This window comes from Dromiciops gliroides, chromosome 1 (genome assembly GCF_019393635.1).
Source record: "Dromiciops gliroides isolate mDroGli1 chromosome 1, mDroGli1.pri, whole genome shotgun sequence".
In the NCBI taxonomy this organism is placed as follows: domain Eukaryota; kingdom Metazoa; phylum Chordata; class Mammalia; order Microbiotheria; family Microbiotheriidae; genus Dromiciops; species Dromiciops gliroides.
The window spans coordinates 637,543,501-637,615,589 of NC_057861.1; the positions used below are offsets into that span (position 1 = coordinate 637,543,501).

The window sequence follows — 72,089 nt, forward strand, 5'->3', positions numbered from 1 at the left end:
AATTATGTGAGAAAATTCATTAAAGTGTTCATATTCTGATCCAGTGAGCTTATAACTGGGTATATACCCCCAAGGAGGTAAATGATATGAAGAAAGGTTTTATTCTATACTATATTTATAGCAACACTTTTGGTGGTAGCAAACAAAAAACCCCAAACCCTGGAAACAAAGTTAAGCGCCCATTGATTGAGGAAGGAGTGAAATGGTATGCATGAATGCAGTGGAATATTATTGCACCATAGGAAACAAATATAAGGAGTTCAAATAAACATGAGAAGATTTTTATATTTTTCAGTTTAACAAAAAGTCAAGTAAGCAAAACCAGGAACACAATACACACCTATGACAAAATATACACAATGACAGCAAAAATAAACAAAAACATACTAACAAGTGAACTCAAAATAAATTCAATGACCAATCACAGCCAAAGGAAAAAAAAATACTGAAACCCCTTTCTCTCATATCTGTGGAAAGGAGACCAGACAAACTTTTACCCACCAGTTTTTCTCTATCACAAGGAAGGATTCAATGATGGAGTTGTCAGGAAATGATTATCATCTTTCAAAAACAATAAAATTTAAGTGTAATCTGGAATAGTCTCATCACAGTTATTATTAGCCCTATAGTCAGTGCAATGGGAGCATTTCCAGAATTGAAGATAAGATCTGAAAGCATCACCTTTACAATGCTTAAAATGCTTTCCTCAGTAACAACATGGAGATAATACCAATATTGTTATATGAATTTTACATCTAAGGAAACTGAGGCTCAGATCAAGGTCACACAACTGATAATTGGAGTCCTCAGGCCTTCTGACTCCCCATCTTATTCCACTGTTCATCTACATTATCTTACAGTGTGTGTGATTAGCTGTCTAGGAAAGTAAAATCCTTCTTCTTTCCCTCTGTGAATATCTCTGGCAAATAATGTCTACTGAGTTAATCACATTTCCAAAACACTTGATGTATATATATCCTTTCTAGTAATGTGCAAACTGACCCTTCCTCTTCTGAGGAAATTCCTCCATTGCACAGTCTTCTAAACTTTCTATTTTCTAAGTATCCATTAACTAACAAGGAACCTTGCATGCCAGGATTCTCAATGGATTTTGCCAGAGTTCCCTAGGTAGGAAATCCACATTAGAAATAGTGTCTCAAAAATAAATAAATAAATAAATAATAGAAATAGTGTCTCCCTATAGGCTATTTCCCCAAGAAACTTGCCTAAAATCAAAGAGAATACTGCCTCGTCAAATTGAGCAAGACTACTAGATTTGGACACAGGAGATATGGGTTCCAATCCTACACACTTACTAGCTGTGTATCCATGAAAAAGTCCCTCAACATCTCTGAACCTGAGTTTCCTAGTCTATAAAATAGGGATAATACATTTTCCACCTACCTCACAGAATTGTAAAGAAAGCAATTTATGAACCTTAAAGTGCTATAGGAATGTGAGTTGTAATTTATCATCATAATCTAATAATGCTAAAAGGTCACAGGTAGGATAAATCTAAAGGAAATTTCACTTCTCCCTCTAAGGGACCAGAGTTAATATTTGTTAGTCAGACTCATTATTTCTCTATATCCTTGAAATGAATATTCAAGGTCAGGGTGAAAGTGAGCATTTATTTCCTCCTTACACTTACTCTAACCTAACTCTTTTAACCTCTAACTCTTAATGCTATCCTTCAGTTGCTCTTCCCTCAATTAAGGCAAAAATTATACATAATCCAAAGCATTTCCCATGCCCAGCTCTTTTTTTTTTTTTTTTGCCTTAGTTGTCAAGAAGCTCAAACCTAAATTCAGAGCTCAGCTGCAGAAATTAATTCATCACAGATGCCTGGTAACAATTCTTTCTTTGCTCCTTTTACCTGGCTTTGTTGTCTTTTTGTATACCACTTTACATGTGTCTTATTTCATTTGTGTCTGAGAATCTCAGAGTTGAAAGAGAATACAGAGGCTACCTAGTGTAACCTGTACTTGAAGGATAATTCCCTCTGCAATATAACTAAAAAGTGGTCCTATAACCTCTGCAAGAAGACTTCTGTTGAGGGGAAACCCACTACTTCTAGACATGGCCCATTCCTCTCTTGGACCTCAAAGGGTGAGGATGCTTTTCCTTATATCAAGCCAAACCCTATCTCTCCACCTTCTACTCACTGCTCCTCTGGGGCCATGCAGAATGAATATAAGCCCTCTTCCAGGTGACAGCACTCCATGTATTTTCAGGCTAAACATAACCTGTTTTTTCAGCCTATATTCAATTAGTATGAATTTGAGGTCCTTCACCATGCCGATTACTCTCCTTAGGACTTCCTCCAGTTTGTGTGCTTCCTAAAATTCGGCATCCAAAACTAAACACAATTCTCCATATGGGATCTGATCAGGGTAAAGTTGATCAGAACTCTCATCTCTCTACTTTGGGATAGCAAACTTCTCTTTACCTAGCCTAACATCGCATTATGTTGGTTGGCTACCATGCTATGTTAATTCCTAGTGTGCTTGTAGTCTACTAAAACTTCCAGAGGGTTTTTTTCAGCTGCCTATCCACAATCCCTACCTCATACTCATTAAACTGACTTTCTGAACCTAAGAGGAAGAATTTGTAGTTGTTCCCATTAAATTTCATTAGATCTAGTCTGAAATCTTTGTCTGTCAAGATGAAGCAATGCTGGTTATTTGTGCCCACCACTTCGTTCTCTATTCACTATCCCTTCAATAATGAAGTACATGTTTAATGAGGCTTTTTTTTTTCCTTTTAATGTTCCTGTAGTTCTGCCCAAATGGCACCAGCAAGGGGACAGAAAATGCATGAGGGCCAAGGGGAATTACTCCCAAACTGTGGGTATGTTGAGACTGTCACAAAGTCATAAAAATACTAAAAGCTTGAGAGGCTTTTTGGCACAACTCCAGGCAGCCCCACTGGAAAGGCACATTGAAGCTTTAGTGTCTGGGAAATTTCAGGTGGGTGTCAATCTGTCTTTGATATAGGAAAAACATAGGGGAGAGGGGGAGAAAGGGAGAATCTACTTCTCTATCCTGGGCATCAGGTGTTGGAGGTCAGGACCGTGTGGACAGCAGAGATACCACTGAGACTTTCTGGAGCCCAGCAAGTAAAGAGATGGCAGCCGTACATTAGAGAATTAAGTAGAGATTTGAAGGGAAGGGGAGTTGACAAGAGAGTGGGGAGGAGGGAACTGAGACAGCTTCTGCACTTGAATCCTCCAAGGCATCAGGCTTTCATTGCTCATTTCTCCAGGCTTTTTTACAAGACCATACCATGCTTCTGTATCCAACTTGTTATCTGTCTTTGCTTCGATCTTCTGCAAGTCTTCTTAAAAATCTAAATTGGTTGACAAGTTCCCTGCCTGGTCACATCAGGAGTTGCCTCAAATCACTCCTGAAAGTATGTGATATATAAATCCTAAATAGACAGATGGCTAGTGGTGTAATGAAAGAGCCCTGAATTTGTACTGTGGCTCTTCCATTTACCTTAGGCTTAATCACTGGTTCTATTGCACCAGGTCTGAAGTGAAAAGGTTAAAATAGATAACCACTAAGGCTCCTTCCAGCCCTAAAGTCTATGAAAGTAGCGCTTGGCACACTGATTTATTAAGTGCCTACTATATGTCAGACACTCTTAGGTCCTGGGGATAGAAAGACATTGTTTTAAGTCCCTGCCCTCAGAAAACCAACATTCTGTACTAGGACCTAAGCATATACAAAGTGAGCTATGCGGAAACGTGGGGGGAGGGGGAGGAGATTGGCCAGGGAGGTAGAGTCAGGAAAAGCATCATATAGGAGGTGCTGTTTCTGCTGTGCTTTGAAGGAAAGTTGGGATTCCAAGAGGTGGAAAGGAAAAAATACATTCCAAGCTTTCGGGCATGTGTAAAGCTAGAAATGGAATATTAAGGAAATGGGAAGTGTATTTTATGTGGGTGGGTAAATTCTTGGGGGACAGGATAGGAAGGGGAAATATCCCTGATTTTATAACCTAAGTCCACTTGATGATGCTCCCTGAACCGGCCAGATGGAGGCCGTTTTCCTCCCTCAGGCTCCTTCTATCAGTTTGGACCTTTCCTTGACACTTATCACATTCTCCCTCCTGTCATAGATATTTGTGTCGATGTTCTGTCTCTGTCCTCAGGAGACAGATGAAAGCTCCTTAAAGCAAGGCCTCAGTGGTGTTCCTCTTTGTACTTGCGGAACCTAGAACACAATGCCTTACACATAATAGACATGTAAATAATGTTTATTGGAATTGAATTGTGCTGGAACACATGTAAATGAAAGAATACCTACCTGTACAATGGCTTCAGGGTAGTTATGTGGAAATGAGGTTTTTACATTGGAAAGGAGCTCACAGTTAATACCAACTGAAGGTAGGTCCTCCCTAGCACACATTACACCATCCATCTCTCATCCCTCTTCTGTGTGGGCTACAAACAAAAACTCCTGTACCACAAGCGACAAAGCTTGCCAGATGTATGAAATCCCTGGGATGCCACAGTAGGCTGGACTATACCATTTGTGCAGCTCCCCAGGGGGACTCAAGAAGTCTCCCAACAAACACACTCTGAGCTGGGAAAAGCTCCAACAGGCAATCAGTCAGAAAGGACCACAAGCTGGGTGGCTGGAAAGAGGCAGGAGAGGAGTCTGGGCCCAAAAGAAGAGAAAGGGGAGGAAAGACGAGGGTAAGCAAGAAGATATTTATAGCAGAGGAAAGAGATGTTTGAGGGCACTGGGGAGGAAGCCACACAAGGAGTCGGGGGAGATGAGGAAGACTCAGAACAAAGGCAGTTCCTGCTGAGAACCATAAGGCAGTATCACCGAGCACCTGAGCAAAAGCAGCTGGGAGACTCAACAGGAGGCTCCCACTTACTGCCAGGGCCTCTTCGTATCTACTCCACACCAAAAATCAACGAGTGCCAGAATCATTCATGACAAGGAATGTAGTCTCCCATATGGTCTCCCTACTAAATCAGGGTGTTTACTCTGTCAGTAAAAGGTGGCACAGATGGACTGAATTTTATGTGCATGGGGACATTTAAAAACAAAAAATTTTCAAATAAAACCTACAGAGTGAGAGAGAGGATTTTTTTTTCTACCAACAGCCCTTGGCCCACAGAAACTAATTAAGGGCTACAAATAAAAAGCAACTTTAAGTTTTTTAACTCCACGAGAAAAATACATAATATTCAACTTGCCTTCATTTTAAAATTAAAGAATTGAAAACAGACCGTTTTATTCAACATGTATAACAAAGAACAACCAAAAAACAACTAAAATAAAACAATTCCATGTTTGAATCCCAGAAGTCACACTTACTAGCTGTGTGTCGTTAGACAAGTCACTCCACATTTGAGTCTGATTCTTCCTCTATAAAATTGGAATATAAATACACTAGCCACCTGTGGTGAGGAAAGTTACTTTGCACAACAAAGTATCATTAAAATATGTTATAATTAAAGGGAGACACCAAAAAAGGGGAAAGGGAGATGAGGGAATAGTAAAACAAGAAGAGTAATGTGAGATAAATCAGAAACAGAATACAAAGGAAGAAACAGAACACAGAGAAGGAAGAGAGATGCAAGGGAAGAGAGAAAAGGAGAATAGAGGGACTGAGGTGAGGGCAGGAAGATACAAGAGATGTTTAGTTAGGTGAGTAGTAAACCTATTTTTCTGTCACACCCTGTTTTGTTTACTCAAGACTTTCATAACAGAGTAAATTATTACCTGGAAATACTGAATAACTCTCCAAAAGTCCTTTCTTCACTGAGAAGCAGTTTGCTTTTTATGTTCAACCTTCAAAGTATATTTCTGAAATAAAATGTTCTTTTTCCTATGAAAAGTTCTGTACTGTGTGAAGCAGTGACTTGGGTTTTATAAATTCACTTTAGAAACTTTGAATTATTAACTCATTTAGTGGCTATGCCTAAAAGAACACTCGATTCAAAAGCCATCAAGCTGCCTTATCTTTAGGGCAGGGCTACCTCATTTTATAATGCCTAAAGGTTACAATGGAAACTAATATTCAGTTCATTATGTTGAGCCTTCCCTCCACCTTCAATAAAATCAAAGGTACTTTTAAAAAAATCTTTGGTCCTACTGGGGAAAAACAGGGACCAAAAGAAATTACTGGAAGCCCTTTCAGGAACAAGTGGGTCTGAACTACTTGTAGCTTTTATCTATTCTTATCAAACCTTCAGATGCTCTGAAAGGGACAGAAATAATAATGGACCCCTTAGTGAATTCTGCTCAAGACTGTAGCACTGTAAACAAAGAAGTATCACCTCCATATGGTACTCACTAGAGATTGTCAGCCAGAACATCGGTGAAACACAGCTTTTGTCCAATATTATCTTGCTAGGGAACAAATTGTGCATCTCAGTAAATGGCAACAAGAGGTAAGAAATATCTTTCATTTAACAATTACACTCTCATTAAAGGGCACCACCTTAGAAGTCGTTGTTTTGTGATTTCATGTGTCAAAAGCTAACATCCCACCTTCCCCTCTAGTCCAAGCCCTGGAAGCTAGTACTAATAAGCAATTGGTATATCTGGGCGAAAACTAATTGAGCCAGAATGAAAAGGAAGCTCTGAGATCAAAGTAGCCCCTGCAGACTTCACACTTCTTATCAAATGATTCCTTTAAGTAGAGTTGGTTGAACACATTAATGTAGGATACAGTAAGAATACCCCCCTCAAAATGTAAAATATTGCCACTGCACCTGGCAAGCATATAGAAAAAAACCAAAAAAACAAAACTAGGCCTCTCATTCATCATGGGAAATTCCCTAGATGAGGGACCCAAGTAGTTGTCGACAGCAAGGGAGTCAAGTCAAGCTCAATTTCTCCATTCTTTATTAAAGCTAGGTTCTCCAGCTGACAAGGGTGAGTTTGGAATGGATGCATTTTAGGGGAAGGGGTGGCAGAAAAGGGGCCAAGGGGAACACAAGACATGCACATGAAGAGACATGCCAGATGTGGAAAGGGATGGCATCTGGATCCCGGCACTGCTACAGAAAACTTCTGTGGTTTCCGCAGCTCCTTTTCACCTCTCCAGGAACGTAGCACACAAACCCACTTCCCTCCCTGACACCCTATTTCTAGGGCTCTGTTTCTCGAGAAAGGGCAAAAAATGCTATATAGGACACTGCCCATAGCTCAGGCACTGTAATCTTTCCTGCCCAGGTATGACTGAGCCAAGAGCCAAGATAATGCTGCATAACTGATCAATATACGTGATTTCCCCCAAAATTGCTAATCCCTTCTTCATCAGCACAAACCCCCTTTGTCCCCTCCCCTCCTATTCTTCCCCATCCCCATATCAACCCTTCCCTTCTACTTTCCCAACCCACCCTCCCCCCCTTTCTAAGGCCTACCTCCCAACCCCACCAACTACTTGTGCTTCCCAACCCCAATTCCCCCAAAGACCCTCAGCAGCCCTGCCTCTCTCCCTCGTGGCCCTCAATGCCATGCCCACGTTTTAGCAAGTGAATTGTAGTTGTAATAATGAAACTGGATTCAAAATGGCAAATTTTTGGTACCGTTCAGACTGGCAAAGAAACAAAATGGTTTGCTGGTTATTTCCCAAGATGCCCTTCGCTGTTCTTTAAACTAATTGTGCAGTTTAGACTACAGAGTACTTTGCACAAAATAGGCATTCAATAAATATCAGTTGTTCTGAATCCTAACTTGGTCATTAATTCACCATCATCCTTGTGCAAATTACTTAGCTTCTTAGTGTCTCCATTCCCTGCTCTATGAAACAGGAATGCTACTTTTCTATGGGAGTACTGCTTGTAAACAGAAATGCAACTCACCTCTAGTAATGAAGTAACTATAGAAAAAGAACTGGAAAGGACCTCCAGAGGTCATCTGGCCCATTCCCCTGCCTACAGGCAAGTGCATCTATCCTATTCCTAAAGATCTCTAGGAAAGAGATTCCATGACCTCCTTCGGTCAGTCACTCACAGCAGTGCTTAGTTATAACTTGAATCTATGAAGTGTTAAGTTCAGAAGAAAGGTGCTGAGTGAACCATATTGGTTTCATTTTAACCAGTTTGAGTGAAGATGCTAGTGCAGAGAATCTCTAGCTTTAAGGAAAATTTGGGAAGCAACAGAGCCTTTTCCCAGTGACTTTCATCTCCTGGTAAGTTAACATAGAAACAATGAACAGAAATCTATTTCACTTTAACTCACAATAAAGGGAAATCCAGAGAGGTGATCCACACCACTCAAAAAACTCACTAGAAGCAGCCTCATGGTTCACATAAACATGTGATTTTCCACAGGTCTCTTTGTGCAACATACTTCTTTGCCTCTAGTTCTCAACCAGAGATAGAGAGGGAGATGACTGGAACTAAAATCCACTTGACTACTATTGTCAAACATGCTACCTACCATTGATAACAAGGCAAACCTGCCTATCTAATTAAGCCTGATGTCAGGCAGCTGAGAAGTTTGGCAGTGGATGGTGATGCCTTGGGGAGTGCATTCAATCTGAAGCAGAAGGCCTCAAGTGTGCTTCCTCTCCCCTGCTGTGGAACCCTAGCCTCTATGACTCAACCTTTCCCAGTCCATAAGCCCTCCAGAATACTTAGGATTTCCAGCAGAGAAGATAGTAATATCATCATTCTTGACTATTCTATCAGTTAGTACTATGATTCAACTTCAAGGCATGATCACAAAGAAGTAACATCAAAAGTTGTCTCGGTTCCTTTTCAATTCTCTTGTTCTAGGAACATAGAGGCAGTCTCTTTGGAAATTCCTCTAAGCTTTCTTATCCACTGATCCACAAAAATATTGAATATAAGATGACAGAGCTAGGTGGTACCTTAGGATATAGAATGTCAGAGCTGGAAGAGACCTTAGGACAGCGGATGTTAGACGTGGAAGGGGCCTAAGAACACAGAACATTGAATTTAAAACATCAAACACAGAATGTCAAAAGTAGACAGGACCTTAAAACATAGAATATCATAACTGGAAAGGACTTTTGAACATATTAGACAGAATGTTAGAGATGGAAGGGACCTTAGAAATTATCTAGTTTTACCCCTAGAATAGGGACTGAAGTTGCCAAACTGATGCCAGGCAGCATCGACAGAATTACCAGGTTCTTACATCACTTCCTAATCGATATTAAAATGGACTGAATTGACCTGAAGTCACCCATTAACCAAACACTTTTTACAAAGTTAGCTGAGAAGGGGGGGGGGGGGGATTCCATACCTGCAAGTTAAGTCACTCAGCTCCACCCACTGCACCTGCAACCCAGACTTAAGCTTTGATTCACAGTCGCCCCTGTTCCCCGTATCTAGTCCCATGCTACCAAGCAAGAGCCTCCTTTTCTTGCTCAAACCCAGGCTTACAGAGAAGTAAACCATCTGAGGGGTTTTTCCACCCAATTCTGCAGCAGAGTAAAATAAATAACACCACCATTCATGACTATTGGTTTGCTCTACTATATAAGCCCCAAATGGCATCAGATTCCAGGCTGTTGTGATACCAACCTTCACTCTTCTGCATCTTTTCTCTCCTTCAATCTTTCCCAAACCCCAGCTCTCACCCAACCCTGCCCCAAGGCCACCTCTTCCATACCAGCCCCATTCAGAAATGTAGCTTCCTACTATAGAAATGGAGCAGGAGAGAATCACAAATGTGAGGGGCTGGGGTAGTACCAGGGGCTTCAGAGAAAGCAACTAAGGCCAACTCCCTCCTGCCTGGGTCACTGTCTGAAGAGAGAAGTAGGAAGGAGCATGAAGTCAGGTGACACACAGGAGCCCTCACAGGGGTATTTCCTGCACCCAGCTCCCTGTGCATGGGGAGTCACAGAGGGAAGAGACAGACTGTCTCTTGGGACATGCCTCCTCCCAGCTCCCTCCTCACCCACCTCACATGAGGGTCTCCTCATAAGAGCAGGAGGGACCAGGGAACATGGCGGGTTCCTCAGATGTAAAGCTAGAGTTTCCCTCAAATTCCACCACGGGTTTACTACTACTGTCCTCTTTCTCCCCAGAAGGCCTACTCGCTTGGTTCTGCCCCGACCCTTCCGCTTTTGCTGCCGACCCAGTTGTGGTTGTCCCACGATGAGTCTTCATATGGGTGAGGAGATGAGAGCTCTGGGAAAATCGACGGCCACAAGCTGCACATGCGTATGGCCGTTCCCCTGTATGCGTTCGCTGATGGGTGACCAGCACTGAGCGCTGTGAGAACCTCTTCCCACACTCAGGGCAGGGGAAAGGCCTCTCACCCGTGTGACCCCGCCGGTGCTTGGCCAGATTAGAGCGCTGGGCAAAGCCCCGCCCACAGTCTGCACAACGGAAGGGCTTTTCCCCCGTATGGGTTCTTCGGTGCCTCTTAAAGTCTGAACTATGGCCAAAGCCCTTGCCACAGTCAGGACACCGGTGGGGCTTCTCCTCGGCATGTGCCCACTGGTGCCGAGTCAGAGCTGCACTCTGCCCAAAACGCCGCCCACACTCCCCACAGGCATAGGGCCGTTCCCCTGTGTGTGCCCGCCCATGGGCTGTCAGGTGTGCCCTCCGGCTAAATCCAGCCCCACACACCCCGCATACAAAGGGTTTCTCCCCAGTGTGGCCACGCACATGGGCAGCCAAGTGGGAGCCACGGGCAAAGCGAGCCCCACACTCTGGACAGGGGAAAGGGCGTTCACCTGTGTGTGTGCGCCGGTGCCGGGCCAGGTGAGACCCATACACAAAGCTCTTCCCACAGTCCGCACAGCGGTGGGGCCGGTCCCCCGCATGGTAGCGCTGGTGCTTAGCCAACGCTGCCCGACGCCCAAAGGTCTTTCCACAGTCAGAACAAATCCATGGAGTCTCTTCTTCCAACATGGAAGAAGGCTGGGGGTCGGAAAGGAGGGTCCCAACGGCAGGGCCAAAAGATAGCAGTCCACTGGCACAGGGGTCACAAGGCATTGCTGTCGCATTGATTATAGTGATCTGACTCCCTAAATGACCAGGGATAGGTGGGGCATCAACCAACTCATGAGTTACCCTTTCTCCAAAATCCTGAAGGGCTAACATTGGGAGGTTCTCTCCATGAAGCCAAGATTTGGGGGGCAGTGGGAAGTGGAAGTCAAGAGGGTGTGAAGGACCTTCCCCTTCCCCAAAGCCATTTCCCAATTCAGGATAGTTCCTATCTATAATAGGGCCTTCATTTACAGGCTCCAAACCCTCCCCACCCAACTCGGGTCCCTCACTCTCTTCTCTTCTTGCTTCTTCCCTAAGATCAGTGCACTTCCCGCCCCTTCGGTGACGCTGGAAGTCGGCTCGAAGTCTAAAGGCCCTTCCACAATCGGGACAGCAATGAGGCTTCTCCGCAGTGTGGACAGCCTGGTGGCGGGCAAGGGCTGAGCTCTGACTGAAGCTGCGGCCACACTGGGGACAAGGGTATGGCCGCTCGCCTGTGTGGGTGCGCTGGTGTGTCACCAGATAGGAGCGGCGGCCAAACCCAGCCCCGCAGAAGGAGCAGCGGTAGGGCCGCTCCCCTGTGTGGATCCGTCGGTGGGTTACCAGGTGAGACTTATAAACAAAGCGTTTGCCACAGTCAGGGCAGGGGAAGGGCTTCTCTCCTGTGTGTGTGCGCTGGTGAATGGCCAGGTGAGAACGATAAACAAAGCCCTTCCCACACTCTTCACAACCAAAAGGTTTCACAGCTGCATGGTAGCGACGGTGCTTGGCCAGCCCTGACCGATGAGGGAACACCTTCCCACACACATCACATGTTGTCTCTGGCCTGCCCCCGGCTGCCTCCACCACGGCTGAGAATGCCCAAGGGGGCAGAAGTGGGGCACCTGCCTCCCCACTATGAAGAATCGGTTTGATATCTTGTCCTTCAGTGACCATCCCCATATTTGAGGGGTCTCCTCCCCACAAATCTGTTGGGTGGACCGGGATAGAATCATCAGGTCCCCAGGTTCCAGGGACATCTCCCACACCATAGGCTGCTGACCATACTCCCGGTGGCTCTGATTCCTCAGGGGTCTCCAGAGGACCTTCTTCTTCATCCTCATCTTCATCCTCCTCATCCTCATTCCAGAACCAACCACCTAAAAGAGAATGAAAGGAGAGCTAAGGAAAGGGCACCTTGCACAAAGCAGGCCTTTGGAAAAGAGTGTGGTATGGTTTTTTAAGGCATTTAATGTAGAGTGGTAAGAGCTAGGGTTAGGTTCCAGCTGTAATACAGACTAGCAGTACAAGTAAGCACCTGGGTAAGATTAACCTTTCTTTGCTCATCTATAAAATGGGGATACTAATGCTTGTAGTACCAACTTCATAGAACTATTGTGAGGGAACTGCTGTGTAAACTTTAAAGAAATAGGAGTTGGTTTGATTATGATTCTACTCTTCCTCCTGTGCCTCATTATAGTGTGAAGATGATACTGAGTTCCCAATAACCCTATGTCAGAAGAATACAAATTCTAGTAGGTCCTTCCAAATTGGAAAGATTTTCAGTCTGGTGATGACTGTAAGGCTATCATGTGAGGACGAACCTCAGGAATTTGAGAGAGGTTCATAACAAAACTGGCCTTGGGATAATGATTTTTTTCGAGCATGGCGACTCTCAAAGACCACCTAATAAGGCAAAGGAGGTTTGTGATCTGCATTGGTGGAGGGAATACCCACATAAAGAAAATCAGATTATCATTTGACCAAAACCACAACAATAAATGGTGTTCATTGTTCAAAATCGAAAGGACAAAAAAAGCACAATGTTTTCAGGGAAAGTTATATAATGACAATTTCTTTTAAAAATAAAAGCAAAGTGATTTGTATTTAAAAAAAAAAAACCGAAGCATCTAGGTGGTGAAGTGGATAAAGCACTGGCCCTGGATTCAGGAGGACCTGAGTTCAAATCTGGCCTCAAACACTTGACACTTACTAGCTGTGTGACCCTGGGCAAGTCACTTAACCCTCATTGCCCTGCAAAAAAAAAGAGGAAAGTCTAAGGAAAACCATGCCCCCTGCAATGAAACTTTTCTGAAGGCTTATTTTACCCATTAGGATAAAAAAGTCAGTCAACGAACATCTGGTTAAATTACTTGCTCAAGGTCGAAATGAGCAGAGCTGAGCTTGGAAATCAGGTATTTGGACTCCATTTCCATAGCTTTTTCCTCTGTATCATGATGCCTGCCTCTCTAGTTGAGGCAGGTGTTTTTCTTTTAATAACCAGAATTGCCTCACTAAAACAAACAAACAAACAAAAACAAAATACTCCTCTGAATGCAAGGTAGCTCATCAGACACTAAGTCTAGAGGGGTCTTTTCCTTGGGCTAGGACATGGTTTCAAATCTTCTCTCCATTTTGGTCATCCTATTCATGATTTCTCCAGCCTGAATAAATGTAACCCCAGAATTGAATATAATTCTCCACGTGCAACTTAACCTTGAATCCAGTTAATTTTCATGATGTAGATAAAGAAACCACTATATAATTAATCCAAAGATTATTCTATTGTGTTCAAATGTTTAAATGTTTAGAAAGGGGAAAAAAAAGGTTTGGTTCCTTTAACAAGTTGACCTGAACAACTTAGTAAAGTTAACAAAGAAAAACAAATTTAAAAGAAGAAAAACTTAACAAAGAAGTGATTCAGTGCTAATTGATAACAGAGGAAGAGAGACGTTATTTGAGTTGTTGCTAAGGTAATTTTTCCTAGATTGGAAGGTGAATCCAAAAAAGGTACCAATACACCACATACTGGGCATATCTAGGTATACCTGAAAGTAAGCTGTGAAATAGAATATGACCTTTCCTGTTTCTGACCTGAAACAAAAAAAATCAAGAAAAAGCGAAAATGTGGCTTAAGGCTTTTCCTGAAATAATTAACAAGGCTGCTTACATACAAACTACAAGTCACTGATTACACCTTATGAATAAATACAAGCGGCAGGAGAGAATCTATAGGGAGTTTTCAAAGCTTAAGGCAAGAAGGTGAAAGGTAGATCCCCATAGCCTGAGGGCTCTCAAGAGCGCTTATATGCATAATGAGAGTAAAGATGTCCCCAGGAAGGAAAGAAAAGCCAGAGTTAACCTCAAAGAGGTCTCTCAACAATTCATTTAGTAGGTGAAGGTTCTTAACCTGTACATAGTTGTGGTATTTTTTAAAATATTATTTCACTATATCAAGGATCTTCAATTTCCTCTGCTTTACACAGACACTGATTAATTACAACTTATTACGCCTTAGTAAACTTTCTATATAGGAAACCATGGATGAGGAAATGCCCTCTAGCAATACAGATCAGCACTTATACAGCAATTTTATAATTTTTCAGAGACTGGCACTGTAGAGAAAGAGCCCACCCTGACGTCGAGATGGCAGAAGTTCAAGCCCCACACTAGGGCAAGTCACTAAACCTCTCAAATAATTCTCTCAGAACTACCTATCTGCATTCGTGGACCACTTCCCTTTTGTGGAATGACTCCTGAATCTTTTGACTCCTTTGAATCAATCAGTTCCCTGTCATGGATAGCAAACCTCGGTCAGAGAAACTTGTGGCAGAGATTTTTTTCCCCCAGAAAAGTTTCCCTTCTAATTCTAACTGCACTGATTTGGGGCCAACACCTTTCAATTTTGTGTAATCAAAATTTCACATTTTATCTCCTGTGATCCTCAAGAATGCTTCTTCCCCTATTAACAGTTACAAAAGGTTATCTCCCTCCCTCTCTGCTCTTCTAATTGCTTTATGATGTGACCTGCATCCATTTCAAGCCTATTTTGGAAAGTGGGGTGGTGTTGGTATAAACATTATAATTTCTGCTGGACTATCTTCCAATATTCCCAGCACATTTCATACAATTACCCCAATAAGCTTTACCCTAATACTTGGGGCCATTGGGTTTATTGAACACATGCCAATATATTCATTTGCTTCTGGATCTTATGTTCCTAATCTCTCCCACCAATCAACTTTTCTATATTTACAAAAACAAACATTTTTATTTATAGTTTTGAATTCCAAATTTTATCCCTCCTTCCCTCCACCACCAACCCCTCCTTCCCTGAGGCAGCAAGCAGATATGGGTTATACGTGAGCAATTATGTAAAACATTACCATATTAGTCATTTTGTGTAAGAAAACTTGAATAAAAGAAAGTGAAATATAGCATGCTTCAGTCTGTGTTCAATCAATATCAGTTTTTTCTTTGGAAGTGGATAATGTGTTTCATCGATAGTCCTTTGGAATTGTCTAGGAACATTGTATTGCTGAGAGTAGTTGTCATTCACAATTGCTCATAGAGTTATAATGCTGTCACTGTGCACAATGTTCTCCTAGTTCTGCTCACTTCACTATATATCAGTTCAAATGAGTCTTTCCAGGTCATTCTGTTTGTCATTTCTTATAGCACAATAATATTCCATCACCATCATATACCACAGCTTGTTTAGCTATTCCCCAACTTATGGGCATCCCTTTGATTTCCAATTCTTAGCCACCACAAAAAGAGCTGCTATAAAAATTTTTGTACAAATAGGTCTTTTTCTCTTCTTGGAGGTGTCTTTGGGATATAAACCTAGCAGTGCTATTGCTCGATCAAAGGGTATGCACATAGTTCCAAATCACTCTCCAGAATGGTTGGATTGTCTCACAGTTCCAACAGTGGATTAGCATCCCAGTTTTCCCACATCCCCTCCAACAGACAATATTTTCCTTTTTTGTTATATTTGCCACTCTGATAGGGTGAGGTAATACCTCAGAGTTGTTTTAATTTACATTAAGCATTTCTCTGATCAATAGTGATATAGAACATTTTTTCATATGACTATGGATAGCTTTGATTTCTTTGTCTGAAAACTCACTGTTCACATCCTTTGACCATTTATCAATTGGAGAATGACTTGTATTTTTATAAATGTGACTCAGTTTTCTATATAATTGAGAAATGAGGCCTTTATCAGAGATATTTGTTTCAAAAAATTCTTTCCTGGTTTTCTGCTTCCCTTGTAATCTTGGTTACATTAGTTTTGTTTTGTGCAAAAACTTTTTGACTTTATATAATCAAAATTATCTCTTTTACATTTTGTTTTGCTCTCCATATCTTCTTTGATCCTAAATTCTTCCTCTGCCCATATATCTAAGAGATAAACAATTCCATGCTCTCTTAATTTGCTTTCGGTATCATCCTTTATGTGTAAAAATCATGTACCCATTTTGACCTTATTTTAGTATATGGTGTGAGATGTTGATCTATACCTAGTTTCTGCCATAACGTTTTCCAGTTTTCCCAGCAGTTTTTGTCAAATAATGAGTTTTTGTTCAAAAAGCTTGGATCTTTGGGTTTATCATATACTAGATTACTATAGTCATTTACTATAGTGTAATTTGTACCTATTCTATTCTACTGATCCACCTCTCTATTTCTTAGCCAGTCCAGATTGTTTTGATAATTACCACTTTATAATACAGTCTGAGATCTGGTACTGCTAGACCACCTTCTTTCATATTTTTTCCTATTGATTCCTGTGAGATCCTTGAGCTTTTGTTTTTCCAAATGAATTGGGGTTTTTTTCCTAGATCTATATTTTTGATAGTTTGATTGGCATAGCATTAAATAAATTAACAGGTAGCACTGTAAACTTTTCTATTTTTTAACCAGAATTGAATAGTTTCGGTGATGACTTTTATAGCATAGTTTTTGAGATCTGATATAGCTAGGACCCCTTCTCACTTTCATTATTTAGATTCTCTATATTTTGTTCATCTAGATTAATTTTATGACTTTTTCTACTCCTATAGAATAGCCTCTTTGGTAGTCTAATATGGCAATAAGCAAATTAATTTTCATAGTATTGTCATTTTATTGAATTCATAATCAACCATGAGCAATTAATCTTTCTGGTTATTTAAGTCTATATTTCTATAAAATGTATTTTGTAGTTGTATTCATGTAATTCATATGTATTTGATCTCCCAAATATTTTATGCAGTCTATGATTATTTTGAACAGAATTTCAATAAACCTTCTGGCTAGGTTATATGGGTAATATTGCCAAAAGGCTGATGAATTTATGTGGCTATTTAATGTCCGACTATTTTGCTGAACTTAATTAATTTTAGCTGAATCTCTAGGGTTCTCTAAATATACCATCATATCATCTATAAAAAGTAATGTTTTTCCCTTTTTGACTATATGTATTCCCTCAGCTTTTTCCATCATATTCTTAGAGCATTTCTATCAATATATCAAATAACAGTGATTATAATAAATATCTTTGCTTTATCCCTGATTTTAATAGAACAACCTCTAACATTTCTCTATTACACATAATATTGGCTCTAGAGATAAGATAAAATTTACTATATTTGCACTGACTTCACTTTTGTTCCCCCACCAACTTCGTCATTTCAATTTTATATTGTCTGTCCCCTTACTGCGAATCTCTTACCCTATCATATAGATTCCGTCTGTCTATCTCTGTCTCTGTCTCTCTTTGGCAACGAGGGTTAAGTGACTTGCCCAGGGTCACACAGCTAGTGTCAAGTGTCTGAAACCAGATTTGAACTCAAGTCCTCCTAAATCCAGGGCCAGTGCTTTATCCACTGCACCACCTAGCTTCCCTGTTTATCTCTTTTAACCATATCTTTTTTTTTTGTTGTTTTTTGTTTATTTTTTGTTTTTTTAGTGAGGCAATTGGGGTTAAGTGACTTGCCTAGGGTCACACAGCTAGTAAGTGTTAAGTGTCTGAGGCCGGATTTGAACTCAGGTACTCCTGACTCCAGGGCCGGTGCTCTATCCACTGCGCCATCTAGCTGCCCTAACCATATCTATTTTTACTGTTGCCTCACTGAGACAAGTGTTTATATAACACTTTAAGATTTGCAAAGCACTTTTCTGATCCAGTCTGCTCTCCTCTTCAGTTGTGAGTTCATCCTATCCATGGTCACGATTATGAAAAGTGTGTTTCCCTTCATTTATTCTCTTTTTCCCCTTGCCTCTCTCTTTACAAAATAGAAGGTAATAAAAGAGAAAGGAATATGACTAACACTAGTGTTCTGTAACTAAGGCAATCTTCTTCAACTCCATTGCTCTTCCTCTATACCTCTGGCCCTGAGCCAAATTACTGATCCAATTTATACCTTCTTTTTCCTTTCAATCCCCTTTATGATTCACCCTCTGAAAATATTATGTTCTATTTTGCTTGTGACCACTGTCTTCCTGATACCACCCTTCCTTCCTCTTATACTCATCTCTATTTCCTTGTTAAATTTAATGTTAGCTCACCCTACTCTGGCCTATTCAGATGAAAGTGAGGTTCATGTGATACCCATTCCTTCCACCCCATCCTCCATGTTTGCCAACTTTCCTCTTGGATCACTCCAATTGTAAAAACAAAAACAAAAAAGCATCAAGTTCCACCTCTTACTTTATTTCTTTCCTAGTGTTATTCCTTTTTCCTTCCCTTTTCTTTGCTCTAATCACTGTTCAGTCATTTTCAGTTGTGGCCAATTCTTTGTAATCCTATTTGGGCTTTTCTTGGTAAAGATACTGGAGTGGTTTGCCATTTCCTTCTCCAGCTCACTTTATGGATGAGCAAATTGAGGCAAACAAGGTTATGTGACTTGCCCAGGGTCACAGAGATATTAAGAGCTATTAAGATTTGAATTCAGGTCTTCCCAACTCCAGGTCAGGCACTCTATCCATTGCACTACCTAGCTGCTCCTTCTTTGCTCTAAAGAGAATCAAAATGGAACAAGTTGCCTCCAAGTCTTCTATTTATTTTATTTATTTTTCTGTAGCCTTTGAAGACATGAGGATTCTGATGCGATTTGTCTCTTCTCTTTCATTAGAATATGTTATTTCATCAGCAATTGGTCCTTAATAATTGCTCACATTTACTTTTTTAGGGTTCTTTTTATTCTTATGTTTGCAGTTCAAAATTTCTGTTTCAATCTGATATTTTCAGCACGAATGATAAATTATATTCAAAAAGGTTTACTCAGTGTTGAAGGACATATTGTAATCCTTTATCCTTTTTCTTTTGGAACACTATCTCCAAGATTTTTCTCTCCTATAAGTAGTTGCTGCCAAGTCATGTGTAATCCTGAAGGTGATTCTTTGGCACTCTGAATGCTTTCTTTCAGATGCTTTCAGTATTTTTTTTTCTTTGACCTAGAAGCTCTGGATTTTGGCTATAACATTGCTTCAAGTTGTCATCTTAGGAAGTGACTGGTGGATTCTATTTTCACTTTGTCCTCTGGGTTTTAGTAACTATAGGAAGTTTTCATTTATGATTTTTCAAATTAGGGGATCAAGGCTTCTTTTTCCCAGGTCAGTTCTTCAATCTTTTAAATTTATTCTAATATTTCTTGTCGTCTTGTGAAGTCATTGACTTGTTTGGCTTATCCTAATGTGGGAGGAGTCTAATTCCTTTGGTAAATTTTCTACCTTCTGTTCTATGTATGTGTGTATGTATGTATTCTCACCATAATTTTTTCTTCCAGAGCTCTTATTTCATTTTTGCTTTATTTCTCCCAGGTGCTTTTTTGGTCAAGTTACTTTTTTCCCTGAGGCTCTGATCGTCTTTATTTTGTTGTTACTTTATTCTTCTAGACTGACCTTTTGGGCATCTCCTGACCCAGAGATATCAATATCTGTTTCTATTTAATATACTCTTCAGCCTCAGTTCCTGATGTGAAAATCAGTGTTATGGACAAGCTCTGCCTGTTCCTGCACTCTTGGATGGTGCATTTAGGCCATGCTTGGTTCTTACTTTGATTTCCTAAACTCCTTAGAGCAGCTTTCCACTTATTCTGATGTGTCTGCTCTAAGAAAGGTGGCGGGCTTCAATGTGTCCAGTAATTAGCTGTCCCTGAACAAGACACTGCAGTGGTCTTCCAGCCAACCTGGGGCAGGTTGCCACTGAGGGCTTCTGTCACCCCTCAGGAGTCCCCAGAGGAGAGCTGTAGTCATCCACCCTCCACAGGGAGTGTTTGGTCCAGACACTACTGGGATTTCCAGTTTATTCATCCCTGGTAGGACCTCTCTGACACCCATAGCTTCTAGCTCTCTTTTTGTACATGGCAACATTATGGAGCTTACTTAACTTTCTCTTTGGATTTCTTAGTCATTATTGGATCTGGTGCCCTTTTTAGATGACTGCTGGAGATTATATTGGAGAACTAAGTTCCTCTATGACCTGTGGTGTCACCACTCCATAGCCATCCAGATCTTCATTACAATACCTTAAACTGTTATCCATAAATATTCATTATATGCACATAAAACCATCTTCTTAAGTAGTTATTTATTTTCATTTCCCAAATCTGTTTTTGTCTTCTGGAATATCAGTAATAAAGCCATCATCTGTACCCCCATTACCCCCCCCCAAAGCTCTTCAATTCCTTGATGAAAACTTTGGAGAGAAGAGGGTATAGTTGTTTTAGTTTTCCAATTAAAAATCATTTGTTTTCCCTCCTTCCCAGAAGGAAGGCCCTCATAATCATTATGCCTAGCCAAGTGAAACAAATCCCTCAATGGCTATGTACACACATCTCATTTGTCATTTTGAGCCTGTCATCCCTCTAAGTAAGGCAGCTAGGTGGCACAGTAGATAGAGTGCTTGGTCTGAAGTCAGGAATACCCCAATTCAAATCTAACCTTAGATACCTACTAGTTGTGTGACCCTGAACAAGTCATTTAACCTCTATGCCTCAATTTAAACATCTGAAAAATAAGGATTCTAATACCTCTCAGGTTTGTGAGGATCAGATGAGATATTTGTAAAGCATTTAATATAGCACTTGACATTATAGAAGGCACTTAATAAATGCTTATGTAATGAAATGGGTATTGTTTCATCTTTGGTCCTCTGGAATCATGGTTTCTCACTGTAATATCAGTGTCCTAGTCTTTCAAAGTTTTTCTTTATACAGTTGTCTTTGTATAGTTTTCCTGGTTCTGTTCACTTCACTCTGCATCAGTTCTACAGGTCTTCCCAGTTTACTCTGAAACTGTACATTCTATCATTTCTTTTTTAAAATAATAAACATTTTAATTTATAGTTTAGGGTTCCAATTTTTATCCCTCTTTCCCTCCCTCCCCTCCCCATCCCTGAGGCAGTAATCATATATGAGTTATACATGTATGATTATGTAAAACATTACCATATTTGTCACTTTGTACAAGGAAACTTGATTAAAAGAAAAAATTGAAAGAAACTGAAAAAATAGCATGCTTCAATCTGTTCCATTAATATCAGTTCTTTCTTTGGAAGTGGACAGTATGTTTCATCAATAGTCCTTTGGGATCGTCTTAGATCATTATCTTGTTGAGAATCTTCAAGTCATTCATAGTTCTTCATCAAACAATATTGCTGTCTCTGTGTACAACGTTCTCTTGGTTCTGCTTTTATAATTTCTTATTGTACATTAATATTCCATTACCTGCATATACCATAATTTGTTTAGCCATTCCACAATAGGTGGGCACCCCCTTATATTTCCAGGGGTTTTTTTTCTATGAAAAGAGCAGTTGTAGGTCTTTTTGTCCTTTTCCTTTTCCTCTTTAATTTTTTAAGGGTATATGCCTAGTATATAGTATATAGTATATCACAGGCTCAAAAGTTGTGTGCAGTTTAGTGACCTTTTGTTTTCAAGATTTTGCCATCTTCAGTAATGCTATCTATATTGTTTCTAGTAGTACCAGTGAGCAGTGTTATCATTTTGACAAATCCTGGGATATGTGCCTCTAAAAGAACAAATCTCTATTGTTATTAGCTCAACTTCTGCATCAAAGTCTTTCAGGAGGAACTCCCACCACCACTCTTCTTCTCTCTTTCCTCTTCTACCTTGGAGCAGCTAAGTAGAGCAGTGAACAAGAGTGCCAAGCCTGGAGTCAAGAATCGCTAAGTCCAAATCCAGCCTTACTAGCTGTGTAATGCTGGATGAGCACTTGAATTCAGCCTCAGGTTCCTCAATGAAAAATTAGGGCCATTAAAGCACCTGCCTCAAAGGATTGTTGTGAGAATCAAATGAGATCATTTGTAAAGTGCTTAGTGCAATGCCTAGCACATCACAGATGCTTAGTAAATGTTTGTTCCCTTTCCTTCCCCACTCTGCCACTTTCTGGATAATCTCTCACCTAATAGCATTTTTGGCTGCACTTTTTTCATTTCTTAGAGGACAAGCAGCAACTTCCTCTTCAGAAAGGACCTCAGTTTGGGGGTTTTTGGTTTTTTGTTTTGCTTTTATTTTTTTTCAATTTTCCTTTTCCCTTTCTTCCTCCTATGTGTGACATTCTTTCATCCTCCAACCCTCAGATCTTTTTTTTCTCTACTAAAACCCACCTTCTGGTTTTTACAGGAACATCATTTTTTTTTCTGATAACCTGAATTATGGAAGGGGGATGTTTCTCTGCTAGGACAACCTGTCTGAACTGAGGGCTTCCAGTTCCTTAAACTAAAAACCTTTCTCTCTCATAATTTATCATCACATGCAGCTCTGTTTATCCCTGGGTCTTTATGATCCAATGCCAATGACACCGCCTTCATGAAGTTCTTGATAAAGGCATCTTCCAAGGTGAAAGCTATCTCTCCTCCTCAGGACTTTCCAGGCTTTTGAGCACACATCTTATTATGTATTAGTTAAGTAGTTATTAAGTACCTCCTATGTATAATAATGACTAAGTTCCTTCAGGACAGTTACCACTCAGCACCTAACCTTAAGCAATGCTTTGCATAAGGCAGGCATTTTAAAAACATTTTATTTTTGTCATTCATGTGGAAGCAACTGTATCTCAGCAACAATCAGTTTAGATCTTAAGCCTCCAAAATTAGAAGACCATATTTGAATAATCTATTAGGCATCTCCATGTCAATGGTCATATGTACCCTCCCATAGGTACACTAGTCAATAGTTCCTCATACCTCAACATTCGATCTGCACATACCGTGAAACCTAGATCTTTGCACCTGGCAGGGAAGTCAGTATGTGCCATCCTCAGTTAGTGTAGATCAGGTTATTTGTCATTTGAGCAAATATCCCACTACCACCACCTCCTTCTCTTTCTGCAGTCTCTTCCCCACCAGAAATATTCTCATTCCCAAGAGTTGTAACACTATGTAAAAGCAAAGTCACATCTAAGGGGTGATTCCCTTCAACATCTGAACACCTTCAAACATGTATCTGTCTCTCCTTCCTTTGAATCCAACCCCATAACTTTGAAAGAAATGTTAGGGTCTCCATAGGCTTCAGTACTACTAGGCACTGGACTTTAGAATCGGAAGACCTAGAGCTGAATCCCAGCTCTGAAATTAGCTGTATGGATTCAGATAACCTCTCATCTGTTTCCTCATCTGTAAAATAGAAAGCGTTATATCTATACTGCCTACCACACAGAGCTGTTCTGAGGAAAGCAGTTTATAAACCTTAAAATAATACAGAAATGTGAGTTATTTAATGTAGAATGATCTTTTCTCTTTTGTTTCTAATCACATGAATACTTACCCTTAAAATAAGAGGAGTCAAGCATTATTTTTTCTTTCCAGAAAGTCTCCTTATTTACCAGTAAACTTATTTTTATCACACTGTTCAGAATTTTGGAAAATATTCTGGTTCAGTGGGTTTCCATAACACATGACTAATAAGAGAAAAGAAATACAGTTCTCCAGAGTGCCTAGGAATCTCATGGGGATTTAGTCTCTGGATCACAAGATTTTAGGCTAAAAGGAATTTTCGATATATGTAATCTGACCCCTTTATCTTACAGGTGAGGGAACAGGTGAGCCTCGGAATGGTGAAACCTTGTTTATTACTAGATCACAAAGTAACAGAACATGAACACAGAACACAAAGGTCCTCAGGCTCAAAATCCAGTGTTCTTTCCATTATACCATACTCTCTCTCCACTCTCAAGTCCACTTTCAAGAGTTAGGCCAAGAAGCAAAGATACTAGAAGAAATCCAGTATAGGACTTGACAATGGAGAAAGGCAGGAGGGAATCTATACCAACTGTCAAACAAGATCCATCAGGAAAAATAAATCCTTGATAACAAGTAACTAGGGTTTCTTTATATTTAAAAGTCAACTTAACTCCTTTGGAAATGATCATGGTATAAAAACAAAGTATATCATAATTTTTAATTGAACTAACTTTGTAGCTATAACCACTAGGAGTTGAAGATCCAAGACAAACCTACAACCGTAGTACTTGCAACAGTAGTTTGAAGAACAAATTAGAATTCTTAGCAGAGGAGAGCATCAAGCTAAAGTCTCTTCCAGCTTCACATCTTATGAACCTAAGTTTTTTAAGTTTTTATTCTTGAGTTGGAGGGAATGCAGGTAACTTCCCAGCATGCTCCAGGCAGAGACATGCCTAAGAGCTGAAGCCACAGACACCTAGGGGACTGGAGAACAAAGGAAGTTTGGCTTCCTCACAGCCAAAAACAGTGCAGCACAGCACAGGGCAAAGCTGTACTTGGGAGTCCTTTATGGACCTAGAGAACAAAGGACCTTCAAAGACCATATATCCCTACCTTCTTGTTTTATAGTTCAGGAAACTGAAATTTAAAGAGTAAAGGGGCTTGTCAATGGTTATAGAAGGAATAAAAACCAGAGCTGAGATTTGAAGCCAGTTCTCCAGCACTAGTAGTCTTTCACTATACCATATAGTTCTGGGTAAAGTCCCACCTCAGTGGAGCTCTGGGTGAATTGCTCCTGTCTCTCTCTGTCTCTCTGTCTGTCTCTGTCTCTTTCTCTGTCTGTCTCTCATTCTTTGTTATAGATGTCTCTCTGGATGGAAAGAGAGGGGGAGAAGGGCTATAGATGGAAATGAAGGTGATGTAAAACAAAAGTTATAAACTAAAACAATTTAAAGTAGTTTAAAAGCAAATCCCTTTTCAAAGTTCTTGCAAAGTTTAAAATGCCATATAAATAAGTTGTAATTATTAAAAGAAGGGACTGTTTTCAGCCAAATGAGAAAGGTTATCTCACATACTGACTGATCCACTGAATTGATGCCAAATGAGACAAAGAGTTTTACTGGTATATGGCATCAAAGTATGGACCCTTGAGAATGAAAATCTATTTTACAAGTCCTCTCACCCAACTGATCCATAATTAGATCCCTAACAAACATCTCCAGTGACAGGGAACTCTCTTTAAAGAGGCAGTCCACTCCATTTTGAGGCAGCTTTAATTTTTAGAAAATGATCTTCTATTTAGTTGAAACTGACTTCCTGTAACTCCTACCCAGTGAGTGGTCCTAGGCTAACACTCTAGAGCTGTGCTCCACAGAAGGTGCACTTTCCCATTCACATGACAGCCATTAAAATATTTAAGACAATGCTCTCTCTCCCCTCATAAAAATAAAAAAGCAGAGGGACTATCTCCCCTCTACAGTATGAAGTCTTCTTAAAGGTGAACTCCTATTTTGTTAGATACAAGGTCAGATGTTCCTCTGAGATATACCAAGAATAGTGGTCAATTAATCTAATTTACCCAGTACTGATGAAGTACCTACCTACTCTGTGCCTAGGGCCTGAGCCACATATGGGCACTAAGGCTGCCTGTATTCCCTGCCTGTGGAATTTTACTAGAAACAAACTTAGAGAAGTACTCTGTGAAGCATGAAATATTAAAAAAATATACAGAAAATGGAAAACACTCCTTGAGAATGGTCAATACTAGACACTGAAGCTCCCTAGACTTTTGCTTAGTCCTATATAGCCCTTAACACTAATTTTACCTTGTATTCTATTTATTTGTGTATATGTCTTCTCTCCCCATTGGACTTTAAGCTTTTTGATGGCAAGAACTCAAGTGTGATTCACTTTTTTATTTCTCCTTAGCAGAATGCTTTCTGAGTAGCAGGTGCTAATAAAAGTCTGGATAATGGGACCGTAGCTGCAAAGCTGAAAGGAACTCAGAAGTCAACCTCCGCATTTTATAAGTGAGAAAACTAAAGCAAGGGAAGTTAAGTGACTTCCACAAGGCTACATAGTTGGTGTTTGTTCCAAACAACGAGCTTCTTGAGAAAAAGTAGTCAAAAGCTTAATTCCTGATCTCCCTTCTGCTGTCTGCTGACTCAGAATCTACTTTTCCACTTCCATTCTCAAAACTTAAGGCCCAGAGTCATATCTTAGTGATCGACAAATGGGTGAAAGGTCTCTAATTAAAAGTCAGCTAGACAACACAGTATATAGAGCACCAGGCCTGGAGTCAGGAACTTCCTATGTTCAAATCTGGCTCCAGACACTAGCTGTGTGACCCTGGGCAAGTCACTTAACCTTGTTGGCCTCAGTTCCTCATCTGTAAAAAGAGCTGGAGAAGGAAACAGCAAACCACTTCAGTATCACTGTTAAGAAAACCTCAAACAGGGTCATGAAGAGATGGACATGATTGAAATGACTGAACAACAACTCTAATTAAATGATACAATCAATAGATTCCAGACCATATATTCCCTTTGTTGTCTGGTCTTATTGGCTTTTAAAGATAGAGGGCTTTCTCCTAGGGAACACGGGTATCCCTTTTTGCCTCCTATATCAGATAGAGGGATAAAATTTGAAATTCAAAACTTTAAATAAAAATGCTTATTTTTTTTTAATGAAAGGGATGCATTTGAATAACCTCTCTCTGCTTGAGACTAGTGGCTAAAGTGCTATAGCTAATCGAACGATTTCTGATTCCAAATTCTGAGTATAAAATTACTTGGGCCTTGGGATGTTCAGCTGGTAATGCCTTGGTCCATGGAGACATCGCTCTTGAGGTCTGGCTGGGATTTAGGAGTCCAGAAGACTTATTACTAGCTTCTATGTTAATAATGCCTTCTACCACAGGTTAACAGTAAAACATGACATGGGGCAACCAACTGATGCAGGATGGCCAAGGGCCACTTTACAGCATGAATAGGCATGTGCCTGATTTTGGTGCAGGAAAACCCAGAACTGAATTGTTTCAAGGAAGGGAAAAACATCCTTTTGCCCTTTGGTTTTGAAAAGCAAATTTTTTTTAAAAGCTTCTATTTCAATTCCTCTAACACTATGTCAATATTCTGCCTTTTTCATTGAAGGGATGAGGGAGAGAGAGTGGATATCCTGAGGACAGAGGGCTATGGGACCTGTAGTCTAAGGTTGAATGGAGTTTCCTGTTAGCACCAAGAAGATTAACACTGCCATGATATGGGCCCATGTGAGCTTCCAAATCATTCCTTGCCCTGAGGTTACCTTTGAAGTGGTATCAGGAGCTACAAGGTGCCCTCTCTACATACAAGGTTCTATTTCCGATGAGTACTTAATACTACAGGGCTTAGTAGACGTAACTCTGGGATCTAGTCATCAAGGTTCTATCCAAATATATTTAACTTTGACTTGCTAATGGAATCTTTGTTTAAATTAAGCTTATCCATTTCTCTGATTTTCCCCTTTCCCCAAGAACCAATGCTTCACTGATGCCATGACTTTTTTTACATAAACTATGTATACTTTAATGAATTGATTTAGCTTGATTCTCCACTCTCAAGTTCCTCTGCTACCTCATCATGGCAGAGAGGTCCTCCTGGGCTCTAAAAAGTGATATAATTGGAGCACAAATTCTGGCAATTCTTATCCAGCTGAAATGTAAGTACCAAGTCAGCTGGCAGTTAAGACAAGCAGACAATAAATCTGAGGACTAGAACAATGGATCTAGCTAGGGCTGGAAAGTCTCATCATTGGCCACAAGATGAATAGTTTTTCTGGATACAATTTATGAAACTATCTTCTGCAAGGTAATGAAAGCCACTGATCAACATCCACTGAGGGAATACCCAGACCAATTTTGTCACAGGTCTTAATATGGAAGTATAAGTGGGTTTTCCACAATGCTGGGGCCCCCACAATAATGTCCTATACATTTTGTTACATTTCAGAACTCAATCCAGTAGCTTCCCCTTCTTCAAGGGCTCTAAAAATCTATGTTCTAGGAAATGCTCATTTATCCAACCAGTACAACTTTAGCATTCCCAACCCATTCTCAGTATCTTAGTCAGGTGCCACATTTTCACTACTTGATGATAGAATTTCTGTTAAGATATTTACCATTATGTTATTTAGACTGTCTATTCTCTATTCTTAGTTTTACACAGCCCTTCCCCTCAGTTTACCAGTAAGCTGGGCATAATAATAGAACTGATGTCAGAAGGCTGTCTGGGGATCAAATATACACATAAAAATTACTATGCAAACCTTATGGCATTGTATAAGTGCTAAGCTAGACCATAGCCTATGGGAGGCTACACACCAATGACAATGACAATAATGCAAGCAGCCTTTATTTAGTGTCTGCTACTAGAACTCCTACCAGGTGAGCTCTTAGGGGCAGAAACTGTCTTTTGTCCCCTTTTGTATTCCTTCCCAGTGCTTAGCTCAGTGCCTGGTATATAGTAGGTGCTTATTAGATATTTTTTGAGTCTCTACTGACTACTAGGTGTCAGGCACTAAGCACTTATCAAATATTAGCCAATTTGATCCTCACACCCCCCATGGGAAACAGATGCTATTATTATCCCCATTTTATAGTAGAGGAAATGAAACCAAATGGAGGTTAAGTGACTTGCCCAAAGTCCCACAGCTAGTAGGTACCTGAGGGAAGATTTGAACTCAGGTCTTCCTGACTCTAGAACCACCACTCTATCTACTTTGCCACCTTGCCACCAAGTTTCTGAGAAGTCATCTATTTCAAGATCTTCCCCATTTCAACTCTCCACTTCGTTTTTTAGAACTCTTTTACTAATATAATAGTTATTATATTCTGATTTGGCAGCGAGTAATGGAGGTCCCTTGTTCACCAACCGAGGAGTAAAAAGACCTGGGAACTGGGGCGGCTAGGTGGCGCATTGGATAAAATTCCTGGATTCAGGAATACCTGAGTTCAAATCCGGCCTCAGACACTTGACACTTACTAGCTGTGTGACCCTGGGCAAGTCACTTAACCCCCATTGCCCTGCAAAAAAAACAAAAAAAACAAAAAAAACAAAACAAAACAAAAATAGACCTGGGAACTGGTCCCAGCTTGGCTACTTATTATCTGAGTCATCCTGGACATATTACTATATCTAAGGGCTGGTTTTTCTGTACCTGACCGATATGCTCCCTGCTGTGAGAATCAAGGAGTTAATGAATTTGAAAGTGCTTTGCAGGGGCAGCTAGGTGGTGCAGTGGCTAGAGCACCGGCCCTGGAGTCAGGAGGACCTGAGTTCAAATGCGGCCTCAGACACTTAACACTTACTAGCTGTGTGACCCTGGGCAAGTCACTTAACCCCAACTGCCTCACACACAAAAAAAGAAAGAAAGTCCTTTGCAAAACTATAAAGTGCCACCACATATGGGTGAGTCAGCTACTCAGTCATCTTCACTCATCTGGAAGTCAAAACAATGCAATTCAAATCCTTACTCAGATATTGACTCATTGTGTGACCCTAGGCACTTCATTTAACCTCAATGTTTTAGGGGTTTTTTCCTCTCTTGGTTTCGGTCCTATTCATTCTGGGACATAACCACAAGCCCAGGCCCTAGAAGAAAGCAGGCAGTAAGCCAGTGAAATGTGAATAAAAACAAAAATATGACTGTCTAGCACTGCACTTGTTGTCAGTGTTCAATCATAGTGAAATACCAGACAGGTTGGGGAATATTTTCTAAGTTCATACATTTTTGTGTTTTATAAAAAGATTCCAGAGATCTCCCTCCTCTCCAGGAAAAAAAATATTTTTAAAAAGGGAAAAAAAAGTTATCAGTAGGATCATAAAAATGGGCCTTCCTTGTCAAACAATTAGAAAAGGACCATCCCATGAATAAGACTGGGAAAATGTGCCCTGGCCTCATTTATAGGTGGGAGATATACACAGCCAAGAGGCTAGGAGAGGAAATAGTGACAGCATATCAAATATGATACTTTCAGTTTAACTAGTCAACAAAACCAGATTACTTCAGTTCGAGGAAGCAACCTTCAAGGGAAGGCTGAATGACCACTTGTTGGGAATGCCACAAAGACAATTCCTGCTTGTGGTGGGAGGACTGGACTAGATGCCCTGAGGCCCTTTTCAATTTTTCAGATGGCAGAGAGATTAAAATTCTTCTGTCCCATGGGAAGGAGTAAGAGCCTGTGGTTCTAGATATACACAAAGCCCCCAAGCTATAACATTCCTTCTTCCTCTTCCCACCCATTCCTCTTACCTTCCTTTCTAGCCTCAAGCTCTAGGCCCCACATGCCAGGAAAAGAGCCAAGAATGTTTAAGACCCAAATTGCCTTCGTAACATGTTAGCACCTCTCTCCTCTTCTGGTAAGATATTTTCTGATCCCTCTTTTTTCCTCCTTATCAGCCCCATGGATCTGCATTAAAATGTTTGCTTTCTGGGGTGGGCTCTTTCTTTAACAGAACCAGGAAAGATTCCCTGGTTCTTGTTAACACAAGACTACTTAAATTGAGGATCTTAATGGTAGACCCCTGATCCTGTTTTATTTTATTTTATTTTTTATCAGCTCATCCTTCTTGGTTTTTCCAGACCCCAAGAATAAACCATGTTCAACAAGTAAGTCGAAGGAAGACTTGGAATGGCTAAAATTAAACAAAATAAAGCACTTCGTGGAGGATGGAATTTCAGAGTTTTTCAAAATAGCAAATATGCCCATTTTTTGTGCCTGGAGATTGAGGGATAAGCTGATCTTGAATGTTCTAGGAATCTTTGAATTTACCATCTTGTATTCTAGAGCTAATGCTCTCATTGCATTTTCCTATTTGGAATTTTGGTGTTTTTGTTTTAGAACATTTTATCGTGTGAACAAAGTATGGAATGCATGTCATTAACCCTCTGAACTTTACCTCTACACTATGAGGGAAATGATCCCTTTTCCCCTCTCTGCTTTGTAGTACAGAGCTGTCAGACCCTTGGTCAGACACAACCACATGGTCCCAGGGCAGCAATGGAACTTTTCACCATCACTGGCCCTCTGTACCTCATGTTCCCTCACCTACAATATGAAGGAAATCCATCCTATCCTTTCTCTAAGCCAGGTCTGAAAACTAAGTGATCCAAAAGGATGGGAGATCCTAGGTTGGCCAGAGACACATGGTCCAGAAGAGGACTACTGCTTTTGATGGCATAACAAATTCTGTAAGAGAACTGCTGCCATCACTCTGAATTCCACGGCACCCTTCTAATTTTCTGCCATGGTATAAAGAATTGTGGTCTTCCCAAACTCTCCCCTGTCCCCTGGGATTAAGAAAACAAATCAGAGGATGGGGAATAATGGAGGTAGTTGGGAAGGCTGACACAGCCCAGCAAAAGGAGGAAGTGGGCAGGTTGAGCCAGATCCAACTGTCCTTGGTCATAGGGGGGCACTTGACTGTAACCCAGTTGGTTTATGAGAAAACAGGTCACTCACTGCTTTCCCTAATGGCTGTGTTTGTAGTTAGGGGTATGTGAGAGTCAAGAGAAAGAACTTTGTTCCCAACAAGTAAAGCCAGGACTCAGGAAAAACCTGGCTCACTACGATATACCCATGCAACCCTTAGGACATACTCTAAGCATTATGACATGGTTGCTGAGACAACATTGCTTGAAACTGTGTTCTTGGAACTGGGTGTCACATAATTTAACATGTGCTTAATCCTTCTGAGTCCCCAATTTGGGCAGCTGAACAGAAATGATGAACAGATAAGAAAAACATTTTGAAGTGTGATAGGAAGAATGCTAGGCTGGGTAATAAGAAAGCTAGACTCCAATCCAAGCACTGTTCTTACTTATCTATGTGACCTTGGACAAGACACAACTAATTACTTTAGACCTGAGGTTTGTTTTTTATCAATAAAGCATAGAAAATGCCTCTCTTTCCTATGTAATAGATTGCTACAAAATTAAAACAAGATAATTTATATGAAAAGTGCTTTGAAAAATATAAAGCACTTTACAAAGCATTTTTAAGGGATGGGGAGGTGGCAGGGAACAGCAACAAAGCTTCAATAATCTGCATACCTTGCTAGGTACAGCCACAGTCCTGATCTTAATCCCTGTACCTTAACTCCTGGCCTCACTCACCCTCTCCACCTCTAATTCCCCTTCCTCTTCTTTCAAACCCAAGCAGTTTTGCAAACTAAAGGGAACAGAGCTCCAGAAGAAAATAAGCATTCACCAATAGCATTTATTTAATCCTAGTTTAAATGTCATACCTTACCACTTATTAGATAATGCAATATGTATCACATCTGCAACATGAACTACAAAAGAAATGTAGTTTTGAGAATAACCAAAGACCATGCTGTCAAGGGTAACCTAATACAAGGCACAGAATGGGCTGATAGGAATAACAGAACCACACTAGGCCTTTGAGCTTTGTGGCATGCTGACTCTCCACCAAAAGAAAAAAACACTCACATGAGGCCCAAGGAAAAGTCTGGCATAGGCCTGCACCACCCTCGAGAAAACAGTGTTCTTAAAAACTGTGAATGGCTTAGAAAACAACCCTTAACATGCAATTGAGACAGAACAAAACGTTGCTTCCTAAGATGCTGAAAGGGGACCTTTGAACTCATTCACCTTGACTTCAGTGAGCTGCTTGACATGACCCATAGGCTCCTAGTCTAGTAAAGTCTTTGGCCAGAAAATATTTCCACCAAGCTCTGAGATTCAACCCCTGCCCACACACACTCATCCTGACCCCCAAAGTGTACAAACTGCCACCACCATCAGTAAAATTAGTTCTTCAAAGTTATACCCTGATGTTGAGAGCTGCAGGGACCAGTAAATTCCCAGTTTAAAAAGGAATCCATATCAAGCAGCTTTTACTGCCAACTGCACCTTAGAACTGTTAGCAATCAACACCAATGTAAAACTGGGAAGTTAAAGTGAGCTTTAAGGGTAATTATTTATAGGACCAGTATGAGGGTGAGACACTAGAAAGGAGAATACCTGGGAAATTCCCATCCCTTTGTTTTCCTCCTGTCCCATATTCTCATGCTTCTCACCTGTGTAGACCCCAGTTAAAATATCTCCCTCCTCAGGACCAGGGCTGTCTGGAACCCACAATTCTTCCCCACGTTCCATTCGAGAGATTACATCAGGTTTAGGAATTGGATAACCTATCCAAAAGGGAGGAAAAGAAAAAGAGAAGAGGGTGAGCATGGAGTTGTTCATTATAAACATAATGCTTTTTCAATAACCTCTACCTTATACTCCAAGGAGTGAACTGTTGTCGTCTGCTAGCAAACATTGTTCCCTTAGTGCAGTCCCTCTTAAATGTTTAGAGCTTCTTTCACACTGAATTTTCCTTTGCGATCTTTCCTTAATTTCCCCCCAACTCTCAACCACACCTTCCCCACACCCATTGTTTTAGTGTGGCTTTTACTCAAGTGCTCTCATCTTCCCACCTCCAACTGATTCCTCACACCACTGGATGTGTGGGTAAAATCTGCAGCAAAGAGATTCCAAGTGGGACTAATAATTGTATATCCCCTAATACAGACTGGTGCTCTTGGTTCAAAAGGAGCCTTGAAGTCTCAGTGTATGTGCTATTCTGTGGATACTCTAAGCTTATAACTCAAGCCTGCTGCAGAGCCCTATGTAAGGGGTGCTGCTCTGTTCTGGGAGATGTGAACTGGGTCTAGCACCTTTCCCATCCCGTCAGAGACAACCAGTCCTAAAGAATGACAGTCTGTTTCAGAAAGAATATCACCCTTGGAAGTCCCAGGGAACTGGTGAAATTTATCCTTCTGCTCACTGCTTCTTAGATGCTGGGAAAACCAGTACTTACCAAGGGACACCAGAATCCCATAGTTCTCCTGCATGACTTCCTTGTAAAGGTCCTTCTGAGCTTCGTTTAGCCTCCCCCACTCCTCCAAAGAGAAATATACAGCCACATCTTCAAATGTCACTAGTCCCTAAGAAAAAAAGCAGTAAATACATCCCCATATGACCCAAATCAGGAGGAAAAGTGAAGAAACAAGCCAGCAGTGACAACAGAGACCCATACTGAGAGAGAAAGTAGAGAGAAAACATAATCCCCTTTTTGAGTCTGGGTCACACAAAAATTAACCTTCAGACAGCATGACTTAATAGATGTTAATTAAACTTTAGCATTTTATGTATATATATATATATATATATATACACATACATATATACACATACACATATATATGTACATATGTGTATAAATAACATGTATGTATATGAAGTTTTTAGGGGAGATGGGAGAACAGAGAGGAGGATGAGATGTACTAAAAATCCATGTATAAGTTCTAAATTTTAGTCTGCTGAGCCAGAGGAAAGCTCTTACTTTGAAATGTGGGATGAAGGATATCTCAGTAAGAGAAGAAGCCTAAATCTAGAGGAAAGAAATAGCTTCTGAATGTGGTAGGTAACCTCAGTAGTTTAACTAAAACCTTTCTGAAGAGAGCTTCATCATAGTGTAGAGGCAAGTGTGAGTTCTGAAAGGCTGAGCCAACAGACCACAAGTTCTGGCGAATCCCACCAAGCAAGAAAACCTCCAGATACAGGCTTGATGATGGACTTGTGATAGAAGATCAGACTGGCCAACTTGGAAAAAGCTCACCACCAAAAGTTTGGCTGGCAGGCAATGGATTTTTTTTTTTCATTTTTAATTTTTTTGGCCAGAGCAACTCACAAAGACTGTCCTTTAAGGAGTATAGGAGTTAGAATCTATACAGTGGGAGGAACACCCACACCTTAACAAGAGGGCCTTGAAGTAATGAAATAATTGGAGGTGAATTAATACTGAGGAAACCAAAAGTCCTGGGATGGGCTCGATCTTCCTATTTTTTAAAAAATTAGTCATAAATCACCAGAAGTGAATTTACTGAGTAAATAAATACTGATTAGCAATGCTTTCCAGAAAGCATTTTTTTTCCTTAACTCTGCTTCCAAGCAGAACAATCCCTAACCCAGATTAGACAGAAGGGATTGCCAAGAAAGTGCATCAAATAACTGGTTATTTAAACAGTCCATATGCAGTTTAAAATGTTAATAAATTAAATTCTATGGGAGATAAAAATAATCTATTAAATGCTATACCAAAGTAATTAATTCAATATTCAATAGTCCATTTAATCTTTAAAAGTTAAGTTTCAACATGTCCACCATCATTACATATTCAAAGAACATTACAATTTTCTTTGTAGCCCAGACTCCACCAACCCTACTCACACTAAGATATTAGGTCCCAGAGCAGCAGTGTGCCCATTATGTCTACTTTCATGAACAAATTCTCAAGTGGTGTTACAGCACTGATCGCATTAATTATTTTATCATGAAGTTCATTCTAAGAGAAAGGTTTTTTCCCACTTTAGTTTTAACATGTCCCCATAATTGTAAAATTTTTGCCATAGTAACAGACTTAAAATTAGCTAACTAAAGAACACAACCTTTTTTTCCCCTTCAATTAAAGCCATCTAGCCTACTAGGGTAAATTATCTGGAAAATATGAAATAATTAAATTCACTTTGTTTTCATAAAAATTTGAATAAATTACATCTCTATTGTATTTTACAGCCTATTTTTTCCCTTATAGGAGTAAATTTGTTAATGTTTTAAACTGCCTACAAGCCTTTGGGATGCTTTGTATAGCCCTTTAGGGATTACAAAACAAATTGTGCTATTGAAGACTTTTCTCATGACTTGAAGACATGGATGTTATTCATATCAAATTGACAGCTGACAAAAAGCTAGGAGTGACAGTCAACATATTGGATGCAAAAAATCAGGATCAAGAAAGCTCTTGAAAGACTCATAGAACACTAGGCAGAAATCTAAGATGTGCTTTAATAAAGACAAATGTCAAGTCTTACACTTGGGTTCAAAAATTCAACTTCACAAGCAGAAGATAGGGAAGGAGCAACCAGAAATTTGTCTCAAGTCATTTATGTAATATGGCAACCTAGAATGATAACACAATCTGCACAAAGAGGCATCAGTTCCAGAACTAAGGAGATGACAGCCCAACTGTACTCAGTGTCCTGGCCAAACAATATCTGAAATATCGTGTTCAGTTCTGGATGCTAAATTTTAGAAGGACACTGAAAAGCTGAAGAGCTTCCAAAAGAGGGCAACCAAGAAAATAAAAGGCCTCAAGTTCATGAGGATCAGGTTAACTGGCTGAGGGGTGTTAAGCATGGAGAAAGGAACACTTAAGGGAGACAGACATCAAGGACTGTCGTACAGTAAAAAGATTCGACTCAGAGGGGAGAACAAAGAGCAATGGGTAGTAGTTGAAAAAATGCAAATTTAAGTTTGACATAAGAAAAAACTTCCCTGAGGATCCTAGCTTTCCCAAAGAGGAACAGGCTCCCTTGGGAAAGAGCAGGCTCTCCAATGTTGTAAGTCTTATATGAGATAGATTAAAGACATCTCAGTTCCCTTCCCTTGTTTCTTCTTCTTTTTTTTTGGGGGGGGGGTGAGGCAATTGGCATTAAGTGACTTGCCCAAGGTCACACAGCTGGTGTCAAGTGTCCGAGGCCGGATTTGAACTCAGGTCCTCCTGACTCCAGGGCCGGTGCTCTATCCACTGTGCCACCTAGCTACCCTCTCAGTTCCCTTCCAACTGAGGTTCTGTGATACCATCTGATTCTCACAAAAATGCTGTCAGATAAGTATTTAAATATTAGCTCCATTTGACAGATGAGGAAAATGGGATCAGAGAGATTTAAATGACTTGCTCAAAGTCACATAGCTACTAAAAGAAAAATCTCAAAACCATATCCTAGCCCTAGAGAGAGAACAAAAAAGCTCACCTGGGACTCAGAACTTAGGTCAGTCGCTGTCTCATCATCATCAAGGATCTCTTTCTTAAAAATAGCTGGAACCCAGGAAACTGAAACAGCTGAAGAAGAAAGCATGTTGAGTTCCTGATCACTCTTCCAGTATCATGAATGAAAGGAAGTAACTCCTTCACCTTCCACCCCCAGCCCCGCGTTCCAGGAAGCCATAACCAGGAAAGATCATTACAATTCCAAATTCAGAGTGGGAACTCCTGTCTATTCTGCTCTTACAGAACTTAGAGCTTATTATTACTTTGATTCTGATATCTCTTGCTAATGCCATAGAGGCACTGCTATTACTGTGCCCCGCTCCACCCTGCCCCATGCCCTTGGTCTCTCCAGTTCTCTGGTTCTCCCTCATAACCAAATGGAAGGCCCCATCTTACCCTTCTCCTGGAGAACTGGGGACTCCATTTTAGAGTCATGGTTCAATGGTTCCTGTGGTTCTGGCTCTGAGCTGCCCTCGATCACCTCTGGGCTGCCCTCAATGAGTTCTGGGCTGCCCTCGATCCCCTCTGGGCTTCCCATGATGGGCTCTGGGCTACCCTCAATGGGCTCTGGGCTGCCCTCAATCACCTCTGGGCTGCCCATGATGGGCTCTGGGCTGCCTTCAATCACCTCTGGGCTGCCCATGATGGGCTCTGGGCTGCCCTCAATCACTTCTGGGCTGCCCATGATGGGCTCTGGGATGCTATCAATAGGCTCTGGGCTGCCCATGATGGGCTCTGAGATGCTATCAATGGGCTCTGGGATGTCATCAATAGGCCCTGGGCTGCCCATCATGGGCTCTGGGCTGCCCAGGACAGGCCCTGGGCTGCCCTCAATTGGCTCTGGGAGGTCATCAATCGCCTCTGGGCTTCCATCAATCAGCTCTGAGTTGTGTCCATCTTCCTCTGGGCTGCTCTCATCTTCCTCTGGGCTGCCCTCGTCCACCTCTGGGCTGCCCTCGTCCACCTCTGGGCTGCCCTCGTCCACCTCTGGGCTGCCCTCGTCCTCCTCTGGGCTGCCCTCGTCCTCCTCTGGGCTGCCCTCGTCCTCCTCTGGGCTGCCCTCGTCCTCCTCTGGGCTGCCCTCAATTGGCTCTGGGCTCCCCTCACCCTCCTCTGGGCTCTCCTCCATAGGCTCTGGACTCCCCTCAACCTCCTCTGGGCTGTCCTCGACCAGATCTGGGCTCCCCTCCCTTTCCTCATGATCCACTTCACACTCTGGTCTGACTTCCATTCTCTCCAGCTGGGAGGTTGGGGAGTCTGGTGCTGTATGTAGGGCTGCCATCTTCTGTTTCTCCTCCAATGCCTCAGCCTAGAAGAAGTAGGTTATCCAATCAGAATATTCTGTATGCCACATATACTTCTTTGGATGCCTGACAAACCCAGTTTTATGCCAGCATCTAGGACCCTCCTCTTGACTACTACTGGTGGGACAATTAGGAACCCCCAACATAGTCCTTTCCTTCACTCAAAGAAACAAAGCACTTAAATTCTAGTCATCCTTAGCTCACTGGGAAAAAAAATGACATTAAGACAAAAAATTTGAAAAGTATAAAAGAATCTAGCCCCCCTCCAATCTCATATACAAAAACTGATCAATTATATCCTCAGGGACTAAATTCCTCTCTCCTAATCCTCCTTTTTGGCTGATAGTTCAGTACCTAGTACAAAACCTGGGCACAAAGTAGGTGTGCAATAAATTTTTCTTGAATTTAATTTGTTGAAATGTTCTGTTCCAGTTCTAATTTTTAATCTCAAGGTTCCCTATAGAACCCAAAGGTATTAAAAACATTTCGAACCTCCTCTAGGCTTTAGGTACAACCTATCCCCTTGGGTCTGTTGGCCCTATACAGTGCCCACAGTGTGATTACATGTGTGTGGCATGTTGCCTTGGTCATCTCCCAGAGGGCAGAGTCTTGTCAAGTATACTTTCTGTACAGAGCCTAGGACATTTTGAACTCTCAGTAAAGATTACACAATCTCCACCCACTCCATGCCTAAAGGAGGGCTTTTCCTGCCTGGGCCTCAGGCTGGGAGATCCAGCTTAAACTGGACACCAAGCCAAGTCAAACAGAGCTGTCTCCCTGCCTTGGCCTCCACTCTACACTAAGTAGCTACTTGAGAATTCCACTGAATAAGGCAGGGTGGCTAGGAAGGAACAACATCAAAGGAGAATATGGGAGTTTTGAAATGGAATGACTCCAAATCTTAATTTCTAGATTGGAAAGATGAATGTAAGAAAATATTCCAGCCTAGATTTCATATGCATTACAAAGGTGTAACCTTCGGGTCAACCCCAAAGCTATCATCCTAGTCTGAAGGAAGGAATCCTAAAGACTCGAGTTCATCTCAGTACAGACCTACCACTTCCAGGGAAGAGGTACAAGGTCACAAAGTTAACTAGGGCACCAAAACATTCATCTCAATGTCAGCAACTAAAAGAGATCAGACAAGGAAGCCTAGAAAAAAGAAAAGGTCCAAGATCCTAGGAATGGAAGCAAAAAGGAAGTTAGGTAGGGCAGAGCAATGGGACCCAAGCTAGACTGGTCCTCAGAGCATATTATGTCTGGAAATCCTATGAAGAGCCAAAGTCCTAGAGACCAAGGGTTACAAGCCAAGAAGAAGTATAAAGAGAACAAAACCTAGAGCAAGGCAGATGTGGGAACTTTAAGTTAATAAAATTCTATTCTTAATCCCTCTGTAACAACTATCAACTCTACCTTTCCCCCTTTCTAGTGATCTCCTACCTTGGCTCTTGCTCACTTTTTTTTTCTCTACTCTTTTAACTTTTTCCCTTTTCAAACCAAGGAACATTCTATTCTTATCTGTAACCTGGAGCACATCCTTCCCCTCTCCAAATCACTTTGCTGGCTTCCTATCTCCTTGATTATTAAAGGCAAGTTGCACATTTCAAGTTCCTCCCTGGCTCTCATCACCTTATATCAATTTTTCTCGTTTTCACTGTGATACTGATAGGGAATCAAAGTCACTTAGTATTAATGCACCAGGTTTTGTTAGAGTGTGTATAAAAGAGTTTGGGGCGTTTAGAGTCAGAGTGGGGTTTGAGAACCACTGTTTTAAAAATTCTTTGGAGTATGTCTAATAATCCAGACAATCTTCCAAGGCTGAATGTAGTGTTGCTACATGGGTGAAGAGAACCTACTGACTGAGAACATAAACATTCAGATTCTATTCAGTTTTTAGTTGTTACTGTCAGCTGGCCTTTCCCCCTTACCATGAGAGAATAGCCTTCAGGACCAAAAGAACTCTACTCCCTAATGAACTTCTTCTCTAGAGCTAAATAACAGGCTATCTGGAGGCCAAGACTGACTCTTCTCCACCCAATGGAAGCCCAGATCAAGTCCTATTTCTTCCTGTAAGTCACAGAACTGTAGGATTTAGAAATGAAAGGAATCTTAGAAATTATTCAATCTAATTCCATTATTTTACAGGTAAGGAAAATGAGGCCCAGAAGGACTAGATAACTTGCCCAAGGTTACACAGGTAATCTTTCCTAATAACCTGGATCTGCAGTGACCATTCCTCTTGCTGATTTCCCAAAGCACTTACCGTCTGAAAAAAATCTTTGATATTTAATTATATTCTACCTTGTTTAATGTGTTTAAGCTTTCCCATTCTAGACAGTAAGGTCCTGGAGAGCAAGGACCATATACTTCTCTTGTATGCTCTATACTGACAGAGTGATGAGTACATTATGAGCTCAATAAATAAACCAAATTGAAATCAAGGCCTCTAAAAATAAAATGGTTCTGGGGACTCTAGCTTCTTTATCTGCAGGCCTTTCCTGTTAATCTCCTTAGAAAGGTACAAATTTCCCAGTCTCAAAGGTCCATCTTCCCATCCAAACACAACAGAGAATAGGTAAACTCAGAGTTCTCCAGTATTCACTAGTTTTCATGCCTTTGACTCTTTATGCCCTCAGTTTCCAGGTCGTCCTCCATCTGAACTCAAGTTGCTGTTATTTTCCCCTACTTCCTTTAAACCCTAAAGACAATATTGGGGCCTTGATTTGCCCCTTTGTCTCTAGCCACCAGCAAATATTTATCCTTCTCTATAAATTGTGTTCACAAAGCACCTGTGGTAAGCTAGCATCCACAGATCATATGCGACAAATACAGTTCCTCATTCTTCAATACTTTTTTCTCTACTGAATATAAAAACCTAAAAACTGCCCTAGTGGATCCTACCAATAACTCTTAAGAGTTACTCTCCCTGACATTACCCTCAAACATACCCTAATAACTTATTACAGAACTGGTGCAGCAGCTCTCACCTCCACAAACATCAGGTTTTTCAAACTATAAGTAAAGAGAGATCTTGTCTAATGCCTTCATTTTACAGAAAAGGAAACTATGGCCTAGAGAGGTGAAATGATTGTGGTTAGACAGCTATTAAGTTGTAATGCTGGAATTCAAACTCAGGTACTTCAACCTTAAATCCACTGCATTTCTCACCATGCTAAACTCTCTTCCCAAGTCATTCCTAAATCAATGTCATTCTTCTTAAGTTCACAAGCCTTTCTCCACTGTCTAACTCCTCCAACAAAACCTTTGTGGACTAAGAAAGCATAAGTATGGGTTTTGACCAAAATTTAACTACCAAACTTCAAAAGCACAAAGTGCTTCCCAATTGTTCATTCACCTTCCCAATTTTGTTCATTTAATATGCTCTGTAGGGAATATGGCTAGCGAATTGTGGTCATATTCACCTGAGTCACTGAGCAAAAAAGACCTTAAACTCAGTTTTATTTAGTCCATTCTCCTTTCATTCTATTAATCCTATTCTCTTCTTGCTATTCCACTGGGCTTGACAGCCTGTTTAATAGGAAAGGGGTAGGGAATGGACCTGTGATTTCATTTGTATAGGAACTCCTAGGTGAGAAGAGTCCCTCTACCAGTTTAGACTGGCATCTACTCTTACAACTTAACCATGGTAGAGGGCTGTCTGGAGCACTGAGAGATGCCCAAGGTCACATAGTCAGTACATGTCAGGGTCTGGACTCACACCTCACATCTTGATTTTGAAGCCAGCTCTCTATCTATTTCGACTCTAGTGCACAAACCAAAATTAAGCAGTTTTCAGGCCCTTCAAGACTTCTATCTCTTTGCTTTAGGGTATGGGGTATGTTCTATTCTGCTGGAGTTTTGCATTCACTTCCACCAGTTTAGTTTAACAGTTAGCATAATCGGGCTAATCCTCTTAGAATTATCAATCCTTTGTATTTATATAGGGTTTTTAACTGTTCAAAGTGCTTTCCAAATACATTTTCTCATTTGATCCTCACAACAACCCTGTGAGGTAGGGCAGGGCTAGGAACATTATCTCTAATGAGTTGTACCCTTTCACTGATCTGGGAAACTTGAGGTCCTGAGAAAGGTTTAAAAGACCCTGGGAGCTGCTGGCTCTTAAGAACCAGTGTCTCCCGATTCCTAGCCTAGTAGCGTTCCTCCCACTCCACCAAAGGGAGCCCTAGCAGGCAGCTGGCCTACAGATTCACAAAGGGCCTACAGAGCCTAAGGAAAAAGCTCCCCCTAAATGAGAGGGCCCACTGTGTCCTTGCCGGCTCCGGCCACGGCAACAGAGAGCTCGAACCCCCTGCCCAAGACCTGGGGGCGTCGGAAGCCCAGGGAAGGAAGGAGGTGATTAGGCACAAACCCCACGAGCGCTCTTGGGGCCGCCAGCACCTGCACTTTCTCCGCCAAGGCCCCGATTGGCCTTGCCTCCGCCCCCCCCCCTCCCCCGCCTGCCTCTTGACCCCAGGGGAAGATCGGATCTGGTCCGTGCCCCTTCCCCGGTCCTCGATCCTCGCAAGCCAGTGCCCCCCCCAACACACACACACACACACACACACACACACACACACTTGCTCTCCCCCACTCGCCTGGCCTATAGGCCTCTCCCCCATACCCTCCCGGGCTGGTCCCCAACCAGGAAAGGAAAAGGAAGAAAAGGGAAAGAAGGGAAGGAGCCTCCCCGCCTCCCCGCCTCACCCACCCCCACCCGCTCCCATTCCCCCTCCCAGGCCGGAGTCCACTCCCACGAGGGACACCCAAGGTGCGCGGGAGGGCGAGGATTCCCCTCCGAGAGCCCCGCCCCGCCGCGGCCCGACCCAGGCGGCCCCCGCCGGACTCACCCCGGGGCTCGGGGCTGGGCGACCCCGACCCCCTGGGTCCCGGGCCTGGCTGTGCGCCCTCCCTCAGGCCGGACGGACAGACTCTGGGGTTGACGGCGGCCGCCCAGTCCGGCTGGGAGACGAGGATTCCTGGGTCCGGGCCCGGAGAGCTGGGCTGGGGTTCCGAGAGGGCTGGTACTGGAAAGCCCCGAACTCCTGAGGCCTGGGGCCGGGCGGGCCGGGGAGGCCTGGGCTGGGGACGGGATGGGGGGGGAGTGGGAGGGAAGGGAGGTACGGCCCGGGGCCCGGAGCCCAGACTCGGCGCTCCTGGGGGGGCCCGGGCTCAGACACAAAGTGACGGCCGCGGGAGCTGCGCGGCGCGTGGGCACCGGAAGTGCCCGCCTCAGATCCCGGCTCCTCCCCTCTCCTCACCCTGGGAAGGGCGGGGGAGCGGGGAGCGGGGAGTCAGGCGGGGGACCAAACGGGGGCGCCTGCGCTGTCGGCCCGCCAGACCTCTCCAGTGCCCCCCACGCCACTCCTCCCTTCGGGCTCCCCCGCCCCTCGGATCCCGGCGTTGGGTAAGGGGGGAACTTCCGGTCACGCAGGCGCTCTCGCCCTCTCCCTCTCCCGCGGCATTCATTGTCCTTGTGTGAGGCCCAGGCCAACCGAGGCCGGTCGGCTGCCCGAGGCCCGCGGGGAGGGCGGGAGGGAAGGAAGGAGGTGTCCTCTCCTCCGGCTGCCGGAAATGGATTCCTTGAGGCCGCGGGGCGGGAGGTAGAGAAGGTTGAAAGGCCGGCCCCCGCCGCCTGGCCCGGCTAGGAACCACGTACGAGCAGCTTCACACTCTTTTTGCCCCACACTCGGGGAAGGGAGGGCACGGAGGAAGAGGAGCGCGGCCCACAGGCCACTAGTATAGTCGTGGGGAGGCCCAGGTGGGGTGCAGCGAGGCAGACGCCCCGTCCGCGCGTGGCTGGGGGAGGAGAAGACGGGGGAAGAATGCCTCTCCTCCCCCCTTGCCGTTTCGCTCGCTCCCTGCTTCGTGGAACCGTGGCCCCCGAGGCTGGGGGACCTGTGACGTGCTACTCCCCAGACCGAAAGTTAGTCGTGTGGGTGTGTATGCGCGAGCGCGCGTGGGTGTGTGCGAGCTGCTGGGAGTGTATTGGCTTTTCCAAACTTCACCAAAAGGGGATTAGCGGGATGATCCATTTGCCTAATGATCAATTCACTTGCTGAATACCGTCTACTCTTTAAAACCCGACTCAACAGTCGGGTTCCCCGGGCAGATTTCCCTCTTGCCCTCCGGCAGTAATGACCTATCTTCGCTCACCTCCACTGCCCTTACTTTGCTTTCTCCGCACTTCGCACCTCCCCATCCATATAATGTCTTAGTGTATCGACCTTATCCCCCTGCTAGACGAAAGTAGAGACCTTATCTTATTTAAGCTTTGTACACCGCCCCCCAATTACGCCACAATACTATATTTAACCCAGGTATTCGGTTCGTTGTGTTTAATCAAAAATTCACCTACAATTGACATTTCATTTTAAAAAGAGGGTGGTTGTACCTCTCTTCCCCTGCCATGAACGACTTTTTTTTTTTTCATTATTGCACATTCATGGTATTCGTTTTCCTTTGCCCTTGGGCACTTTAAGAATTTTCCAAGCCAGTTCATGTCACGGTATTTCCATATAAATTACATATTTCTAAGTAGGCATCCAGATTGCCACCTAGGCCATGGTCCTGCATTATTTATACCGAATGTGCGACTGCTATGATAACTTACTTAGATGAGTCCAAACAAAAGGTGGTACTATAGGTTCCCTCTGATATGATAGACCTGCAAATGCCTGGCGGCCCTGAAAAACATCAAAACCTAAATCAGGTGGAATTGGAGCGCAGCATCAGTGGGTACCAGCCAAACCAACCTCAAAATAAATATTGAAATTTTGCACAAAATCTGAACAAGATTATGTAGAGCTGATGCCCTAATGTAAATACATGTAATTTCATGAAATTGCCCATAACATTGCCAACGGTAAAATCCTTCGATTTGATCCCATTGCCTCCTTTCTTTCTCTGGGACCCCGTGATTATCCTTTTTGTTGTTTTTTTGTTTGTTTGTTTTGTTTCATGTTCCCAGCTGTCTACCAATATTTTCAGGTCTTCCCAGTCTTTAAAAAAATAAAAATAAAAAACTCTCCTCCCCTTAACCTTTTAGCATCAACTTAACATTCTTCAACAACTATTCATTCCATCTCTCTTTGCCTTTACTACCAAACTTGAAAATAATTTTTTTTCTATACCCACACTTCTACTCACTCTCCACAACCTTTTGCAGTATGACATTCATCCTTAACACTCCATTGAAATTTATTTCTCAATGGTCACCAATAATTGCCTTGTTGCCAAATGTATATTCCAGCTATTTGGATTGCATAAATTTCCTCTGTAAAAGTTTCTCATTTTCCTCAGCTTCTCACTGTTGACCACTCCCTTCCTTCTGGAAACTCTTTCCTCCCTTGACTTCACATTCTTCTGCTTTTCCTAACTCTGACCACTCCTCTGTCTCTAATAGTTCCTCCTTTCCCCTTAAAGTAGGTGTTCTTCAAAATTTTGTCCCTGGCTGTTTTCCTTCTATACTCAACCTTGACAATTCTATTCATTCTTTTGGTTTCAAGAAAGATTAATCACAAATAAATTTCTATCTCCAGCCTTGTATTTTCCCCCAGTGTTACAGATCCATATCTGCAATCAACTATAAAATTTCACCTTGGATGTACCACCAATGCCTGAAACCCAATATATTAAAAAAATTTTTATGTCACTTTGACTTTCCATCTCTTCCCCTCTGCCACCTAGGGATCCATCCCTCAAACAAAGAATTAAAGAGAAAGAGAAAAAAGAAGATGGGGGGAAGCAATTATGAAAAATTAAACATCAATCAAGTTCCAACATTTTATGTTCCAACTCTGCAGAGAGGTGCATTTCTTCAGGGTGAACTTGTTCATCATAATTACCCAATTAAATTATCTTTAAAAAGAAAAAAACCTTTCCATCGGACTTCACTGTCTGTGTCATTGACCCAGTCTCTCGTGTTCAAAACTTTGGTATTTGACTTTTTCTCCTGTTTCACCTCCCACAATTCAAGTCCTGTCATTTCCACTTCTGAATTGTCCCACATGTGTCCCCCTCTCCTCTTTATCACTACCACCATGGTACAAAAGCTCATTATCAACCACTTCAACCACGGCTACAAGACCCTAATAGATCACAGTAGACTCCTAAAGTTGGAAGGAGCCTCAGAGATAATGTAATCCAGCCCCTTCTTGAAAGCATGAATGCCTTCTGTAAATGATATCTGACAGATGATCAGCCAGCCTGCGTTTGAAAACTTCAATGCTGGGGAACTCATTACCAAAATAGCCTATTACAAAGGATCCTGGCATTTAGAGCTGGAAGACACTTTAGCATGCAATCCAGTACTTTTATCTTATAGATAAGTAAACTTATCCAAAGAGGTTAATTTTCCCAAGGTTTCACAAGTAGTAAATTAACCAGCAGTATTAAACCTAGGTCTTATTCCTACTCTTCTATACCAGAGGACTGTTCAGGACCCAACTTCTATAAACTAGAATCACTGGGACTTTGTTTTAACTAGAGGGGAGGAAACAGACATGAAAAGAAACTTATGGAGTTGCTTGTGGAGCCTCTTCCATAAAATGTGGTTTTGATGAGTTCTTTTCCATTGGAAGAGATGCACTACTTTAATCTCTGAGAGAGAAAAAAAAATGCCAATGGATGCCTACCTTTTTGAGGGATGATCTATGTAGAAACACTGACCATTTCCAGGTTGAATCCTCCCTATGTTTCATGGTTGGGAACCAATCACCTGGTGTCAGAAAGAAAATTACAGCATTCTATACCTCAGGCCCAGGAACAGAGGATCCTGCTAGGGATCATGAAGTTGCCATGCGTGAAAAGGATGTTCTAGTGGTCGTTTTTTTTTTAATTATTCCAATTGAATTCTTCCTCATATTGAGCCAAAATCTGCCTACTTTCTACCTTCTACCCATTGGTGCATGCCTACACTCTCTCCCCAATTCAAATCCATCCTTCAGACATACAAATTAATTTTCCTCTCACAGAGAAGTACTCACCTGCTCAAAAGCCTTCAATGGCAGACCATAACCTACTGAAGAAAGTTCAGATTCCTTTGCTTGGCATTCAGGGCCCTCCACAATCTGGTGTCCCCCTACCTTTTCAGCCTTATCTGATACTATGCCTTTTTGTGTATTCTACACACTAGCCAAATAAGACTAAAGGCATTTCTGCCTGTATGCCTTTGTTCGTGCTGTTCCCTATGCCTGGAATGTTCTCCCACTCCCCACACCTCCTGCTGAAATCCTACCCATCCTTTAAATGTCAGCTCAAATGCCACCTCAAGGCACAAAACATTCCATGACCTCTCCAGTTAGTAACGACCCCCTCCCTCTACCCCCAGACCTCAAATTGAACTTTGCTCCCCTTTAATGTACTTTGTAATCTATTTGGAATTTTTCAGTTTCCTCCACTAGGGTAGGAATGAGGCAAAATAGGGCTTAAACCATTTTGATAAAGGCTCCCCTCATCATTCTCACTCAACGCTGATCAGTCCTACCCTAGAATCAGTCACAGCACAAACCACATTCAACAGAACAAAAGAGTTCATCAGCTTCAACCCACACCTGAAATATGAACCCTCTACAATATACCAAACTGGTTGTCATCCCACATTCCTCAGATGATGACCTCCAGTGACCTGGAACTTAGACTTCATGTCCCTACAGCTCGGATTGTTAGGAAACTCTTGTATCGATCCAAAATCTGCCTTTCTCTAACAAGAAACAGGGCCAAGAAGAAGTCTAATAATTCTTTCATATGAAAACCTTTCAAATATTTAAGGTTTGGTGAGAGAGGAGTTTCCTTGACATTGGATAGATAGCTGGAATAGATAATCTCCAACTTCTAACAATAGATTCTGTGAAATCTTGTGAAGGCATATGCCATTATTGTTCCCAGGAAGAATCAATATCATAGATTCAGATCTAGAAAGGACCATAAAGATCACTTAGTCCAACTCCCTTATTTTGCATATGAGAAGACAAGTCTAGAGAGATTGTGACTTGCCCAAGGTCAAAAGGCTAATATTGATTTAATAGTGGGAAAGGATCGTAGAACTTCCTTAACCCTGTCTCACAGATGAGGCCCAAAGAAGTTTTGACTTGTAATTCAGACCCATATCCCCTGACTCATATCCAGACCCTTTCCATTGCATCATTACAGCAAGGGACACATAAATAATTCTAGAATTCACTACATTCACTGATAAGCCAGGAAGGGATAGCTGTTGACAATGGCCATAATACATACAAAAGATACATCTTCACAGGCAAGAAACATTTCATATAAATACTCTGAGTAGCCACAGAAAAGCTTTTCCCCCAAGGTCTACATACATGAGAAAGGCTACCCCACTGCTTGTTTTCCTTGGAAACCTTAGAGGTCCAGCATCTGCCCCCAGAAGTCATGGACCCCTGGTAGACCCACAGCTGAACAGTGTTCTTTAGGTTGGGTTTTCTTCACTCTGTCACTTCTTAGGCCTTCCCGTATTTCTTTGTAGTCTCCATTGTGTCATTTCTCATGGTGCAATACTATTCCATTATATTTACATACCACAATGTCTGAAGTTGTTCCTCAGTCGTTGGACATAAGTTGTTCATAGCCATTCATGAAAAGATGAGATGGTTCTTTTTTTTTTCACCAGTAATATACTTATTACATAGTCCTAGTAGTGGGGTGAGCTTATCAACATTATGTAGCTTTTATTGTATAATTCCATAATGATTTTCAAAAAAACCCCCCAAAAACCTAATACTCTTGTTTTCACACCTGCACTTATCATTCGTTTTCACACCTGCATTTATCATGCTCAATTTCTTTGCCAATTTAATGTGTTCAAGATGATATCTGAAATTGTTTTTATTAGCATTTCTCTGATTTTCATGGGTTTCTTCTTTTAGATTCATATATTTAAAAGCAATGATTCTGTCCTCCTTAAGCCTTTTCTTAAATTGATCTACCCTCAACATGCTCACTTCCTTCAAGTAATCTGTATCCAACATTCCTAGATGAGACGATCAATATACTTGTGATCAAGGAATAGCTAGATGGCACAATGGTAGAGTGCCAGATCTGAGTTCAAATCCAACCTCAAGCACTTCCTAGCTGTGTAACCCTGGGGAAGTCATTTAACCAAAATTTGCCTCAGTTTCCTCATTTGTAAAGTGTGGGTTCTAATAGCACCTCCCTCCCAGGGTTGTTTTGAGAACCAAATGAGACAATAACTGTAAAGCACTCAGCACAGTGCCTGGCACATAGTGTTATATAAATGTTAGTTATTGTTATTATTAAATTACTTAACCCTTCAACCCCCAGACAACTGCCAAAGGCTATAAATTGCAGACAAGATGCTAATTTGCATTAGCAAAAAGAGTTTTCACATAGGGAAATCCCCCACATGAATAAAATTACAAGCTGAAAAAGAATATATTTTATAATATTTTGGAGCCTTATATACAATAGGATTATAGATTTAAAGTTGAAAGGAACCTTGGATATCATCTAGTCCAACCCTCTCATTTTATTGAGGGTGAAACTGTGGTCCTGAAATTATGTGACTTGCCTGAGGTCAGACAGTAAGTAGCAGAGTCAAAATTTGAACCCAGCTCCTCTGACCCTGATTTCACTGTTCTTTCCACTCTGCCACACTGCAATGCATTCCTTAAATTTATTTCCATTTTACAGTTCTGGGAACATAATTTTTTCTATTTTTAATTATTATAATTGTTTACAATAGATGCACCTTTGCTTTTATGACATTTTGCATCCTATCTAGAATTCTTTGATGTGAAGCAGAAAGGATAGTGGAGTTGCAGTCAAGAGAAGTTCCAGATCCTTGCTGTTACTTGCTACCTGTGTAACCTTAGGAAAGTCCCTTCCTCTCTCTGTAGGCCTCGATTTCTTTCTCTGTAAAACAGGGAAGCTGGACTAGGTAATCGTTACAGTGAATATTGAAATTTTAAATCCAAGTCATTTACTATGGCTCTAGTCAGGAGCTCAACCACTAATAATAACAGATTTCTATAGAATATATTTCATAGAATGACAGAGTTAGAAGGGACCATCTAGTCCATTTAGGTCTTCTGAGTCCAGAGCCAGTGTTTTTTTCTACTGTACATATGATCTACTTTGATACATGGTCCCCAAAACAATATTGTGGCAAAGGTCAGAACTGCCCTTTCTAATTGTTTTCCTTATCTATCAAACGAGTATCACATCAATAAGCAAGTTGTATCAAGGTATCAGGCAGAAGGAAGTCGGCTTTTACTTTTTCAGACACCCTTCTACTGCTGCCACTTGGTGGCTGCTGTCATATATTGCAAGGGGATCCCAGGAAAATTCTCCTTTTAAACTACTCAAACTCTTCATCTGAGCTCACAGATTAGGACATTTTGTTATCTACTGCCACACGGAAAGCCAAGGATTCTGTATTTTATAGTAACTTGCAGAATGACAACTTCCTTAGAATTCACTGTTTATTATAATATATAAATGTAATGGAATACTATTGTATAATAAAATTATGAAAGGAATAGTTTCAGAGAAATATGGGAAGATCTGTATGAACTGATGCAGAGTGAAGTGAGTATGATGAAAAGAGCCATTTATACAATAATAACAATACTATAAAGACTTAAGAACTCTGATCAATGCAATGACCAACCATGATTCCAGAGGGTTAATGATACATACCACTCACATCTAGATAGAAAGGTCACGAACTCAAGATGCAAAGAGAGACATATACACATACATTTATATCATGTGTGTGTGTCTGTGTATGTAGGCAGAGAAAGAACATGGTCAATATAGGGATTTGCTTTGCTCAATTATACATATTTGCTACAAAGGCTTTTTAAAATTTTTTTAATTAGTGGGGCGAAGTAGGAGAGTAGAGAGGGACACAGAAGCTAGGATGGGGTTCTCCCTCCCCTCCAAAAAAAGAAAGAGAAAAACTTAAGGTCATTAAAACATGTCTTTGAAAAGCACAGAAGTAGACGGAAGGAAAGCCAAAAGGAGTCACAGACAAGGAGTATAGCTTTGAAAGTAACATGTTGAATTTATTAAATATTTAGAAAATGAAAGCTCATTAATTGAAAAAAATTCACCTGGTCTCTGGGTTTCTACTCAGAGTTGACTAGCCTACTCAACTTGTCCTTTTGCCTTCCCTCACCCTCTGAACCAGAGGCAAGAGGCGTGGTTTCATATATCTTCTTATTTACCAAAAACAGACCAGAGTTTTTTCTCTGAGAGGCGTTAATTTTGCTACTAACAAACCATAGCATCAGCATTCACATTTACAAAGTTATATATGTCCAGTAGAGGCCCAGTAAAAGAGTAATAATTTTAACTTGCTTTCCAAATCAACCAACAGGTACTAAGCACCTCTTGTGGGCAGTGCACAAGGCCCTGCAGGAAATGTGGGAAAAGTTCAGATTAAGTCCATCCTCACAGAGCTGACAGTTTATATTAGTTCCTCCACACAGATACAAAGGATAGCTATACAGTTCATCTTTGTCCCATTTAAAATATGTCTATGTTTTCTTTGTCATATTAGTTAAAGTCTACTTTTAATCCTAGTCCTTTTAGATGCTATCTAGAGAAATAAAGGCTCCTCAAACTAGTCCTTCAGGCCCATCTCCTGAAGCTCAGTTATGCTTCCAGGCAGTTCCGTGACTCCCGTAGTTAATTGCTGTAATTTATCTGATTCCTGTACTCAGTAATTCATTCCACAAGCAATATTTAACAAACATTACTATGGGGGAGATAAAGGGATAATGTAATGTTGTCTGTGAGGAAAAATCACTGGAAGTGGAAGCAGGATACCTGGGTTCTAATCACAGCTCTGCCACTATCAACTTTGTGTGAGCTTAGACGATTCATTTTCTGTGTCTGGACCTCAGTCTCCTTCTCTGTAAAATGAGGGGGTTGGACTACCTGATCCCTGGGCTTCACTTTCTTCATTGGTAAAATAAGGGGACTGAACAAGGTGACCTCTGAGGAGCCTTCTAGCTCTAAGGCCAGCTCTCATATTCTGTAATTTAATTAATACCTTCTTAGTATTTGGCCTAAGTCACCTCTTCAACTACTAGCTCTCCAGCTTCTGCCTTAATTTACTGAAATGGTAAAGTAGCAAAACTCTAATCTTGCTCATTTTCTAACTTCTATCCTTAATCAATTTCTTTATTTCAACTTTCCCCTGTCATCTACTGGTACCAATTACTGCTGTTTCTCATCAGTCCATTTCTGAACCATCATAGATTAGCATTAGTAAGTATTTATCTCTACACTTGGAACCATAGACTCTCAGACTGGGAAGAGACCTCATAGGCCATTTAGTCCAACTCATAGCTAAACAAGAATTCCCTCTACAACATCCCCAACAAGTGATCTTTCTGCCTTCACTTTCACACTTCTAGTAAAAGGACACTCATCATCTTTCAAGGCAAGCCCAATGTGAACACAGGCTTATCAAATACATGCAGGTGAGAAGTATGGTTCTCATAAAACCCAAACTGAATTAGATATTTGTTATGAATAATATTTTGTGCTACATATATGTGCTTAGAAGAAACAAAGAGACTTCTGGGAAGATGGCTAAGTGAAATACCACAAGCAAGGCTACCTCTTCAACAGCCCTCTCAAAAATACAGAGAAGAAATGTTAAGAAGGAGCAAAACTGACAAATTCTCACAAGAAAATTTAAAATTGCCTGGATAATGAGCAAATTAAAGAAGAGCTCCATAATAGATACTCCAGAGACAAAAGGGGGTAGTTGAAATAGCATCAATAATTGCATCAAGATTTCTGGGGGGGGGAGCAAAGATGGCAGAGGAAACACAGTAAGCTCTCAGAACTCACGACACAATAGCTCCAAAAAACCTCCAAATAATGCCATAGGACAATTACTGGAGCAGCAGAACCCACAAAAGAACAGTCTGAGATTATTTTCTAGCCAAAGACAGTTTAGAAGGTCAGCAGGAGGGGGCTGCTGTGCCATGGCAAGAGTGGATCCAGTCCCATGCAGGCCTCACCAGAGAAAGAGACCCTAGGAGCCTCTAAATCAGCTGCAGTGTCAGTGTCATCTGGGACTAAGCTCATGGTCTTGTGAGAGGGCTGAGCGGTTGGCAGGGGGAAGATTACAGGGGTCTCTGCTGGCACTGAGGTGGAACTTTGGTGCTTCACCCCTGCTGGGAACCAGGAGATAGGCTTGAGTGGCAATAGCCCAGGTTGGGGAGGGGAGCAGGCTCATTGGAGCTAACAACCACAGCACACAAAGTTTTGCTGCCTGGTTAATTAGCAAGTTGGCCTGAGGTTATCTATGGACCAGAGAACCATCCAGGCAAGTGAAGAACCTGCCCCTCCTTAAGCATCACCTTAGACCCCCTGCAGCTTGGGACGGTACATCCTGGAAGTAGTGCTCCACTTTAAGACAGAGTTAAAAGTCAAGTAAAAGACTGACAAAATGAACAGAGAAAGATGAGGACCATAGAAAATTTCTTTAGTGACAAGGTAGACTGAGGTACAACCTCAGAAGAGGATACCAACATCAGGGATCCTACATCCAAAGCTTCCAAGAAAAATATGAATTGGTCACAGGCCATAGAAGCACTCAAAAAGGACTTTGAAGATAAAGTAAGAGAGGTAGAGGAAAAAATGGAAAGAGAAATGAGAGTGATGAAGGAGAGTCATGAAAAAAAGTCAATAGCTAGAAAAGCCAAATTGGAAAAATGTAAAAGGAGGTTAAAAAAACTCTCTGAAGAAAATCATTGGAGCAGCTAGGTGGCGCAATGGATAAAGCACTGGCCCTGGATTCAGGAGGACCTGAGTTCAAATCCAACCTCAGACACTTGACACTTGCCAGCTGTATGACCCTGGGCAAATCACTTAACCCTTATTGCCCCACAAAAAACAAACAAACAAACAAAAAACAAAAAAAGAAAATCATTACTTAAAAATTAGGATTGAGCAAATAGAAGCTAATGACTTTATGAGAAATCAAGATACAATAAAGCAAATCCAAATGAATAAAAAAAATAGAGGTCAATGTGAAATAATTTCTTGGAAAAACAGCTGACCTGGAAAATAGATCCAGGGGAGATCATTTGAAAATTATTGGACTAACTGAAAACCATGATCAAGGAAAGATCTTAGACATTGTCTTCCAGGAAATTGTCTGGGAAAATTGCCCTGATATTCTAGAAGCAGAAGGTAAAATAGAAATTGAAAGAATACACCGATAATTTCCTGAAAGAGATCCCAAAATAAGAACTCCCAGGAATATCCTAGCCAAATTCCAGAGCTCCCAGATCAAGGAGAAAATATTGCAAGCAGCCAGAAAGAAACAATTCAAGTACTGTGGAGCCACAGTAAGGATAGCATAAGATCTAGCAGCTCCTACATTAAAGGATCAGAGGACATGGAATATGATATTCCAAAGGGCAAAGGAATTGGGTTTACAACCAAAAATCACCTATCCAGCAAAACTGTGTATAATCTTTCATAGGAAAAAATGGGACTGCAATGAAAAAGAGAACTCTGAGGTATTTGTGATAAAAAAGACCTGAATTGAATAGAAAATTTGACTTTCAAATGCAAGACCCTAGAGAAGTGTAAAAAGGTAAACAGGAGGGGCAGCTAGGTGGCGTAGTGGATAGAGCACTGGCCCTGGAGTCAGGAGGACCTGAGTTCAAATCCGGCCTCAGACACAACACTTACTAGCTGTGTGACCCTGGGCAAGTCACTTAACCCCAGTTGCCTCACTAAAAAAAAAAAAATTAAAAAAAAAAGGTAAACAGGAAAAAGAAATTAAGAGGGATCTTAAAAGGTTACACTGTTTACATTCCTACATGGGAAGATGATATGTCTAACTCATAAGAACTTTCTCAGTATTAGGGCAGATGATAGGAATAAATGTAGACAGAGAGAACAGGTGGGAATTGATTATGAAGGGATGATATCTATAAAGCATCTATTTTTTATCTTTTTTTGTGCGGTGGTCAGAGTTGGGTGACATGCCTAGGGTCACACAGTGGGTGAGTGTCTTTTGTCTCAGGTCGGATTTGGACTTGGGTCCTCCTGGGTCCAGGGTGGATGTTTTGTCCACTGTGTCACCTAGCTGCCCCATGCTGACATCTTTAGGGCAAAATTGAGGGGTGAGAGGACTGCACTGGAGGAAGGGAAAGGGGAGAGGTAGAATGGGATGAAGTTTCACATGAAAGAAACAGGAAAGGGCTTATGGAGTGGGGGGAGGAATGGGGGGGAACAGGGCAGCAAATGAACCTCACACTCATCAGAATTAGCTCAAAAACATTAATCTCATCAGAGTTAGCTCAAGGAGGGATTAACATACAGGCTCAATTGGGTGGAGTAATCTATCTAACCCTGTAGGAAAGTAGGAGCAGGAGGGGATATGGAGGGAGGGGTGAAAGAAGGGAGGACAGGGTGGGGGAGGGGACAATCAGAAGCAAATCCCTTTTGAGTAGGGATAGGGTGAAAGAAAAGAAGATAGATAATAGAGTAAATAGCATGAGGAAGGGAATAGGATGGAGGGAAACAGTTAATAGTAACTGTAAAAAAGAGAAAAGGAAAAAAATTATACAAAAAATAGTTATGGCAATTCTTTGTGGTAGCTAAGAATTGGAGATCAAGGGAATGCCCATCAGTTGGGGAATGACTGAAAAGGCTGTGGTGTGTGATTGTGATGGAATATTATTGTGCTGTGGAAAATGATGAGCAGGATGATTTCAGAAAAACCTGGAAAGACTTACATGAACAGATGTATAGTGAAGCGAGCAGAACCAGGGTAACATTGTGCACAGTGACAGCATTAGTGTTCTATGAACAATTGTGAATGACTTAACTATTCTCAGCAATACAATGATCCAAGACAATACCAAAGGACTAATGATAAAGCATACTATCCAACTCCAGAGAAAGAATTGATATTGAATGAACACAGACTGAAGCATGGTACTTTGCATTTTCTTCTCTTTTTTTTTGAGTCTTTTAATAAGAAATGACTAATATGGTAATGTGATACATAATTGCACATGTATAACCTATATCTGATTGCTCATCACCTCAGAGAGGGGAGAGGGTAGGGAGGGAGAGAGGGATAGAATTTGGAACTCAAAACTTTAAATAAATAAATAAATAAATAAATAAGTACATAAATAAATAAATAAGAGATAAGAGAATTTAAAAAATAATTGGTTCAAAAGTACTATAATTTCCCAATTGAAAAATGGTCAAAGGATATGAACAGGCAGTTTTTAGATGAAGAAATTAAAGCTACCTATAGTCATATGGAAAAAGGTCCTCAATCACCAATGATTAGAGAAATGCAAACTAAAACAACTCTGAGGTACCACCTCACACCTATCAGATTGGCTAATATGACCAAAAAGGAAAATGACAAATGGTGGAGAAGATGTGGGAAAATTAGAACACTAATGCATTGTTGATGGAGATGTGAACTGCTCCAACCATTCTGCAGAGCAATTTGGAACCATGCCCAAAGCTGTGCATACTCTTTGACCCAGCACATCCACTACTAGGTCTGTATCCCAAAGAGTTCATGGAAAAGGACCCACATGTACAAAAATATTTATAGCAGCTCTTTTTGTGGTGGCAAAGAACTGGAAATTGAGGGGATGCCCATCAACTGGGGAGTGGTTAAACAAGTTTCGGTATATGAATGTAATGGAATGAAATGTGCTGTAAGAACCAATGAGCAAGCGGGAAGCTAAGTGGCTCAGTGGATAAAGCACCCACCTTGGATTCAGGAGGACCTGAGTTCAAATCTGGGCTCAGATACTTTACACTTACTAGCTGTGTGACCTTGGGCAAGTCACTTAACCCTCACTGTCCTAAACAAAAGAAAAAAAAGAAATGATGAGCAGGTGGATTTCAGAGAAACCTGGAAAGACTTACATGAATTGATGCAGAGTGAAATGAGCGGAACCAGGAAAACAATGTACACAGTAACAGTAACGTTGTGTAGTGATCAGCTGTGATAAGAATTAGCTTTTCTCAGAAATACAATGATCCAATGCAAAAAACTTGTGATGGAAAATGCCCTCCACATCCAGAAAAAAAGAACTATGGAATCTGAATGCAGACTGAAGCATATTATTTTCACTTTTTTTGTTGTTGTTTTTCTTACTTGACGTTTTCCCCTTTTGTTTTGATTCTTCTTTCACAACATGACTAATGTGGAAATATGTTCAACATGGTTATACATATATAACCTATTAGATTGCTTGCTGTCTTGGGGAGGGAGAAGGAAAGGGAGGGAGGGAGAAAAATTTGGAACTAAAAATCCTATGAAAACAAATGTTGAAAACTATCTTTACATGTAACTGGAAAATAACAAAATACTTTTATTATTTAAAAAAAAAGAAAGCAAATACACATGGTAATCAGAAGAAGTAAGTGAGCACTCTAGCTCCTGGAAGCCTCTGCAGGCTTCTTAAACTAGACCAGGCTGGATAGGTGTGTCTACAAACTTGAGGGATCACTCTGAGCAAAGGTGGAAAGCAATGGCATTCTAGCAGATGCTAGGAGATAGAAATAAGAATTGGTGCACAGGAGAAATCATCTGTAAACCCCAAATTAGGTAATTACTGAAAACCGACTAAGAAAATAGTTCTGTAATACAAACCCTGGGAGTAAATATACGTTGGCAGGTCATATGTTGACAGGAGTTAGGGTTGAAGGTGAAAACTTACTGGATGGTTTTATTTTAATTCAATTCAACAGACCATTGTGAAGCACTTAGAAAATACAGGGCCTTAACAACAGTCCAGGCAACTCCTCTAAGACTGTAAGTTGTGAAACAGGCGCCACACCTCACCAGGAATATTCTCACCAGAAATTGGACACAGATGAGGAAATCATGGGACCAGGCAAAAAGCCACTGTTCAAGGCCCCAGGTGATAGTTTCCAAGGAATAACATCTCAGAAAAACACTAGCTGGGGCAGCTAGTTGGCGCAGTGGATAGAGCACCAGCCCTGGAGTCAAGAGGACCTGAGTTCAAATCTAGCCTCAGATACTTCACACTTACTAGCTGTGTGACCCTGGGCAAGTCACTTAACCCCAATTGCCTCACCAGAAAAAAAAAAGAAAGAAAAAGAATAGCTAATAGCATTCATATAGTGCTCTAAGATTTGCACCATGCTTTACCAATATTATCACATTCTCATAACCACCCTGAGATGTAGGTGCTATTATTATCCCCATTTTGTAGATGAGGAAGCTGAGACAGATATTGGTTAAATGATTTGTCCAGGTTCACACAGATAGGAAGTGTCTGAAGCCAGATTTGAACTCAGATCTTCCTCACTCCAGGTCGTGTTCCATTCACTGCATCACTTAGCTGCCTTAAAAAAAATAATAATAGCTAACATTTATATAGTGATTTTTAAGGCTTGCCATTTTACAGATAGTATCTCATTTAATCAAATAAACAGTTTATTCTATTCAATAGACTAAGTGCTCCTGTTCAACGCCATTGTCTAAAGTCTAGCTTTAATGGAACGCTGGGGCACTCAATACCCCCATGTTCACAGAGCATAAGCACTAGCAGATGCCACCAAGCTGGAAAGACCTCCAGTGCAGGAGTGGTCAATTACTGGTCGTATGACCTACAAAAACCATCCTCAAGGGTCTCCTTGCCACAGATTGGGCTGCAGCATCATGAAGGTTTAGGGTCATAATTATTAAGGAAGACTTTCTCCTGGGGTGATTTTTTTTCAAGTATTGGTGTGCTATCCTCCCACACCAGGGAATGATATTTTGGCCAGACCTATGACTTCATCACTGTAGGAAGCTCCCAATGAGGAAACTTCCCTGTATTAACAAGAAGATTGGCAATTGTTCTGCAATTTATAGTCTTGGAGAATTTCCTGGGAGAACTGCAATATGTGTGAGTGGCAGTTCTTGAACCCAAATCTTCTTGACAAGTGGTTACCTGTCTTGTAGGGCGTGATGCCTTTCTCCTGGTTTGGGGAAACAAAGATGAAAAAAGTTATATAGTCCCTTGCCCTCCTGGATCTTATAGTTTAGAAAGGAAACACGTATTTATTCAGTACTAGTATGTGCTAAGTGCTTTATAAATATCATCTCATTTGATCCTCACCACAACCTTGGTAGGCAGGTGCTAATATGATTCCCATTTTACAATTTAGGAAACTGAGGCAGGCAGCACTTAAGTCACTTGCCCAGGGTGGCACAGCTAGTATGTGTCTGAGACCACATTTGAACTCCAGGCCTATAGCTCTATCCTCTGACCCACCTAAGTTAGTAGGAGCATATAACTTATTGGCTAAAAATGACAATATAAGATTGACTCTGATAAGTGCTAAGAGATATACAAAAGAGAGGCCTGAGAGACTGAGGAGAAATAGAGAGCTCTTCTAGTCAAAGAGATTAAGGAAGACTTCAATGAGGAAGTGGCCCCCAGCTGGGTCTTGAAGGGAGGAAAAGATTTCAGAAGATAGAGAGTATAATTAATTTTATAAATAAGCTTAATGAGAAATGCTTTAATTTAGAACTAATTTTGTTATAACTGCTTTGTTATTTGGTTGAAAGTAAATATATTTATAAATTATAAGAAACCAGAGTTTTGGTCGATGAGATACAACTTTTGACAACTTTGCCCTATCACAGAGTACAGAGTACAGAAAAGAACATGGTTGCAATGTACTGATCTGCTCTAAAAGAAGATCTGGCTATTCTCTTCTAGACTTCACCCTAATGCCCCAGAAACCTTATCATTTTGCAAGCTCACTTCAAATGTGGAACTCACTTCATCAGTATTCCTGGCTCCTGGGACCCCTCCCTCTGACTGGAGAGAGTGGAGTTGGGGAGCTTCTCCTAGAACCTCCATTGAAAGAAGGCACCAAGACCAACCACGGCTTCATTTCCCACCTAACTGCACTCCTGTGGACTGTCCAATCATGCCCCTGTGCCAGGTGCCCTCCTCCTGCCCCAACCTCAGCTTCCTTTTGTGTGTTGTCTTCCCACATTATATTGTAAATTCCTTGAGGTAGGGGCTTTTCATTTGTTTGAATTCACAGCACTTAGCACAGTGTCTTGACCATAGTAGTGATTAATAAATATTTTCTTTCCTAAACTATAAGATCCTGGAGGGCAAGGAACTATATGATTTTTTTAATCTTCATTTCCCCAACTCAGAAGAAAGGCCTCATGCTCTAGTAGACAGGGAATCACTCTCAGAGTCAAGTACTGCCACTGACATATATTGCAGTCCTTCCAGGCAATTCTCCAAGACTATGTTTATTTTTATTCAATCATTTTTCAGTACTGTCTGACTCTTCATGACCCCACTTGGGATTTTCTTGGCAGAGACATGGGAGCGGTTTGCCATTTCCTTCTACAGATCATTTTACAGATGAGGAAACTGAGGCAAACAGGGTGAAGTGACTTGCCCAGGGTCACACAGCTAGTAAGTGTCAAGTGTCTGAGGCCAGGTTTGAACGCAGGTTTTCCTGACTCCAGGCCTAGAGCTCTATTCCACTGCATCACCTAGATATTTATTGACTGGCTGACTTGGCAAAGTGGCAGTTAAGGATAGCTCTGAGTGCCAGTTTTGATCTGACTTTTCTAGTTTGTGGCTGCTCCATCCTGCTTTGTACTCTGCCGCCTCAGGCTCCTCAGCCTGTCTTTTAGTTCTCTTTGTTCTACCTTGGTTTTGAGTTTCATTTTTCTGTCTCTGTGAGCTTGGCAACTCTTGCTCCTCAGTCCCTCCAGTCTGAACCTTGGCTTCAGCCTGGGATAGGGAAAGAGCACTAGACCTAAAGTCAGAAGATCGGGGTTTGAAGTCCAGCTTTGATACTTCCTCACTTTTCAACCCTCCTCTCAGCCTCAGTTTACTCATTTGTAAAATGGGGATAATAACACTGCCACCCACCTCACAGGGCTGTTAGGAGGATCTAATGAGATAATAACAAGATGTATTTAGAGAGATCTGAGGCATCACCTAGCTGTAAATCCTTTGGTCCTACTTATAGCATCTGACTCAAAAGCCCCCTCCCAATGGGCATGCTGCTTCTTGGGAGACAGCAAGCTAGAGTGGAAAGAGCAATAGATTTGGAGTGAGAGCACTTGAGTTCAGGTCTCACCTTTCATTGCAGGACCTATGAAGTCTTGGGAGAGTCAGTTCCTCTGGGTCTCAGTTTCCTCATCTATAAAATTAAGGAGTCAGGCTCAATGATCTCTAAGGTCTCCTCTCACTCTAATTCTGTGATCTTATGATCCTATAACATGAAGGACCTGGGTTTAATTAGGGTCATCAGAACTCCGGTATATCTTCCTCCACCCAGGTGAAGCCAAAGAACTTCAGTAATTAGCATGGCATATTAGTGGGGGCTGTTTCCTTGACAAGCACTTATATCTTAGGCATCAAAGAAAGAACAGGCTTTGTTTCCAAAATAAAAGACAAATAAATAGGACCTGGAACCCAGTGAGAGGCAGAAGAGCCCCTGCACATCATTGGGGAGTGTCCCTTTTCCCTCCCCGCCCCTCCACCCCCGAAAGGTGCCTGTGCAGGTCACAGGATTCACAGTAACTTCTTGGACAGGGTTCCAACAAGAAAGGGGGGTTCGTCTAGGAGCTATTTCCTGTTGCTCAGTGCAGTAGCTCCAGTCCTGCCCTCTGCCCTTAGCTGGCATCTTGGTCCTTCTGAACACTGCCCATTGTCCTCCATTCTTCATTTCTTGCTGTTCGACTCTGAGGTTTCTGCGCCTCTCTGTTTGCAACTGTTCTCTCTATTCTTGCTGATGTTGTTAGAACCTACTGCCTACTATTCTTTCCACAGACACTCTCTGGAAATTGCTTCTTTTCCTTGGGTGGAATTACCTGGAATGGCAGCTGAACAGAGTTGTAACTCTTTGCTTTTACATGAATGGGTTCAAATTATTTACTCCTCTTCTTTTAAACTAAGTTTCATAACCATATGCTATAAAGAAAGGTCCTCTTCAGATGCTATGAAAAATACCTCTAGTCACCCTGCTTGACTAAAGTTTCCATTGCCCACTGCTGGCTGAGTTAGAGTAGGTCCATCTAATTTATTTTCTCTCTCCCCTAGTACCCAACTCCCACTAGCTTAATACCCCTGCCTCAGTCTTTTGATAATTTGAAAAGATATTCTATCCTGTTCTCCTATATTCCTCCCATGCATATTACCCTAGGCCTCTTTGTACATCTCTAAATTTTAGAGACAGGGAAGAAGAGTCCTGGTGGCTGCTCCTAACCACCTATATCTATGATTCAAAGGGTATTTATATCCCTGCTACAGATGAAAAAATGTTTTGTAGCTGATATGTTACCACATGAATGTTAGCTTTTATTAGTAGTAGTTATTGCTATTATGTCTTGGGCCATGTTTATATTTATCTGCTATCAGCTATAGACAATAAATGTGAACTATTGCCATTTTCCACAGACACCTAACTGATGCAAAGCAACTGACACAAGGAGAAGGTCAAACGAGCCTAGAAACTATTTCAGGTAACAAATACAATCTCCAGGTCAAGCAGAGAAATATCTCAGCCAAGTGTAACACTGGTTTGGAACATAAACTCATTTTGTAAAATCTTGAAGAAAAGGTCAATTCAAGTATTATTATCACATAAAATAGTCAGAAGTAGTTGAAGGAAAGACAAATTTACAGAAATCTTGATAAAAGACTCAAGCTGCATTATTCTGAGCACCTAAGCATGAAACTGAAAGGTGCAAAATAAAAAGAGAGAGATAACTCCAACAATGCTCAGGTTATTAATATCTAGCAAAGAAGAAAGCAGGAAAGGGGGCAGGTGGATGGCTCAGTGGATAAAGCACCAGCCCTGGATTCAGGAGGAACTGAGTTCAAATCCAGCCTCAGACACTTGACACTTACTGGCTGCGTGACTCTGGTCAAGTCACTTAACCCTCATTGCCCTGCAAAAAGAAGGAGGAGGAGGTGACAGAAATGGATAAAGTCAACAGTAAGTATGTGATATCCATCCCCTGCCACACCTTCAAATCCCATTTCATCAACTTCCTCAACTTCAACTTATATCCTCACTCCACTTCACCCACAAGAATGGTCATATATTAGATCTCACCATCACTCATAATTGTGCCACCTCTGAGATCTTGAAACAGAAATTGCTCTCTTTCCTCTCTGCCTCATTCCTAAACCTAGTCTATATCCTCACCATAACCTCTGTCCTTCCCTTTGTCCTAGTATGTCACCTTTGCAAATTGCTTTCATCTCAGGGTTTTCTTTTGCTTCTTCCTTTTTTGAGGCAATCGGGGTTAAGTGACTTTGAACTCAGATCTTCCTGATTCCAGAGTCAGTACCCTATCTTCTGCACCACCTCGATGCCCCTCACAGTTCTGATCATATAGTTTACAGATTCCCTCAAGCCAATCACCATGGCTTCAAACCTTAGGCTTCCCCCACATGATCCACCTTCTCCACACCTACTCCTATGCTGTTGGGGGAAAGTCATGGAACCCTGCCAACCAGATCTACTACCAATTCATATCCTCTAGTCTCAACTTGGCCTTCTATACTCCATGGAAATTCTTCCCCAAATCATGCCTTCTGAAACAGATATTTCTAACCCCTTTGTTTTCAAACTCCCTATGCCAAACCCATCCCCTCACTCTCAAAAAATAATATTCTCTCCTAATCTGCTAAGAAAATCAAGCTTCTATTGAGAGATTCCACCTCTGCTTTCAATTGCTTTATCCATCACTACTCTTTTGGCTGTAGGATCTGAGAAAGTGGTGGCCCTTCTCTATAAGACTAATCTTTATTTTTGTACCCTTGATCCCATCCTCTCCTGCTTCCTCCAGGACATTTCCCTTTCCATCATTATTCTCTCTCTTCTCTCTTATCTTCAGTCTTTCTCATCTAGCCTTAGTCATGGAATGGGTGTTGCCTCAGACAAACTGAGGCCTGGGAAAGACCCTTAATTTAGAAAGGCCAAAATCATCCACTGAATCCAGGGCCATTGCCAGTCCTCTTGACTTTGCCTTGACATTGGACTTCAGTGACTCTGGATGAGAAAGTGAGGTTGACAACTTTGTACAGCCCTGACTCACTTAAATCCAATTCATCCACAAATCAAGGCATCACCCTTATGATTTTACTGTTCCTCTTCAAGAACAAAGGTCGAATACTCTTTGACCCAGCAATACCACTACTAAGTCTGTATCCCAAAGAGATAATGGAAAAGGGAAAAGGAGCCACATGTACAAAAATATTTATAGCTGCTCTTTTTGTGGTGGCAAAGAATTAGAAATTGAGGGGATGCCCATCAATTGGGGAATGGCTGAACAAGTTGTGGTATATGAATGTAATGGAATACTATTGTGCTGTAAGAAATAATAAGCAGATGGATTTCAGAAAAACATGGAAAGACTTACATGAATTGATGCTGAATGAAATAAGCAGAACCAAGAGAACATTGCACACAGTAACAACAACATTTTGTGATGATCAACTGTGATAGACTTAACTCTTCTCAACAATGCAATGATCCAAGACAATACCACAAGACTTATGGTGGAAAATGCTCTCCACATCCAGAAAAAGAACTATGGAGTTTGAATGCAGATGGAAGCATACTATTTTCACTTTTGTTGTTGCTTTTTTTATTGTTCTTGTTAACTTTTTCTTGCATTTTTCCATTTGTTCTGATTAATGTGGAAATATGTTTAACATGATTGTAATGTATAACCTATATCAAATTGCTTACTAGCATTGGGAGGGGGAAGGGAAGGGAGGGTGGGAGAAAAATTTGGAACACAAAAAATATCTTCACATGTAATTGATAAAAATTAAAATAAATAAAATTTTTTAAAAGAATGGAAAAAAGAAGAGAGGTCAAACACAATAACAGTCTTTCTCATCTAATGGCTCCTCTTCTCCTAAAAAATGTGACCAGGTGTCCCATCATTCTTTAAAAAAAACCCTGCATTTAAGAGCAGCTAGGTGGCACAGTGGATAGAGCACCAGCCCTGAAGTCACAAGTACCTGAGTTCAAATCCGGCCTCAGACACTTAACACTTACTAGCTGTGTAACCCTGAGCAAGTCACTTAACTCCAATTGCCTCACTTAAAAAACAAAACAAAACAAAACCCTGCTTTTGACCCTGCTATTCCCTCAAATTATCTCCTATATCCCTCATCCAAACTCCTAAAAGAAAAAGTCATTTGTACACCTACTTCCTCACCATTCATTCATTTTTTAGTTCCTTGTAATGTCTCTCCAAGCTTACCAGAGAATGGCCTTTTAAATAAGAAATCCAGGGGGTGGAGCCAAGATGACAGGGGAAAGGCAGTAAGTGCTCAGACTTCCTGACAAAATTACTCCAAAAAACCCCAAAACTCCAAACACAGCCAGAAAACAACTCCTGGAGCAGCAGAACCCACAAAAAGACAGCTGAGATTATTTTCCAGCTAAAGACACCTTGGAAGCCAGGCTGGGAGTAGAGTCCAGCCCCACAATCACACCAACATAGATACAGCCTGCCAGAGAAACTTACCCCCAGCCTCCGAATCAGCTGCAGTGCCAGCATCTTCTGGAACTAAGCTCATGGTCTGGTGAGAGGGCTGAACGGCTGGCCAGGAGGAGTCTTCAGGAGTGTACACAGGAGCTAAGGGGGGATTTGAATGTCCTAACTCAGTGGGGAACCAGGAAGAAACCTTGAGCAGTGGCAACCCAGGTTGGGGAGGGGTGCAGGCTCATTGGAGCCAGCAAGCAAGACACAAAGTTTTGCTGCCTGGTTGATTGGCAAGTTAGCTGGAGTTATCTATGGACCAGAGAAAGGGCCAGGCAAGTAAAGAAACTGCCCCTCATTAAATCATAACACCTGGGACCCCATGAAGCTTGGGACAGTATATCCTGGAAGCAGGACCCCACACTAAGAAGGAATTAAAAGTCAAGTGAAAGATGGGCAGGATGGGCAGGCAGAGAAAATTGCAAACTATAGAAAGCTTCTTTAGTGACAAGGAAGATTGAGGTGCGTGCTCAGAAGAGGATAGCAACATCAGGGCCCCTAAATCTAAAGTTTCCAAGAATTGGTCTTAGGCCATAGAGGCATGCAAAAAGGACTTCGAAGATAAAGTCAGAGAGGTAGAGGAAAAAATGAAAAGAGAAATGAGGGTGATGATTTACCAGCTTAATACCAGTGCTTTCCTCTGTGCCTTGGAGAAAACAACAACTATACCTGTTTTTGTTAAAACCATCAATTGCTTTGTTTCCAATTTTAACACACATACATCAATTTAAAAGTAACTTTAAAACTTTAACAGTATTACAACAGTATTTTAGTTTTCCAATCAAACTCAATTACTCTTTGGTTTCTTCCAGAATCCACAAACTTAAAATGGCAGGTGAGCACTTAAACTGACCACATTCTTTAAATATACTCCCCCCTTTTTTTCTCAAGATTCCAAATTCTTTGAATAGTCAGTACAAAGTGGCACAGCTTTTTTCTATTTGCTTTTACCAATTATTTAAAATACTCTGGACAGCTTCTAAAATTTTTTCTAAACATTTCTCACCCACTCATTGCTCCAGGTGCTGTGCAGCCAGCCAGCCAGCACCTGAAAGGGAGGGAGGGAGAGAAAGAGAGCAGCAGCACAAGTCATGCTTCACTAGCTTTGAAGCTTTTACACATTACAAATAGTTCCTGATTTTTAACCATTCCACTACAGAAGAGTTCAAAGTAGCAGCATTTTCAAACCAGCTTTTACAATGTTCATCTAAGGCTATGAATGCCTAGCAAAGAATGAACATCCTAATTCCAAATTCAAACTCTTAAGTAGACACTCACCTGTAAAGATATCCAGAAGTCAGAGACTTCCCTTCCCCCTACCTTCAGAGCCTGGCCACCACTCTGAAAGGCTACAGGGATACAACCAAAACTTCCCCAAAGATTGTACAACACAGTTATAACATTTGACAGACATAAATGCACGAGACAACAAGCAGCTGTGTAAGACAAGCAAACAAACAGCCATAAAATATTACTTCTTCCTGACCAGCCCACTCTGGTAAGGGCTAATCAGGAGGTCTGCTACCTTCATTCTTTTTTTTGTTTGTTTGTTTTGGTTTTTGGGTTTTTTTTTTCCCTTGGGAGGGGTTTTGTGGGGCAATGAGGGTTAAGTGACTTGCCCAGGGTCACACAGCTAGTAAGTGTCAAGTGTCTGAGGCCGGATTTGAACTCAGGTCCTCCTGAATCCAGGGCCAGTGCTCTATCCACTGTGCCACCTAGCTGCCCCCACCTTAATTCTTTCTCTTGCAAATAAGTAATTTGTTCCTTTTCACCTATGTCCAATTTTTTCCCTTTTTTCCAAATTTGTAAGGATATACCCGAAGGGTCATGCAGAATGCTTTCTCTCCCTGTCCCTTTAAGGTGGGTTGGGCTAAGACCACACCTGAGAAAAATCCTACCTCAGACCTTGGGGGCCCACCCAATGTGACTGAGGTTTCTGAGGCAGCAGAGGAGAAAAACACAATGCATACTTCATCTGGGGGAACCCAAGGGCCGAATGAAGGGGTTGCTGTGACCAGACAATATTGCAATAAAACACCACCTGTTTTCTTTTAAGGTCAGTGTGATTGGACTCATCCCAATTTGTGCCTTAATTCTCCTTTCTCTTGAAGTCATTTGTTTCTTTTTAGCTACATCCCATTTTTCTCCTTTTTCCCTTTTCCCAATTTGTCAAAATTTCCTAACCCATTCATAACCTCCCAGAGATTACCAACACCGAACCTTCATCCATGTGGATGTCAATTAATTAACAGCAAAAACTGCTATCCAAGGGTGTCCCCAAGATTTCTGAATTTTGCTGGGAGATCCCTTAACCAATTGCTTGATCAAAGGGAAATCCTGTGGGGCAAATCTCCTGATCCAGGACCAGTGAGAAAATACCCCACTCCCCACTCTATTTGGTCTCCCAAAGGAGAAAAATTTACCTTAGCAAGATCTCACCCCACTGCTTTCCACAAAAAAGGAAAAGGAGTTTGAGTCTGGGACATGAAGCCACATTGGGTGCCAAATGATGTGGGATGGAATTAAGGTCAGATTGATTGTGAATCTTCCCAAAAGAATTACAAGACTCAGTGACTCACTTTCCCAAGATTTATTGCAATACTGTGAGTATAACAGGGAGAGAACCAGAAAAGTGGAAAGGTATCTCTCAAATTAGGCAAAAAAAAGACAGATATGTTTATAGTATAGCTAAATTGATTATCAGTCTCATTATAATAACTCCACCTTAGGGAGGTACAGGAGGATTTATGATAACTTGGAGTTCCTGGGGTCCTAAGCCAACCCCCAAGGTGGATACCTTTTTCATTGGAGGTGTGTTTTGGGGGTTTACATGTCATAAGGTGACTCTGGGGACAAATTTGGCCTCTTCTATGTATGTCTCTTTCTGATTCCCATGCTTAGTTTCAAAATATATTAATTTTCATTTATTTCTAGTTTGATTTTCTATAGCCTGTCAGTATATCATTGTTATTGTTATTATAGTCTTTTTGACATGGCCCTTTATGTTCTTGTTATAGGTACTGATTAATGTGGGTATGCAAGAAGCTAGGCCCTGACATATTAATGAAGAAGTTATCCATTAACTGGGGTCTAAATGATTTTTTTTTTTTTTTGGTGAGGCAATTGGGGTTAAGTGACTTGCCCAGGGTCATACAGCCACTAAGTGTCAAGTGTCTGAAGCTGGATTTGAACTCAGGTCCTCCTGAATCCAGGGCCGGTGCTCTATCCATTGTGCCTCCTAGCTGCCCCTAAATCCCTTTTAAAGCTAATATCTGAATTAGAGCTTGGGTCTTAGGTTTTTCTATTAACCTCTTTTTGCCTTCTACATCAAAAATTTGTTTTTACATGTAATTTGGAAAGTAACATTTTAAACAGAAATAAATGAATGAATGAATGAGAAATCCAGTAGTCTTTTTTGACTGTCAATCATCACTGCCTCCCATATACTTTCTTTCTAGTTCCCCTCCTACCTGTCTGGCCACTCTGTTTTAGTGTCCTTTACCAATTATCATCGATCTCCAGCTCCCTAAACACCTGTCCCCTAAGGCTCTGTCCTGGACCCTCCTCTCTGTCAGCACCACCTCCTGATGAAGACTCACAGAACTACAGATCAGCCCTTCTCTCTCCTTAACTCTAAGTCCTCTATCAACTGGGGGATAGCTCTACCTGTATTTCCAATCAGCATTTCAAATTCAATGTATCCAAAATAGATTTAATTTTATTCCCCTAAACCTGCCCCTCTGGTTTTACTTTTTTCTTTGTATCTCACACACATTCTTGCATATAAAAGGATAATACATAAGTATTAAATGGGACTATTGAATTATAAATGGATGGTACTAGCAAAAAAACCCAAACCACTAAGGGGGACAGCTAGGTGGCATAGTGGATAAAGAACCGGCCCTGGATTCAGGAGGACCTGAGTTCAAATCCAGCCTCAGACAATTGGCACTTACTAGCTGTGTGATCTTGGGTAAGTGAGGGTAAGTTAACCCTCACTGCCACACACACACAAAACAAACAAAAAACACTACTGCTTAAAGACAATGACACTAATTCTGACAAATGACTTAAATTGGGAAGTATTCCTTCCGATGAACTAATAAACCTTGGTCTTTTAAAGCTTTTCTAATTTGACCATGCCTGTTTCTCTTTCCTTTGAAACTCAGTACTCCTGAAAGACTGACTTGTATTACAGTATATCTGAAAAACATCTGTGGTTTTAGGAATCACTGAATTCTATCTAGAGCTGTTAGGGACCTCAGAAATTATTGAGTTCCAACCCCTTTATTTTACAGATGAGGAAATGAAGACCCAAAGAGGTTCATTTTAAGATACAATTCTAAGACCCAAGGTCACCCATGTACTAAATAGAAGAACTACAATTTAAACTCAAGTCCTGTGACTCCAACTCCATTCCATTGCAACACATTTAAATGAGCTACAAGTTCAATATGGGTCAACAGTGTGAAATGACAGCCCAGAAGGCAAATGCTCAGGCTCATTTAAAAGAAACATAGATCTCAGATTAAGGAGGCAAAAATCCTGCTGTACTCTAACAGGCAAACTTCTTGTTTAGTCATGTCCCACGCTTAATGACCCCATGGACGATACTATCCATGGGGTTTTCTTGGCAAAGATACTGAAGTCATTTGCCATTTTCTTCTCTAGTAGATTAAGGCAAACAGAGGTTTAGTAACTTGCCCTGGGTCACTAAACTAAGTGTCTGACGCCTGATTTGAACTCAGGCCTCCTGACTCCAGGCCTAGTATTCTATCAACTGAACCACCTAGCTTCCTCTATCAGGCAAATTATATCTAGAGTATTCTTTTTAGTTCTTGATGAACATGTTTTAGGCAGGATATTGATAAGCTAGAGGGCAATTGAGGGCAGTTAAGGTAGTTAACTCGGAGTTAAGAGCATCAGGTTCATGTCATATAAAGCAGAAGTTTCTGATTGAAGAAACTGGAATATTTGGTCTAGAAAATATTTAAGGGACATATGGTAGCTGTCTTCAAGTACTTGAAGAAGTAGTAGTAGTGGTGGTGGTAGTAGTAGTAGTTGTTGTAATAAGAGTAGTAGTACTAGTGGTGGTGGTGGTGCTGATAGTAGTAGTAGTAATAATAGTGATAATGGTGGTGGTGGTGGTAGTGGTGGTGGTAGTAGTGTTGTAGTAACAATCATAGTAACAGTAGTAGTAACTAGCATTCTACAGCACTTTAAAGTTTACAAGTCCCTTGATAAATATTATGCGATTTGATCTTCACCATGACTTCGTATGGTAGGTGCTATTAATAATCCTCATTTTACAGATAAGGAAACTGAGGCTCATGGTAAGTGATTTTCCCAGAGGTCAGATTTAAATTTAGGTCTTCCTAATCCCATATACAGTGATCTCATCATTACACCACCCTAGAACCAGAAACAATGAACGGATACTGCAGAGGAAGCATCAGGCTGTATGTAATAAGAGGCAGCTGTTGAATAGTGGAAAGGCACTGATTTAGAGTTACAAGATAAGGATTCAAATCCTGTTTCTGCCACCTCACTACAGCTTGATTTCTCTAGGCCTCAATGATCTATCTCATCTTGAAATGAAGGAAATGAAAGGATTAGATGATCTCTAGGGCCCCTTTCCAGCTCTAAAGCCTACATTCTAAGGAAGCATTTCCTAACAATGAGAGCTTTCCTAAAGTAGAAAAGGCTGCCTTGAGAAGTTCTGGGTATCCATTCATGGAAGTATTTGAGCAAAGACCACTTGTCAAGAGTCTTGTAGAAGGAATTGTTTTTCAGGTGTGAATTAGATTAGCTGCTCTCAGAGGTTCGTTTCAACACAGAAATTCTATGATCTAATTGTGAATAGGGAGAATTCTTACAAATTTTGAGGTTGGAACAGTCACTCATCTCTGTCTCTACCATCCAAGTGATTTTCCAAACTAAAACACTCTTCCCTGGTCACCACTCCCTTACATAAGTTGTCTCTCCCTTTTAAAACATAAATTCCTTGAGGTTCAGTCCTATCTCACTTTTCTATTTGCATCTCCATTATTAGACACATTTAACTCATTCATTTATCCATCCATCCAGCCCAGGGCTTCTTAAACTTTTTCCATTCTTGACCACTTTTTGCCCAAGAAATTCTTATGCAACCCTAGGTATATAGGTACCTAAAATAGGTATACATAACCTTTTACTGTTGTCAAATTTTTCATGACCCCACATGAGGTCAAGACACAGTTTAAGAAACTAGATCCTAGCCAACCATTCAATCATTCATTCATTCAAGTGCCTCCTTTGTGCAAGGCACTATGTTAGGCACCAGCAATACAAAGACAAATGAAACAGTATCACAAAGAATTATGATAAAAAGAGACATATCACAAGAATGTAAGATAATAAAGGTGGACAACCCGAGTGTTTAACTGGTACTCTCAAGATACTAAAAGAAGGCTCCA

At 41.3% G+C, this 72,089-nt stretch overlaps 2 protein-coding genes across 2 annotated transcripts; one reads left to right on the forward strand and one right to left on the reverse strand.

Annotated features, from left to right (window-relative positions):
- Nucleotides 1-7,389: 7,389 nt before the first annotated feature.
- ZNF316 (zinc finger protein 316) lies at nt 7,390-43,142 on the reverse strand. The gene is made up of 6 exons (XM_043981817.1): nt 42,917-43,142; nt 37,162-38,074; nt 36,749-36,837; nt 33,754-33,880; nt 32,969-33,082; nt 7,390-12,078 (listed from the first exon to the last, which is right to left on the reverse strand). Exons 2-6 carry the CDS (start codon nt 38,045-38,047, stop codon nt 9,905-9,907), a joined length of 3,390 nt encoding a protein of 1,129 aa, XP_043837752.1. The 5' UTR covers nt 38,048-38,074; nt 42,917-43,142; the 3' UTR covers nt 7,390-9,904.
- A 17-nt stretch (nt 43,143-43,159) lies between these two features.
- LOC122740049 (uncharacterized protein MT2145-like) lies at nt 43,160-45,864 on the forward strand. Its single transcript, XM_043981829.1, has 2 exons — nt 43,160-43,473; nt 45,756-45,864. Exons 1-2 carry the CDS (start codon nt 43,160-43,162, stop codon nt 45,820-45,822), a joined length of 381 nt encoding a protein of 126 aa, XP_043837764.1. The 3' UTR covers nt 45,823-45,864.
- Nucleotides 45,865-72,089: the final 26,225 nt, after the last annotated feature.

What these genes read in the sequence shown, in the direction of transcription:
- ZNF316 (XM_043981817.1), bottom strand. Translation starts at nt 38,047, where the DNA reads ATGGCAGCCCTACATACAGCACCAGACTCCCCAACCTCCCAGCTGGAG. An exon ending in TGGGATTCTGGTGTCCCTTG is followed by an intron (nt 33,083 to 33,753) that starts GTAAGTACTGGT and finishes CCTTTTGGATAG; the next exon opens with GTTATCCAATTCCTAAACCT. An exon ending in TTTAACTGGGGTCTACACAG is followed by an intron (nt 12,079 to 32,968) that starts GTGAGAAGCATG and finishes ATTCTCTTTTAG; the next exon opens with GTGGTTGGTTCTGGAATGAG.
- LOC122740049 (XM_043981829.1), top strand. Translation starts at nt 43,160, where the DNA reads ATGGGGGGGGAGTGGGAGGGAAGGGAGGTACGGCCCGGGGCCCGGAGC. An exon ending in CCCTCGGATCCCGGCGTTGG is followed by an intron (nt 43,474 to 45,755) that starts GTAAGGGGGGAA and finishes TCTGCCACCTAG; the next exon opens with GGATCCATCCCTCAAACAAA.